The following is a 72,089-nucleotide window of genomic DNA, read 5'->3' on the forward strand; positions in this document are numbered from 1 at the left end:
AGCCTGATTCTCTGCTATGACATGCAGACTAATTCTCTGCTGACATGAAGACAGATTCTCTGTTACGGGACCTCTCTCCTCTGCCTGTGTGTGTGCTGGGCCTAAATATATGCCAATGGACTGTTGCAGTGGTGGCTGACGTGAAGCCTCATTCTCTGCTATGACATGCAGACTAATTCTCTGCTGACATGAAGACAGATTCTCTGTTACGGGACCTCCCTCCTCTGCCTGGGTGCTGGGCCTAAATATATGCCAATGGACTGTTGCAGTGGTGGCTGACGTGAAGCCTCATTCTCTGCTATGACATGCAGACTGATTCTCTGCTGACATGAAGCCAGATCGTCTGTTACGGGACCTCTCTGCTCTGCCTGTGTGCTAGGCCTAAATATATGCCAATGGACTGTTGCAGTGGTGGGTGACGTGAAGCCTCATTCTCTGCTATGACATGCAGACTGATTCTCTGCTGTCATGAAGCCAGATTGTCTGTTACGGGACCTCTCTGCTCTGCCTGTGTGCTAGGCCTAAATATATGCCAATGGACTGTTGCAGTGGTGGGTGACGTGAAGCCTCATTCTCTGCTATGACATGCAGACTAATTCTCTGCTGACATGAAGACAGATTCTCTGTTACGGGACCTCCCTCCTCTGCCTGGGTGCTGGGCCTAAATATATGCCAATGGACTGTTGCAGTGGTGGGTGACGTGAAGCCTCATTCTCTGCTATGACATGCAGACTAATTCTCTGCTGACATGAAGCCAGATTGTCTGTTACGGGACCTCTCTCCTCTGCCTGTGTGTGTGCTGGGCCTAAATATATGCCAATGGACTGTTGCAGTGGTGGCTGACGTGAAGCCTCATTCTCTGCTATGACATGCAGACTAATTCTCTGCTGACATGAAGACAGATTCTCTGTTACGGGACCTCTCTCCTCTGCCTGTGTGTGTGCTGGGCCTAAATATATGCCAATGGACTGTTGCAGTGGTGGCTGACGTGAAGCCTCATTCTCTGCTATGACATGCAGACTAATTCTCTGCTGACATGAAGACAGATTCTCTGTTACGGGACCTCCCTCCTCTGCCTGGGTGCTGGGCCTAAATATATGCCAATGGACTGTTGCAGTGGTGGGTGACGTGAAGCCTGATTCTCTGCTATGACATGCAGACTAATTCTCTGCTGACATGAAGACAGATTCTCTGTTACGGGACCTCTCTCCTCTGCCTGTGTGTGTGCTGGGCCTAAATATATGCCAATGGACTGTTGCAGTGGTGGCTGACGTGAAGCCTCATTCTCTGCTATGACATGCAGACTAATTCTCTGCTGACATGAAGACAGATTCTCTGTTACGGGACCTCCCTCCTCTGCCTGTGTGTGTGCTGGGCCTAAATATATGCCAATGGACTGTTGCAGTGGTGGCTGACGTGAAGCCTCATTCTCTGCTATGACATGCAGACTGATTCTCTGCTGACATGAAGCCAGATCGTCTGTTACGGGACCTCTCTGCTCTGCCTGTGTGCTAGGCCTAAATATATGCCAATGGACTGTTGCAGTGGTGGGTGACGTGAAGCCTCATTCTCTGCTATGACATGCAGACTGATTCTCTGCTGTCATGAAGCCAGATTGTCTGTTACGGGACCTCTCTGCTCTGCCTGTGTGCTAGGCCTAAATATATGCCAATGGACTGTTGCAGTGGTGGGTGACGTGAAGCCTCATTCTCTGCTATGACATGCAGACTGATTCTCTGCTGTCATGAAGCCAGATTGTCTGTTACGGGACCTCTCTGCTCTGCCTGTGTGCTAGGCCTAAATATATGCCAATGGACTGTTGCAGTGGTGGGTGACGTGAAGCCTCATTCTCTGCTATGACATGCAGACTGATTCTCTGCTGACATGAAGCCAGATTGTCTGTTACGGGACCTCTCTCCTCTGCCTGTGTGCTAGGCCTAAATATATGCCAATGGACTGTTGCAGTGGTGGCTGACGTGAAGCCTCATTCTCTGCTATGACATGCAGACTAATTCTCTGCTGACATGAAGCCAGATTGTCTGTTACGGGACCTCTCTCCTCTGCCTGGGTGCTGGGCCTAAATTTATGACAATGGACTGTTGCAGTGGTGGCTGACGTGAAGCCTGATTCTCTGCTATGACATGCAGACTGATTCTCTGCTGACATGAAGCCAGATCCTCTGTTACGGGACCTCTCTCCTCTGCCTGTGTGTGTGCTGGGCCTAAATATATGCCAATGGACTGTTGCAGTGGTGGCTGACGTGAAGCCTCATTCTCTGCTATGACATGCAGACTGATTCTCTGCTGACATGAAGCCAGATTCTCTGTTACGGGACCTCTCTCCTCTGCCTGTGTGTGTGCTGGGCCTAAATATATGCCAATGGACTGTTGCAGTGGTGGCTGACGTGAAGCCTCATTCTCTGCTATGACATGCAGACTAATTCTCTGCTGACATGAAGACAGATTCTCTGTTACGGGACCTCCCTCCTCTGCCTGGGTGCTGGGCCTAAATATATGCCAATGGACTGTTGCAGTGGTGGCTGACGTGAAGCCTCATTCTCTGCTATGACATGCAGACTGATTCTCTGCTGACATGAAGCCAGATCGTCTGTTACGGGACCTCTCTGCTCTGCCTGTGTGCTAGGCCTAAATATATGCCAATGGACTGTTGCAGTGGTGGGTGACGTGAAGCCTCATTCTCTGCTATGACATGCAGACTGATTCTCTGCTGTCATGAAGCCAGATTGTCTGTTACGGGACCTCTCTGCTCTGCCTGTGTGCTAGGCCTAAATATATGCCAATGGACTGTTGCAGTGGTGGGTGACGTGAAGCCTCATTCTCTGCTATGACATGCAGACTGATTCTCTGCTGTCATGAAGCCAGATTGTCTGTTACGGGACCTCTCTGCTCTGCCTGTGTGCTAGGCCTAAATATATGCCAATGGACTGTTGCAGTGGTGGGTGACGTGAAGCCTCATTCTCTGCTATGACATGCAGACTGATTCTCTGCTGACATGAAGCCAGATTGTCTGTTACGGGACCTCTCTCCTCTGCCTGTGTGCTAGGCCTAAATATATGCCAATGGACTGTTGCAGTGGTGGCTGACGTGAAGCCTCATTCTCTGCTATGACATGCAGACTAATTCTCTGCTGACATGAAGCCAGATTGTCTGTTACGGGACCTCTCTCCTCTGCCTGGGTGCTGGGCCTAAATTTATGACAATGGACTGTTGCAGTGGTGGCTGACGTGAAGCCTGATTCTCTGCTATGACATGCAGACTGATTCTCTGCTGACATGAAGCCAGATCCTCTGTTACGGGACCTCTCTCCTCTGCCTGTGTGTGTGCTGGGCCTAAATATATGCCAATGGACTGTTGCAGTGGTGGCTGACGTGAAGCCTCATTCTCTGCTATGACATGCAGACTGATTCTCTGCTGACATGAAGCCAGATTCTCTGTTACGGGACCTCTCTCCTCTGCCTGTGTGTGTGCTGGGCCTAAATATATGCCAATGGACTGTTGCAGTGGTGGCTGACGTGAAGCCTCATTCTCTGCTATGACATGCAGACTAATTCTCTGCTGACATGAAGACAGATTCTCTGTTACGGGACCTCCCTCCTCTGCCTGGGTGCTGGGCCTAAATATATGCCAATGGACTGTTGCAGTGGTGGCTGACGTGAAGCCTCATTCTCTGCTATGACATGCAGACTAATTCTCTGCTGACATGAAGACAGATTCTCTGTTACGGGACCTCTCTCCTCTGCCTGGGTGCCGGGGCCTAAATATCTGAGAATGGACTGTTCCAGTGGTGGGTGACGGGAAGCCAGATTCTCTGCTATGGAACCTCTCTCCAATTGATTTTGGTTAATTTTTATTTATTTAATTTTTAATTTAATTCATTTCCCTATCCACATTTGTTTGCAGGGGATTTACCTACATGTTGCTGCCTTTTGCAGCCCTCTAGCTCTTTCCTGGGCTGTTTTACAGCCTTTTTAGTGCCGAAAAGTTCGGGTCCCCATTGACTTCAATGGGGTTCGGGTTCGGGACGAAGTTCGGATCGGGTTCGGATCCCGAACCCGAACATTTCCGGGATGTTCGGCCGAACTTCTCGAACCCGAACATCCAGGTGTTCGCTCAACTCTAATCATTAGGCAAAGTCACTTTTGTGGAGTGGAAAAGTCGCAAAAAAAGTCCCAAAGGCTAAAACTGCGCACAAATTTGAGACTTTTTTCTGCTCTGCACTATGCTCGCCAGTTTTCTGAAAGTGGGCGTGTTTTCGTATGTAAATTAATCTCTAGACAGATTTACTATTGGGACTTTTTTAAAAAGTAGCAAAAAAGTCGCAACTTCACTCCAGTGAGGACCATGCTTATCTTATGAGACTTTTTAATAGAACATGCGACTTTTTCATAAAAAGGTGCGACTTTTGAAAAGCTGCTTACTGACGGATAAACTGCTACCGTCAAACCACATTTATTACAGTCTTAAAGGGGCGATCATAAATCTGACTTGGCTAAAACTGACTTTAGCCATATGTGAAAGTGGAGTGAGCTGTCAGAGTCGTGATAAATCTGGCCCATTCTGTTTTGCTCCTTCACAATAGAAATCTATGGGCAGCATAATGGATCCTTCCTGGTTTCCATTATGCAGGAGTCCAGTCTGGATCCGTTATGCTGCCCATAGACTTGTATTATGACGGAATGCAAAACGGAAGCGTTTAAAAGGCATTCTGTTTTGTTTTCCATCATAATACAAGTCTATGTGCAATCATAACGGATCTTGCCATATATTGTCGACAGGACAATATAATGGTCATATGTGCCCGCATTGCTGAGAAAAATTTCATTTTAATATATACAAATGAGACTCTAGGAACAACGGGGGTGTTACCATTACTGCTAGAGGCGCAGCTCTCTCTGCAACTGGTGCACCCCCTGCACTTAGATTGACAGGGTCAGGCAGTGAAAAAAAAATCATCATTTGTGCCTGGTCCTGTCAAAGTGGAGAGGACACGGCAGCTGCAGAAAGAGCAGAACCTCTATGTGTAATGGCAATGCCCCCATTGCTCCTAAGTGCTCATTTGCATGTATTAAAACATAATTTGTCTCAGCAATGTGGGCACATATGAACATGGGACCAACACAGATGCCTTCAGATGCCAAGCACACATATAATAGCTCAGCCAGTTTCATAGGCACAAATCTGCTGACAGACAGCCATTAAGATGGAATTATAAATACACACTTTCAAAATTAATAATTTGTTTCCTTTAACGTGATCTTATTACATTTTGTCAAGACATAAATGTTTCACTAGGCAGATTGTCATTGGCACATTCAGTCACTAGAGGGCAATGTTCCTACTTGCTGCACAGTAGAACATATGCCATGCATCCTGTCTTCTTTCCCATTCAAGCATTTCACATAGAACATACTTTTTAATGCTTTCATTTACGCACATGATTTTGTTTAGGATCATCTGTGTAGTTATTACTAAGAATAATGCATATTACGTTTCCCTTATAATTAACATTTTCATTTAAGAAGATTATGGAATAATGTGTTGTGCAAATTAATAATAATTAAAACAATAAATAATTAATAAAAACAGAAGAAAGGAGAAAAAGAGAGATACCCTATGGATATGCTTGACATGTGTGGCAAAAACTTTCTGCTGCATATGCTGAATGTACACCAAAGCACTGGCGAGGCTGGGGTGAATTCTAATCAATAAACTCCCACTTGAGGGTGTATTGCTGCAAATACTTACATGGCTCATTGAGGGGTTTTACCAGGAGATGCTACTCGTAATGTTGCCAATAATAAAGGTATTTCCCGCTTTGGAGAACCCATTCCTGCAACCATATTGCTCAGCTGTTTGATGGTCATACTTTGGCATCCTCAACAGGCAGATGTTATTTCATTGGAACAAGGCTGCATTCTGTACTTCAGTGGAGATGAAGAATTAAAGGGCTTCCCTTTTAACCCCTTAAGGACCAGGCTCATTTTCACCTTAAGGACCAGGCCATTTTTTGCAAATCTGACCAGTGTCACTTTAAGTGCTGATAACTTTAAAACGCTTTTACTTATACAGGCCATTCTGAGATTGTTTTTTCGTCACATATTGTACTTCATGACACTGTTAAAATAAAGTCAAAAAAATTAATTTTTTTGCATAATAAAATACCTAATTTACCAAAAATTTGGAAAAATTAGCAAATTTCAAAGTTTCAGTTTCTCTACTTCTGTAATACATAGTAATACCCCCAAAAATTGTGATGACTTAACATTCCCCATATGTCTACTTCATGTTTGAATTATTTTGGGAATGATATTTTATTTTTTGGGGATGTTACAAGGCTTAGAAGTTTAGAAGCAAATCTTGAAATTTTTCAGAAATTTACAAAAACCCAATTTTTAGGGACCACTACAGCTCTGAAGTCACTTTGCAAGGCTTACATAATAGAAACCGCCCAAAAATGACCTCATTCTATAAACTACACCCCTCAAGGTATTCAAAACTGATTTTACAAACTCTGTTAACCCTTTAGGTGTTGCACAAGAGTTATTGGCAAATGGGGATGAAATTTGAGAATTTCATTTTTTTGCCTAATTTTCAATTTTAACCCATTTTTTCCACTAACAAAGCAAGGGTTAACAGCCAAAAAAGACTGTATCTTTATTGCCCTGACTCTGCCGTTTACAGAAACACCACATATGTGGCCGTAAACCACTGTACGGCCACACAGCGGGGCGTAGAGTGAAAGGTGCTCCGGATGGTTTTTGGAAGCCAGATTTTGCTGGACAGTTTTTTTGACACCATGTCCCATTTGAAGCCCCCTGATGCACCCCTAGAGTAGAAACTCCATAAAAGTGACCCCATCTAAGAAACTACACCCCTCAAGGTATTCAAAACTGATTTTACAAACTTCGTTAACCCTTTAGGTGTTGCACAAGAGTTATTGGCAAATGGGGATGAAATTTGAGAATTTCATTTTTTTGCCTAATTTTCAATCCCTCATTATTTATGGCCCTGATTCTGTAGTTTACAGAAACACCTCATATGTGGTTGTAGACCGCTGTACGGGCACACGGCAGGGAGCAGAAGGAAAGGAATGCCATACGGTTTTTGGAAGGCAGATTTTGCTGGACTGGTTTTTTTGACACCATATCCTATTTGAAGCCCCCTGATGCACCCCTAGAGTAGAAACTCCAAAAAAGTGACCCCATTTTAGAAAGTACGGAATAGGGTGGCAGTATTGTTGGTACTAGTTCAGGGTAGATATGATTTTTGGTTGCTCTATATTACACTTTTTGTGCGGCAAGGTAACAAGAAATAGCTTTTTTGGCACGTTTTTTTTTTTGTTATTTACAACATTCATCTGACAGGTTAGATCACGTGGTAATTTTATAGAGCAGGTTGTCACGGACGCAGCGATACCTAATATGTATACAATTTTTTTTATTTATGTAAGTTTTATACAATAACTTCATTTTTAAAACCAAAAAATTGTTTAGTGTCTCCATAGTCTGAGAGCCATAGTTTTTTCAGTTTTTGGGCGATTATCTTGAGTAGGGTCTAATTTTTTGCGGGATGAGATGACAGTTTGATTGGCACTATTTTGGGGTGCATATGACTTTTTGATCGCTTGCTATTACACTTTTTGTGACGTAAGATGGCAAAAAATTGCTTTTTTTGCACAATTTATTATTTTAATTTTTTATGGTGGTCACCTGAGGGGTTAGGTCATATGATATTTATATAGAGCCGGTCGATACGGACGCGGCAATACCTAATATATATACTTTATTTTTATTTATGTAGGTTTTACACAATGATTTTATTTTTGAAACAAAAAAAATGATGTTTTAGTGTTTCCATAGTCTAAGAGCCATAGTTTTTTCAGTTTTTGGGCGATTATCTTGAGTAGGGTCAAATTTTTTGCGGGATGAGATGACGGTTTGATTGGTACTATTTTGGCGTACATGCGACTTTTTTGATCACTTTTATTACCTTTTTTGGGAAGTAAGGTGGGCAAAATTTCAATTTTCTCATAGTTTTTTTTTTTTTTTTTTTATGGCGTTCACTGTGCGGGGAAAGTAACATGACCGTTTTATAGATCAGGTCGTTACGGACGCGGCGATACCTAATATGTGTAGTTTATTTTTTTTTTATTTTTTTTTATTCAGTGATAAATGTTTTTTTTTTTATCTTAACTTTTTTCACTTATTATTTTTTTTTTTTTGACCCAGACCCACTTGGTTCTTGAAGATCCAGTGGGTCTGATGTCTGTATAATACAGTACAGAACCTATATAGGTATCTGTAACTGTATTTTACTTACACTGAACAGATCTATGCTTTCAGCACAGATCTGTTCAGCACCATGGACAGCAGGACGCCTGAGCAGGCGTCCTGTTGTCATGGGAACCTTCCCCGTCTGCTCAGTTATGGTCAGAACTGCGCAGACGGGGAAGGGTAAGGACGGGGCTCTGGGGGGGCTGTCTGGGGGCTCTCTCCCTCTCCCATCGGGGGGCTGCAAAGGCACAGCAGCCCCCCGATCGGAGAGGGAGGGAGCTCCCTTTTACTGTTAACCTTTTCCATACAGCGGTCCGTACGGACCGCTGTATGGAAAGGGTTAAACGGCTGACATCGCATCAACGATGTCAGCTGTTTATACCAGGGTGCCAGCAATGTGCTGGCACCCTGGTATACCCACTGTACACCAACGATTATTCAATGGGAGGCGGGCGGGGGATCGCGATCCCGCCTGCCGCACCGCCCGCCTCCCGCAACGCCCCCACCGCCTGCGACACCCCCCCTGCACCACCCGCTGCCATCAAATCATGCAGGGGTGCAGGGGGGGGTGTACTATATTGATTTTAGACACTCTAAAGTTTCTGATCCCCGCGGTCAGGGACCGCGGGGATCAGAAACTGCAAAAAGCGCAGCAAACCGCAGGTCTGAATTGACCTGCGGTTTGCTGCGATCGCCGACACGGGGGGGTCACATGACCCCCCCTGGCGTTTTAACAGGATGCCGGCTGAATGATTTCAGCCGGCATCCTGTTCAAATTAACCACTGCGGCGCCGGAATGCCGATTTTAAAGTCAGGACGTACCGGTACGTCCTTGGTCCTTAAGGACTCGGGAAATAGGGCGTACCGGTACGTCCTATGTCCTTAAGGGGTTAAAGGGGTTATTCACAGAAAGTGATGAGCTGCTACTGATACTATTGATGCTGCAAGAGAGCTTCTATGCCTATTGAAGCCATTGGGCATGTAATTTATGGTTGCACAGATTCCTCCAGAGTATTTGCTGCACTTTACAGCAGTCACCCATGTACCCCTCCTTTAATATGGTATGTGTGAAATGGGCGCCTCCCCCCAGGGCCCTTCTATAATGCGAACCAGGTGTAGGAATGCCGATTGGTATAGTGCAAACTGTTTCTGTTTCTCTATGTGTCACTGTGCTCCTACCTGGATACAGCTTAACCCCAGGCTTTGGCTCCGAAGCAATAAATAGGGGGAATAATTGTGGGATTGGAAAGAATAACTTCAGTCCAGGACTTGAGCTGAAGTTCAATGGCAGCCTTACTTTGAATAAATGTTTCTTCAAACAGTTTACAGGCTTTGTCTTGGTTCCAGCAGGCTTTAGCATTAAACTGGCAGACAAACTCAACTCTGCTCTATACTTCTCTCACTCTGCTGTACTGACAAGCTTACTTGGTTACTTAGGTTCTTCTTTATGCTGCACTTTTTAGTCAAACTTTTCTTCAGCTAAGGAATAGCTTCGTTAGAATCCTGGCAGCTCCAACATGGAGTCTTAACCAGCACAAAGCAGAACTGCCCTGCCTCCTTCTGGTAGCAAGGAGGACTGGCCCATTTATGACCGGGGGGGAAAGGGGGAAGAAGGGAATGGTGAGTTCCATTCTCTATAACTATAGCTCTGCAGTAGTGTTTTCTGCCACCTTCTGGTGAACCAGGGACATTACATAAACAGTTACATAACATTATTATAAATGCACAGTGTTGAGGGACCTAGAAATAAATATATTGGTGAGATACAGGTTAGACCATAAAAGATAGTAGCAAGGTGCATAAGTGGTAACACCACTCTGGGGTGTTACATACACCCTTACTTAAAACCAAGCCTCCCTCAGCTTGTGCTTAGGGTGTGCTCTAAGGGTAAACTACAAATTGGTGTGGTGATGAATTGTTTGGAGGTGTAAAAACTCCTAGTCTGAATGTGCCTTTATTTCCATCTACAGATAACATTCTGGTGCACATGTGAGGCTTGGGCAATATCAGCCATTTTTGGGTGGGGCTCAGAGCTCTCTCCCTCCACCCATTGTAAACATGGCTGCATGCTGGGGTAACTGGGAGTTTGCTGTGAGTCAGACCTTGCGCTCCTGTAATTTGCCCACTGCCTCCTGGTTTGTCCATTCAGCACAGGTAGGTTTAGCATTAGGTCCTGAGCTACTTGAGAAACCTTGGCGCCGTGCTCAGACTCAGACATGTCCTCCACAGTAGGATATGTTGGCTAATCTCTCAATTTTACATTAGTATGAGGGTTTAGTAAGACCGCAGAGTGCACCTATCTTTGTATAAGTCATTGTGCTCTAAGGGTACCCAAGGAAAGTTAGAGTTCTGCATGAAACTATATGCTATTACTGACTTATATAGCAACGGCTACCACTAGGTCTCTCGATTATGAGTATGGTGTCTATTCACTGTTTTTCCTCTCAGTAATAACCAGAGAACCAAAAGGTCTGCAAAAAGTGATCATTCCTGGCTTTCTTTTGAGTATTGTGGCCACTAATACCAAAGAAAGCATGGCGGTGTCTTCACTCTGTAATCCCACCACTATGCAATAAAAGCCCGCAAATAGAAGGGTGGCTTTATCCTATAATCTCCTCCAGCACCAAAGTCTAATCATGCTTTACTCTTCGTCACCTTGATTACTAAACTAGTAGCTTCACATTTTTTTTTTTAAGATGGTGCATAGTGCCTTAGGGTACTTAGGAACATATTTTTTAGCAGTGGGGTTACCCTTTAGAGATGTTAAAACTGCTTGTGACTTTACCACTTCGTCCTCCCTGTATAGCAACAGCACATGATCCCAAAGACACAGTACAAGTCTGTGGAGAAAACAAGGTTAAGGGCATATGCAGATCATACAATATAATACCTAGGCTTTCTAAACAAATACAAGGCAAAATAGGACCATTAGTATTCAGCGTCCTCAGAAGCAGTCCGTATGAGCAATGAAGCAAAGATTCTAACTATCTAACAGTTAGTTGGCTAACAGTATAAAGTCCAAAGTCCATTCAAAAAGTGCATAATAGGTCACATTGTTGTACCCATCACAGAGTCCATACAATGGGCTAAAGCGCTTGAACATTGCAGAACCTTAGAACTTAAGTGCAAAAATATAGTGGAAAAAATATCACAATAGAAATCACAAAGAGCTCAGGTACACATTTGAATCAGTTTTTTTTGCGTGCAGGCTTATAACGTTGCAAAACTGGAACATATAATGCAAAAAGGAAAACAATATAATTTATAATCCACATGAGGTATGGAGCCAATGTGCACAAGCTGGAGTTGTCCATCCATCAGCCAGAAAACTATCTGTGCTCTTCTGGGCAGGAGGTAAAACAGGGCAACAAAACGGAAAAGACCAACAATTCTCACACCCTTTAATTTTATTCCAAGATGTGGCTCCGATTGTCCAATGGATGGTTCTCTTCACAGCATGAGGTCACCTACAAAAAGGGCTGGAAGTCTTCCTCCTGGGTCCCATAGTTGAGGGTGCAAAAGTCCTTCTTTAAGCTGAGCGACATCCTCATTGCTGTCACTGCTAGCTCTGGTGCTCTCCGCAGCTGTAATTCCAGCAGAAACTTCATATGCGACTTCCTGGTGGCTTTCTGTGGCAGGATGTTTAATTGCCAGATCACCCTCTTCTGGAGGATCCTCAGCAAGCCTTGGCTTTTTCCTGGTAGGTGACAGATTCTCCGGACAGCAAGAAAGGATAGACCCTTGGACGGTGGTAGTAGTAGTAGTAGTAGGTCTGGAGATTTCTTTAGTAGCAGTGATAATGGCCACACACTGGCTCTTTTCTGCTGTGCTACTCCAGTAATCAGGGGCAATGGTGGTAACCTTCGCCTGGCAGATGGCCCGCTGCTCCCTACCGGAGGGACTGGAAGTCTTCTTTTCTGTTTTTGCAGCAGTTGAAAGTCCCTAGTGGCCATGACAATGGCCACAGGGCAAACCTTCTGACCTCATTACGGCAGTAGTTAGAGGCATTATGCAGCTGCTGATGGTGCTGGTGGCTCACTGCGCTCCCAGTGAGTATTATCCTCCCGTCAAATATGGCTTTTGATACCCTGTACCAGACTAGAGGCGTCAGCGTAAGCTAAAACGCAATTTAAGTGCGTGTTGGTATGGGCAACGGCAGCAGAATTTGTGCGTGGCTCCATTAAGAGTCGCTGCAACTGCTCAATTTTGGGGAGTATGATGCTCTGGCAGGCAGATTATAGCCCCTAACAGTCTCTAGCAAGGAAATTCTCCCCAGCAAAACTTACTCAGACCTCTGGACATTGCTTCTTAGGATCCAGGGAAGCTGGGACTGTATTTTCCCTTTTCCAAGATGTCCGGCACTTCTACTTCCTGTAGGGGGTACAGTTGGTTTCTCGGTCCTTTTGGGAACTTGCACTGAGCACTTTAGTTCCTTCTGCTGTAAGAATAGTTCATCTGTGGAGGCGGGCTGTTTGGTTCCCTCCCCTTTGCTGGGTGGATGACTATTTGAATGGGAGCCTCCCCCCAGGGCCCTCCTATAATGCGACCCAGGTGTAGGAATGCTGAGTGGTATAGTGCAGCCTATCTGTTTCTTTATGTGTCACGGTGCTCCTACCTGGATACGGCTGGACCCCAGGCTTTGACTCCAAAGCAATAAATAGGGGGAATAATAGAGGGATTCGAAAGAATAACTTAAGTCCAGACCTTGACATGAAGTTCAATGGCAGCTTTACTTTGAATGAACGTTTCTTCAAACAGTTTACAGGCTTGCTCTTGGTTCGAGCAGGCTTTAGCATTAAACTGGCAGGCAAACTGAACTCTGCTCTATCCTTCTCTCACTTTGCTGTACTTACAACCTGACTTGGTAACTTGGCTTCATATTTATGTTGCACTTCAATTTTTAGTCTGACTTATCTTCAGTCAAGGAATAGGTTAGAATCCTGGCAGCTCCAACATGGAGTCTTAACCAGCACAAACCAGAACTGCCCCACCTTCTTCTGGTAGCAATCAGGACTGGCCCACTTCTAACCAAAAGGGGGAGAATGGAATGGTTAGTTCCATTCTCTCTAGCTATAGCTCTGCCGTGTTTGTTGCCACCTGCTGGTGAACCAGGCACATTACATGAACAGTTACATAACATTATTATAATATATAATAGTTGTCAACACCTGTAGAGATATCTAATCTAATGATTGTCTAAAAGCAGTGGAAGGTACTATAAAAGGGATGAAAGCCAATGCAAGCTGGAATAATACCTAGGGAAATACATCCTCACTGTTAAATCTTCCCCTGCATTGATCAAAGTATTTTCAAACCTAGTGACCGCTATATATAAAAAATATTAGAGTATTTAGTAAGGCATATCATACCAGATAAGTGGCTAGAAAGGTGGTCGCTTGCTCCTCGACGCGCGTTTCGCCACCTAGCTTCCTCAGGAGAAGTGGCATACAGGTTAGACCATAAAAGATAGTAGCAAGGTGCAGAAGGAGTAACATCACTCTAGGGTGTTACATGTGGACAGGGGTTGGACAGGCTCTTTTAATCAATGGGTGCCTATGTAAAACACAAATACATATTGGGTTTAGTAAAGAGTGAGGCATTCCTCATAGTAGCCCTCTCCTCTGGCAACTGGATCCTGATCAACATGGACATATGATTGGAAAAGTAAAATAGTTGCTTTGTCATAAATGTAACATTGATGGTGTCTAAAACACTATAAAGAGATACAGTTTATGTGTAATGATGTGTTTTAAAACTTAGCTTTTATTAACTAAACACTAAGATAAGCTCTATTTTCTAGAAATCAACCATGCGTGCATATGTATGTCTATATATGCCTTGTGTCATGAGAAGGATTATCTAATAGATTTCTTTTGTTGTCAGAGGTCGTTGCAGGTGCAGGTGCATTTTTGGCCAAATGTCAGTGTCACCCACACAATTTACCTCTTTAATTTGAGAGGGAGGAGTACTTTTCAAAAGAGCTCCTATTCCTGGATAGGTTGTATGATAAAACTATATGAGCAGAGCACAATCTAAGGTTCCTATCAGTATGTTTTTGGAGTGTGGGAGGAAACCGGAGTACCCAGAGGAAATGCAAACACGTGGAGAACATACAAAGCAACTATGCTCCCCACCACTGAGCCACCGTGCTTTGATCTAAACCATTCCATTGTAACTCTGAGCTGTCTTACATTTAGACCTTTTTCTACGCCTGAAGCAGGAGGAGAAAGTGGTGAATGAGACGGGCCTGCTGGCCCATTCCTTTCCCCGCCCACGCCACATCTACAATTTAGACTTGGAGTGAGCAAGGCGAAGTCACAGATATTGATGCCCTATCTGCGCCTGAAATACGCCCAATATAGGCGTATTTCAGCATGATAAATGACTCCTAAGGTTTGCAGTTTTGTCCAAAAGTATTATTCAACATTGTGTAAAATTATTTTTACTGTCTGTACTAGGGAAAGCAATACTTGGAGCGGAAAAACAAGATATTATATCTGGCAGATCTAATATTTTGTCATCTTGACAAATCTTATACAGGAAATAGCTCTGAATTCAAAGAGGCATTTCTAGGTGACACATAACCCCAACAAGAGATCACTTCAATCCCTGCACATTTATTGCTTTATTTTTTTCTCTCTTACAGTCCTCTTTTTTATTGTTTTATTTGAAGTCAGTATAAAGATGTAGCAAAGATGGATTTGTCATATTACTAGAATTGCATTGTTAGGCCTGATTGTGGTTTTGATTTGCTATATCGACACAAAAACACTACCAGTATCCCATGTGGGTTTTGTTTTGTTTTAGTTTTTTGTTTCTTCTACCAGATGCTTTTACAAAGACTGGTTTCTACTAGACATTTATTGCATGGAGAGGTTAGCTACCATTACACTTGGCTGCCAGGTGAACTACAAACAGCAAGTTCTAATAGCACAGTTGTACCAATATATAAATAATAAGACCCCCCCCCCCAGAGCATACACCATTCCTTTGTATGACCTCTATATAATATATACTTAGCAATGGGTGAATCAATTTGTATTGATTAATGTATCTGAACAAACTTTATGTATGTGATGTGGTGTCCCGTTACACATATTAACGTGGCCGCACATCTAGCATGGCTATTATAATCTTGCACACTCACCGTTACTGCGAGTAATCGGCGTATGTGCCAATGAGCTGTCTGGTCAACCAAATCAATGATTTTGTACCAATGATTTGATAAAATGTGTTTATCGGTGAACAGTGATGAGCGGCAGGTGCACTATTCGAATTTGTGATATTTTGCGAATATTTGGGTGAATATTTGTCATATATTCGAGAATTTGTGATCTCCAGTCAATATTTTCTTGATTTGCGAAAATCGGCAATCGGAAAACTTGCAATAAAAATTTGCAATCCGAAAATTTGCGATCAACACTACTCCTAAAGTCTAAGATATTGCAGTCTTCTCATTGGTCCACAAGCAAGAAGCAGTGAGGGATCAAGGGTACTGATGAAAAAAATCTAGAATATTCGCGATTATGAAGATATAGCATTATATTCTAAATATTTGTGAATTCTCGAAGTGCCAATATTTACGATTATAATTCGCAATATGAATATTCGCCCTCAACATTACCAGTGACACCTGTGTTTTACATATTGCCAAAGGTTCAATTCTATGTACAGCAACGTGGGACAGCGATGGGCGCGAATGTGGCCCCATACTACGCAAATATATATATATATATATATACAGTATAGACCAAAAGTTTGGACACACCTTCTCATTCAAAGAGTTTTCTTTATTTTCATGACTATGAAAATTGTAGATTCACACTGAAGGCATTAAAACTATGAATTAACACATGTGGAATTATATACATAACAAAAATGTGTGAAACAACTGAAAATATGTCATATTCTAGGTTCTTCAAAGTAGCCACCTTTTGCTTTGATTACTGCTTTGCACACTCTTGGCATTCTCTTGATGAGCTTCAAGAGGTAGTCACCTGAAATGGTCTTCCAACAGTCTTGAAGGAGTTCCCAGAGATGCTTAGCATTTGTTGGCCCTTTTGCCTTCACTCTGCCATCCAGCTCACCCCAAACCGTCTCGATTGGGTTCAGGTCCGGTGACTGTGGAGGCCAGGTCATCTGGCGCAGCACCCCATCACTCTCCTTCATGGTCAAATAGCCCTTACACAGCCTGGAGGGGTCCTGTTGAAAAATAAATGATGGTCCAACTAAACGCAAACCAGATGGAATAGCATGCCGCTGCAAGATGCCGTAGTAGCCATGCTGGTTCAGTATGCCTTCAATTTTAAATAAATCCCCAACAGTGTCACCAGCAAAGCACCCCCACACCATCACACCTCCTCCTCCATGCTTCACGGTGGGAACCAGGCATGTAGAGTCCATCCGTTCACCTTTTCTGCGTCACACAAAGACACGGTGGTTGGAACCAAAGATCTCAAATTTGGACTCATCAGACCAAAGCACAGATTTCCACTGGTCTAATGTCCATTTCTTGTATTCTTTAGCCCAAACAAGTCTCTTCTGCTTGTTGCCTGTCCTTAGCAGTGGTTTCCTAGCAGATTTTCTACCATGAAGGCCTGATTCACACAGTCTCCTCTTAACAGTTGTTCTAGAGATGTGTCTGCTGCTATAACTCTGTATGGCATTGACCTGGTCTCTAATCTGAGCTGCTGTTAAGCGATTTCTGAGGCTGGTGACTCGGATGAACTTATCCTCCGCAGCAGAGGTGACTCTTGGTCTTCCTTTCCTGGGGCGGTCCGCATGTGAGCCAGTTTCTTTGTAGTGCTTGATGGTTTTTGTGACTGCACTTGGGGGCACTTTCAAAGTTTTCCCAATTTTTCGGATTGACTGACCTTAATTTCTTAAAGTAATGATGGCCACTCGTTTTTCTTTACTTAGCTGCTTTTTTCTTGCCATAATACAAATTCTAACAGTCTTTTCAGTAGGACTATCAGCTGTGTATCCACCTGACTTCTCCACAACGCAACTGATGGTCACAACCCCATTTATAAGGCAAGAAATACCACTTATTAAACCTGACATGGCACACCTGTGAAGTGAAAACCATTTCAGGTGACTACCTCTTGAAGCTCATCAAGAGAATGCCAAGAGTGTGCAAAGCAGTAATCAAAGCAAAAGGTGGCTACATTGAAGAACCTAGAATATATAGACATATTTTCAGTTGTTTCACACTTTTTTGTTATGTATATAATTCCACATGTGTCAATTCAAAGTTTTGATGCCTTCAGTGTGAATCTAAAATTTTTATAGTCATGAAAATAAAGAAAACTCTTTGAATGAGAAGGGGTGTCCAAACTTTTGGTCTGTACTGTAAATCACTCAAAATAGAATCAGCCTTTTTACTGATCAGAAGCCAGAACAGCAGGGCACAAAAGTTGAAAATGGAGGATCACATGGCCCTATAATGTCTTGCAGTTAGCCACAGCAATTTAAGAAACACTAGACTAACATTTGTCCTAGACACTTTATAAGAGTCCAACCAGGAGATGCATTTGTTTCCTAGAGTTATACATTCCTGTGATAGGACATTTGACAGAACAAGAGCGAGAGCACAATTCAATTAATTAAAGTCTAGAACTTACCTCTTCATAGAAACTGATTAAATTAGTTTGACATGACCGATTCCTTATGAAGCCTTGCTGATACAATGTTATATGCTTATTTTCATTGAGATGCTCCAAGATAGCATCTCTTAGAAAACCTTCAGTTTACTCCAAATAAATGTTAGACTTACCGGCCTGTAGTTTCTGGGCCTGCCAACCTGCCCTTTTCCCCGCCCATGCCACACCCCATAGTGAGAGGCGGAAAAGAGTAAAAGGTTGCAGATTGTGGTGCAAATAACCTTTGAGCCACAATCTGTGATAGATATGCGCCATAAAGTGGCATATATCTATCCATAAATGACCCCCTAAATTCTTTAAGCCTATCCTGGTATGTTTTATGCTTAAAACCCTCCACCAATTTTGTAGGCGTTCTCTGTACCCGTTCCATTTTATCCATGTCTTTTTGTAGGTGGAGTCTCCAGAACTAGATACAGTATTTCAGATGTGGTCTCACTAGCGATCTTTACTGTAAAATCACAATATCTCTGTACCTACTGGTTATACCTCTGGCTATACAGCCAAGAATCCAGGGGCATAACTATAGGGGAAGCAGGGGAAGCAGCTGCTTTGGGGCCCTGACCAAGAAGAGGACCTATCCAGGAAGAGGAGGACTAAAAGATTTTGTCAGGGCCCCCTCAACAGTATTACACAATGAAATTATATACAGTGACCAGGCCTGGTCTGAGAGAGCGATCTTTACTAGCTACAGGAATGGGGGCGGCATGAAAGGAAGGTGTTGCGAAAAAATTACTGGGGGAGTGGGGCCCCATTCAAAAAGTTTCTGTGGGGCCCAGTCATTTCTAGCTATGCCACCGCAACCATCCTACTTGCTTTCCCTGCTGCCTATCCACACTGTGCACTCATTTTGAAGCTGTCCTTGCTAATACAGAGCTGCCAATACGATACTCAGACTGAGGGTTCCTTCTCCCCAAATGCATTATTTTACATTTGGAAACATTGAACTGCAGTTTCCATTGTTAATTATCTAGTGAGCCTAAATCTTGTTCCATTTTACATCCCCCTTCAGGAATATCAACTCTATAACCCACATTGGTGTCATCTGCAAACCTTACCTACCAAACCTTCTCCTATGTCATCTATAAAAATAGTATACTCAGCAATGCAGATAATTTAACAGGCCTTACAGCTACTCACTTATCTTAACCACTTCCAAACTGGGCCATTTACCCACTTCCTGCCCAGGCTTAATTCTGCAAATCTGACATGTGTCACTTTATGTGGTAATAACTTTGGAATGCTTTTACTTATCCAAGCCATTCAGAGTCTGTTTTCTCGTGACACATTGTACATCATGTTAATGGGAAATATGAGTCTATATCTTTTACCTTTATTCATTAAACAAATCTAAAAGTTAACGAAAATATGAATAGATTCACTGTTTTCTAGATTTGAATCTCTCTGATTTTAAGACAGAAAGCGATGCCTCATAAAATATTCATTAATTAACATTCCCCATATGTTTAGAATTGTAGAAGCAATTTTTAAGAACATTTCCAAAGTAAACTTTTTTAAGGACCAGTTCAGTTCTGAAGTTACTTTGCAGGGCTTACATAATAGAACCAACCATAAATGACCCCATTTTAAAATTGACACCCCTAAAACTCTTCAAAACTGGTTTTAGAAATGGTGTTAACCCTTTAGGTATTCCACAGGAATTAAAGCAAAATAGAGGTGACATTTAAAAATTTCACTTTTTTTTGCAGATTTTACATTGTAATCAATTTTTTCCTGGAGCACATCAAGGGTTAACAACAAAACAAACCTCAAAATGTATTACTGTGATTCTGCAGTTTGCAGAACACCCCATATGTGTTCGTATACCGCTGTTTGGGCACACACCAGGGCACAGAAGGCAAGGAGCGCCATATGGTTTTTAGAGGGCAGATTTTGCTGGAATAGTCTTTGGGCACCATGTTGTATTTGAAGAGACCCTGAGGTTCCCCCACAGTGAAAACCTCCAAAAAGTGACCACATTTTGTAAACTACACCACCCAATTAATTTTTAAGGGGTGTAGCAAGCACTTCAGTTAACAGGCGTTTTATAGAATTTTTTATACTTGGTGTGAAAAGGAAAAACTATTTTTTTTTATATAAGAAAATGGTGCTTTAGGCCCAAACTTTTTCACAAAAGATAACAGGACAATTTCCCAGCACACTTTGCTACCCACTTTCTCCTGAATACAATAACAGAAAATAAACTGGAGTGGTATATTAAATATACGCCTATATATACAATCAAGCAAATAATGTGAGGATAGGCGCTAAAACAAAATAATAATGTCTTTATTAAATGTGTGATTAAAAAAGAGGATATCACCCGTCAGTGTGGTGATCAACACTGACTATAACTAAGTGTGTGAGAAAATAATGATATCTGCCAAACAGCGCCACCATCTGGGATACCAGAACAGTCTCACAACTCACTAACACATGGGGCTCAATGCACCACAGGGTTCAAGATGTATGACCCAGGGTGAGGACTATATCTGGGGGATGTATGGTATGGGGGATACACCAAACACCACTCCAAACAGCGAGAGCCGGCGCGCAGACTCTCACTGCACTGATAATTGCAGGTGCAGGACTATGGCAGAGCAAATACCATCACTCCAAAGTGAATTTGCGGAGCAAGGATTGCCCTGGCATACCCCTTAGTGGTAACAGCTCAACGCGTTTCCATGCATTGAGGATGCATTTCGTCAGGAGCTATGTGCACCAAACTTAGAATGGAGCCCAAAGCCTCAGTTATGTTTTCTTGACCGAGGTAGTGGACGGACAGACAGCAATAGAAATACCTGCCTAGCGCCGTATTCCTCTAGTGTGAGGTACGGAGCTGTAACAAACAGTTGCTATCCTGCCTGAGCTAGCAACCTCTAGGTTGAGGTGCTACGTGCTAGTGTGCACACTAGCACGCAGCACCTCAACCTAGAGGTTGCTAGCTCAGGCAGGATAGTATGTCAGGGCAATCCTTGCTCCGCAAATTCACTTTGGAGTGATGGTATTTGCTCTGCCATAGTCCTGCACCTGCAATTATCAGTGCAGTGAGAGTCTGCGCGCCGGCTCTCGCTGTTTGGAGTGGTGTTTGGTGTATCCCCCATACCATATATCCCCCAGATATAGTCCTCACCCTGGGTCATACATCTTGAACCCTGTGGTGCATTGAGCCCTATGTGTTAGTGAGTTGTGAGACTGTTCTGGTATCCCAGATGGTGGCGCTGTTTGGCAGATATCATTATTTTCTCACACATTTAGTTATAGTCAGTGTTGATCACCACACTGACGGGTGATATCCTCTTTTTTAATCATACATTTAATAAAGACATTATTATTTTGTCTTAGTGCCTATCCTCACATTATTTGCTGAATACAATAACACCCTAATTGTGGTCATAAACTGTTATTTGGGGATACGCCATGGCTCAGAATGGAAGGAGCTGCATCAGAATTTTCTAACATGGTATTTTTATGTCATGGTTTTTAAGAGCGATAACTTTTTTTTATTTTTTTGATAAATGAGTTGTGTGAGGGCTTAGTTTGAGCTGGACAAGCTGTAGTTTTTATTGGCACTATTTTGGAATACATTTGGCTTTCTGGTTGCTTTTTATCTTATTTTTTGGGTTCACTTGATGGGGTAGATCATGTGATATTTTTATAGATCCTGTCATTATGGACACAACTACATCTAGCTTTTTAATTTTTACGTTTTGCCCCAAAAACATTTGTAGAAAAAAAATCATGTTTTTGTGTTGTCATTTTCTTAGAGCCATAATTTTTTCATTTTTCTGGCTGTAGTCTTTTGTGAGGGCTTGTTTTTTGCAGGACGAGGTGAAGTTTTTATTGCTACCATTTTGGGGTACATACAACTTTTTGATTGATATTATGTTTTTTGTGAGGTGAGGTGACAAAAAAAAGCAGTTTTGGCATAATTTTTATTTGTTTTGTTTTTTGCACTGTTCACTTGATGGGGTAGATCATATGATATTTTTGTAGAGACAATTGTACAGATGTGGCGATACCAAATATGTCTATTTTTTTTTTTTAAGTTTTATGTTTTACACAAGAACATTTTTAGAAAAAAAAATCATGTTCTTGTGTTGCAATTTTCTTAGAGCCATATGTTTTTTTCTTTTTATGGCTATGATCTTGTGTGGGGCTCATTGTTTGCGGGATGAGGTGATGTTTTTATTGCTACCATTTTGGGGTACATACAACTTTTAGATTTATTAACATTTGGAAGGTGAGCTAGCTAAAAAAATCTGTTTTGGCACAATGTTTTTTTATTTTTACGGTGTTAACCTAATAGGGGTAGATCATATGATATTGTTATAGAGCCGACCGTCTATTTTTATTTTTGTATTCTTTATTTTACACTTTGTGTCCGCTATAAGGTCATACATAGCCTTTGGGGGACATTTAACTTAATATTTTTTTTCACTATTGCTTTGTCCTGTAACTGGGGTTGACACAGTAGCCCCAGTTACAGGGAAAATACACCCCCAGAGAGGCTGTACAGCATTATACAGTGCTGTATAACCTCAGTGCAGGGCTGATTGAGGTCTGTGGAAGACCCAACAGCCCCTGCACTCCCCCGGCTCCGGCGGTCACATGACCACCAGGCCGGGACAGGAAGCAGCACATGGCTTCCTCAGCTGTATACACAGTGCTCATTCAGTGCTGTGTATATAGTGATCTAGAAGGCAGGGACACCCAGGTCCCTGCCTTTTCTCTGGGGTGCCCTGCTGTCACTGACAATGGGCCCCCCACTCGGCAGCTGCACAATTAGCATGTAGCTACCATCTCTGAAAGGACGTTCAGAAATGTCAGATCAGAGATAAACCCGACCGCACAGGACGTTTATAGTCAATGTGCGGTTGTCAAGTGTTTAAAGAGGACCTGTCACCAAAAAATGCAATTCAACCTGACAGCACCATGTTATAGAGCAGGAGGAGCTGAGCAGATTGATATATGAGGCGAGAGACCCATGGAACATCACCAGACACTTAATTGGACATTGCCGGCATATCCCTGTATCAGAAGAACTTTGAGGGTCTCCCCTGATACATACTGAAAAGGGGTTTGCAAGGATTCAAAAAGGACATATGAACGACCATCTGAAACCCTCCAGAGAAACTAAGCATTCTTTCATCTTTTTCCCTTTCATTTGAACTGTCGTGATTATTTATATTGTTATTATTATTCTGTAGATTTGTAGTCATTTTCATTAGACTTGTATGCACTGCTTTTTACCTCTTATTAAAGATTATAAAATCTAAATGGCCAAGTCTTCCATATTCTAAGCTGCTGAGCAACGTACCTTGCCTTTGAAGAGACATTACCAGGTAGTTAGTTAAATTGCATTTAGGAATTGTAGCTGGGGGTGATTGACTGCAGTTGGTCAGTAAGTGATATCCGGTTCATCCACTGATCTGTGTGATAGTGAATGACCCAGATAGTCGGCTCGTGGACCGGGAACCCACGTGGTGGCAGTTACCGAAGTGTAGTGGGGGGGTGTTAGCCGGATGGTAATACCCCGGTCACGTGAGGTCTCTGTGTGTGCGCAGACTCCGTCACAGACCACTACGTCACAGCTGTGGGATCCGGAGCGATCGGATCCATAGTTCGTGACATTCTAGCACCCTCGCACCCCTCCAATCTATCCTCAACTCTGCTGCCCGACTAATCCACCTCTCAACTTATTACTCCTCTGCCTCTCCCCTCTGCCAATCCCTTCACTGGCTCCCCATTGCCCAATGAATCCACTTCAAAGTACTGACAAACACATACAAGGCCGTCCATAACCTGTCCCCTCCCTACATCTCTGAGCTACTTTCCCGGTACATCCCCACACGCACTCTCCGATCCTCACAAGACCTCCTTCTCTCCTCTCCTCTTATTGCCTCTTCCCACAATCGACTCCAAGATTTCTCCCGTGCATCCCCCATACTCTGGAACTCGCTACCCCAACATATTAGACTCTCACCTACAGTGGAATCCTTCAAAAGAAACCTGAAAACCCACCTCTTCAGACAAGCCTACAACCAATGACCCTGCTGCCTCTATACCGCCATGACCAACTTAACCCGCACCTACTGTGTCCTTCTCCCATACCATGTAGATTGTAAGCCCTCACGGGCAGGACCCTCTCTCCTTCTGTACCAGTTTGTAACTCATCTTGTTTATGATTAGTACAATTGTCTGTGTTATGTATGTGCACTGCTTATCATATGTACAGCGCTATGGAATGAATGGCGCTTAAATAATAAATAATAATAATAATAATATATATATAATATATATATATATATATATATATATTATTTTTTTTTTTTTTGTGGGAAAATATTTAGTAAAACTTTTTACATTTACATCTGCAGTCCTGTGAAGTGCTATCGGTACAAGAGGGAGGGATTATCAGTGACTGACAGATACATCTCATGCACACTTATACACACAACGTTATCAATCACTGATAACCTCTCCCTCCTGTACCAATGCTGTTCACAGAAGGTAGAAAAAGCAGAGATATAAAAATATAAATTACAGGTTTTACTGAATCTTTGCCAACAAAAACATATATACCAATATGCTCAGCTTCTCCTGCTCTACAACATGGTGCTGTCAGATTGCACTGTGTTTTTGGTGGCAGGTCCTCTTTAAGTCACACGCTTAAGAGAAACACACACTTGCGATGAAACACCAGCATGCTCACAAACTTGTGTTAACAGTTTGCTTATATAGCTGTTACTCCCAGACAATTCCAAACCAGATTGCTGATGTTCTGTCTCTGGATTCAAAGTTTTCACAGAGTTTTGGTCTCAATTCAAATTAAAATGGTTGGTCAGGAATGATGCTCATATGAGACATTATTTGGCAGCATATCGCTAAAATACAGTATTCCGCCAATGTCAGAAAGGGGTTCTACCTCTGGGACTCTCACCTATAACCAGAAATGGGCTCGTGAAAGATCACACTGCGCATTCTCGGCATGCTCTACATTAATTTCTATGAGAGTTCCAAAAATAGCTGAGTGAGAACGCTCAGCTATTTTCAGAAAGGCCATAGAAATGAAACAAGATTGCACCATGCAATCATGGCTACCACTCAATTCACTTCTATAAGACTACTGGAGATAGCCAAGCCAGAGATCAGCTATTTCCAGCAGTACCATGGAAATGAATAGAGGGATTCACACCTACCGTATCTGACATTGGTTGCAAAATATTATAGCTAAAATAACATGCTATAAATAGGTGTCATAATATTACGATCATGAAGTTGTCAGTTGAATTTGTCTTGATTTTCTTCTCACCACTTTTTAAGGTCATCACTGTTTCTAAAGCCACTTCTTCTGCCAATAATGCTCTTTCTACAATAAATAAATAAATCACGTTTTTACATTTCATTTAAATCTAATCAGGTGTGACATACCTAAGATCTTTATGCATATTGAAGGTGTATCATATATATAATACTCATAATTAACACACTTCATTTTAATTTGCATTGTATAATTTCTATTGCTTAGGCGTGTTATATTTTTCAAATTGAAAAGACACAGCTGGTGTTTGAAAACTAATTTTCAAGCAGTGTTCTATAGGAAAAAATATGAAAAGCAATATACAATTGCACATTTGAAACTACACAGCTAGGTACTTGAACTAACTGACTTACAATAGTTAAGAAATTTTTGAAAAAGGTTTTTGAATAGACAATTAAGAATTGTATATGAAAATCCATGCTCTATTATCAGTAAGTATAAAATATCTGTTAGTTTTTCAGTGCAAAAAGAAAATGCATTAAAAAAAAATTGAGAGAGGCATTAAACCTTTGAATATTTAAATAAATATAATACCCCCCAAATGCTAAAATAATTATTCCTTCACATGATATTAAATTAGATTTAGATCTTAGCAGCAATATATACAACAACTCATGTATCGAAAGCACAGTGAACAGAACAAAGCTTTTTCTCAATGGAATTCTTGGAACTACCAATATGTTTCACTTATATTGGCCTTGAATTGGAAATGAGACATCACTTTAAGAGAAATGTCAGGAAATATATAAAAAGCAATTGCAAACCTGTTTAGCTCAGCTTTAATAGGACTCTTCGATGCACTTGCACAGAGGTTGATGTCATTGGAACACAGTCACCACTATATTCCTTTGCATTTCATTAAATCTGGTAATGTGCCAAGCAGTGTTGTCTAAGTAATGCATAGGAACCATTGTACCAAGTACATTAATGTCTTGTAGAAATAAATTCAAACTTTTCATTACACTTATTTCAGAGTACACCAAGTTAAAGGAACGCTAAAACTACAATTCATGCGGCTTTCTACAAATACACCATGCTAGGTAGTACAAATTCAAGCTTGTGAATCTATTGGATTTTTTGTTGCAATGGTTATGAAATGAGTACAGAAAAACACCTCCAGGCCTGGTTTATATTGTCAAGAACCACAATTTTTAAGTCTCTGATGAGGGTGAAGAAACCTTAGGGGTGGAAATATTGGTTTATTCACATCTTAACCAAACTAAAACAAGAGGGAAATTGCCCTTCTTGGCATTTATTTGTACTACACAGCCACCACATTGCCATATGGCTCTAATTATCTTCTCAGCATGCACCCAACATTGATATTGAAAGATAATAGTAATCCTTATAATAATAATAATTATTATTTATTTAGTGCCACCATATTCCAAAGTGCTTTACAAATTGAGAGGGTTAATGTACACAACAAAAGACATCACTTAACTGGCTAATGTAAAACTAAAACACTAGGAGCGAGGGCCCTGCTCACAAGAGCTTACAATCTATGAGGAAGTGGGGGTGACAGATACCTTTTAGGTTCACATAAACTCATTTACTTATGGGCACCATCTATCCCATACATTCAGCAAGTATATAGTGGAATAAAAAAACTTCTATAAAAGTGGAATAAAAAAACTTCTATAAATAAAGGTTGCTTGTCTCACAGAGAGAAAATAATGTTTATTGAGTAGAGAGTAAGAGATTTTACAAAAAATAATAGCAATTGATTCTTAGAATGCTATATAGTAAAATAAGAAGAGGTGCCTTATTAACCTCTATAGCTATCCAGGAAAATATATTTGCTGCTATGTTCCTCTTACCCTTGAGGCCAATATTATTGATTCAGTTTTTTCTGAACAAATGGTTAATAGAGATTCCAGTACCATGGAACTTTTTAAAGGGAGTACCCTGTCAGTCAACCTTTAAAGGAAACCATTTAGTAGACATTAAAGAAATTCTGCCCTGCACAACAACACCAAATATATCCTCTATACACAGATTGGCTTTTAAGCAGATGCCTACATCTTTGAACAGTACAGCTTACATGAAGAAAAGCCAACTTGTTTGAGAGCTTTCAACTTTTTCCCAGGCTCCCTCCAAAAATGTTTTTAAGAATATATAGATAACTCCTGGATTTAGGGGGCTCAGACAGGCCAACATTCACTAGAGTTTTGGAATTAGAACTAGCCAATCAATTTTCTGATAAAGTCAAATTTATACTCTATCACTTTCATGACATTTTAAGTTGTGTGAGTCTTCAAGAAAATTCTTATAAAACTCTGACTAGGTGGTATAAGACACCTGTCTTTTAGATAGCAGCCTGGCTTGTCCCAACGGACGTGTGCTTGTACTGCTCGTCTGTTCCCAGGTCAGTGTATGACATGCCCTGGTTTATATAACTTCTGGAACCATATGCAGCTCATAAAGATATTTAATCAACCAATATTCATCTTTTAGCAGTTATCATCTTATTATGGGAACACACACCACATTATGGACCAAACATAATCTAACCAACTTGGCTTATCTCTCTAGTCCTAAACTTTTATTTGCAACCTTTTGGTAATCCCAGGACCCTCATACTAACAAGCAATAGATATTAAAGATTGATGAACTCTATAGATTGGATGAATTGCTGGCCTTAAAAAATCATTCCATTGCTAAGTTTATGGATATCTGGAATCTATAGTCTTTTTATAGAGAAGCCCACAGTTTTGCCACATAATATCAATAATATAGTAGTCTCTACTTTACCTTTACTAGAATTGAATCACTAATCCTATATTTCAGTCTATACTGCCGCTTTGAACCACCAACTGGCAGAGTTATTCCCTCTTATTCTTTCCATTGATGGTATTTTATGTCTGAGTTACTGTTCATTTGAATAGCATGTATGTAGCACATTCTTTGTCAACACCACTGAAAGGGCCTGACATTCATATTTATGTTAAAATTGTTTATATGTGTCATCCAAATATATTTACTGCATATATCTGCTATATTATTAAAAAGAAGCAAATATTTAAAAGAATCTTTCAATAAAATGAGAATTTAAAAACAAACACTGAATACTGAAATGTCAGTGTAAGATCCTCACCTGCTTCGCACTCCAGGGGAGCCAAGAGGGGTCCTCGTGGAGTTGCGGGACAGGTTATGCGTGTCTCTGATGCACCAGCGCTGACCCCTTTGAGAGCCAGTGCGGAGATGCGTTCGCGTGGACATCGGAGGGGAGGACCGTCTGAGGACCGTCTGACCGGGGAGGACCGTCTGAGTCCCGGGGACAGAGTGGCCAGGCGAGTGACAAGACGCCGCGGCCAGGGTTGTCTCCGGTGTCTCCTGCGACTTCCGTTTCCGCATCTGGGTCCACGCGCTCGCATACTCGCGCTGAGTCAATCATGCGTCCGTGCGTACGCACGAGGGCAGGTTCGCAAAGGGATACACGGTCACGAGTACGCGCTTCTTATGCACTTCGTCGACCAGTGGCGCATATTATACTGACTCACAAGAGCAAAGTGGATTAGGGAGCCAGCCATGGGTTAATCAACTTGTGATTGCCTTAGGCCTTGTACTCAGGTGCAGGGCAATTTGTTCACCTATGGTAGTGGACACTTGGCACCCTGGGATTGGTCAGCAGGCATTTAAAAGGAGGTCTCTCAGGGTGATCAGTGCCCACTGTTATTTTCCCTCAACCAGGTATAGGTCACAACTCCTAGTGACTGAAGACTGCCAGGAACTTTGTCCTTACAGCGGACCCAAGATCTGGAGTGACTCGACTGCCAAGTGCACAGCATCATTCAGCACTGGTTGGGACTATTCCTGGAATCTCCTTGCCTGGTTTTTTGTTATTATTCCTTGTTACCAGCAAGTGTCCTGGACGTTTATGTTTCTGGTGAATAAACACCTTTTTGCTTTCATCACTGGTCTGTTTGTTGGTGCCTTGCATTACAGTCAGGGTGGAAAATGACTGTTCAGCCCTGAGATGTTATGTAAAGTGATTGTACAAATGGGCAATCATTTTAATACAACCACCCAAAAGTGATCTTGTAGTTGGGTGGTCCTCTAAATGAAAAGGTCTAATATGCAATGGATATAAGGTAATTGAAAACAAAACAACATTTTTTGCCTAGATCACAATATATGTTTTTGGAGACGTTTCAGTCTATTTGCTTTCCTAGCCCTATTACAGTACATCTTTACATATAATTTTTTTCTCCCTCGACAGTTATTACAACTATCTTTTTCTACTTACCTATTATAAAACTCCTGTCATTAAGACCAAAATAATACATCATGCCGAATCCCACATTTCCCTCTGGCTATTAATAGTGTCACGTTTCCTTTTGTCTTTTAAATTACTTGCATTTGTATGCACACACGTGAAGTCTGATAATTTCAAATTGAACTTTCACAATCTTACTTTTACGCTCAAGTTTCTGCATTTAAATCTTTTAATACTTTCAATTATCCAGCTATTGCTAAACTCAAGTACCAATTTTACAGGATTAGACATTACAGGTTTTATTAGTATTCACATATTACTATCTAGGCCTTTTAGGACAAATTTAACATTAGACACAGTAGATATTAGCTTTTAACCATCCAAGTCCATTTTATCATTTTCTAATGAAATTGTGTATGAAATTATTTCCTTTTTCTGTAGCATTGTATGTATACAGACTGGGGGAGTTTGATTGAAAGTTCTGATCTGAGGTCTAATACAGATTAAGAGGTCTGATCTGGCCTGATGAAGTGTATATATATATATATATATATATATATACAGTATATATGTATGTGTATATATATATATATATATATATATATATACAGTGTATATATATATATATATATATATATATATACACAGTGGCGTGCTGCAAATATAGGCAGACCACACAGCTACTATGGGGCCCATGGGGAGGTGGCGCTTATAGAAGGCCCCATCCCCTACATCTACAGACTCAGTTTATTAACTAGTAACTTATGGGGGATTGAGGCGGCCAACAGCTCACCCACTTATCGTCTGTTAGGTCCCGGGCTTCCCTATCAGTCAGGGCAGGACCCCCCTTCTCCCATTGTGTGCTCAAGTAGCATGATCCACCGATATACTGCGGGCCACGACCCTCCTCTGACCTGTCCATGATCCAGGCTCCAGTCGCAGACATGGCGCGGCAGTTGTATACCACGCTCATGCAGTGTCCACCGCCTACCTCATCTGCCACCCTCATCTGTTGCGGTCACTCTGAAGTTCTGAGCACAGCCAGGCTGCAGGCCCAGCCAGAATAGACACTATTTTTCTGACTGCCTGACCCCTGTAATGTGCCAGTGCCTCAGCCGAGCAGCCACCCACAGTAAGAGCACAGCAGTCTTAAAAAAAATTGTTAACATTGTACATAAGGCCGAAAAAAGACATCTGTCCATCCAGTTCGGCCTGTTATCCTGCAAGTTGATCCAGAGGAAGGCAAAAAAATAAACCCTGTGAGGTAGAAGCCAATTTTCCCCACTTTAGGGGAATAAAAGATTCCTTCCCGACTCCAGTCAGGCAATCAGAATAACTCCCTGGTCAACGACCCCTCTCTAGTAGCTATAGCCTGTAATATTATTACGCTCCAGAAATACATCCAGGCCCCTCTTGAATTCCTTTATTGTACTCACCATCACTACCTCCTCAGGCAGAGAGTTCCATAGTCTCACTGCTCTTACCGTAAAGAATCCTCTTCTATGTTTGTGTACAAAAGTTCTTTCCTCCAGACGCAGAGGATGTCCCCTCTTCACAGTCACAGTCCTGGGGATAAATAGATGATGGGATAGATCTCTGTACTGACACCTGATATATTTATACATATTAATTAGATCTCCCCTCAGTCGTCTTTTTTCTAAAGTGAATAACCCTAATTTTGATAATCTTTCTAGGTACTGTAGTTGCGCCATTCCAGTTATTACTTTAGTTGCCCTCCTCTGGACCTTCTCCAGCTCTGCTATGTCTGCCTTGTTTACAGGAGCCCCGAACTGTACACAGTACTCCATGTGTGGTCTGACTAGCGATTTGTAAAGTGGTAGGACTATGTTCTTATAACGGGCATCTATGCCCCTTCTGATGCAACCCATTATCTTATTGGCCTTGGCAGCAGCTGCCTGACACTGGTTTTTGCAGCTTAGTTGGCTGTTTATTAAAATTCCTAGATTGTTTTCCATGTCAGTGTTACCGAGTGTTTTATCATTTAGTATGTATGGGTGACTTGCATTTTTCCTTCCCATGTGCATAACTTTACATTTGTCAGTGTTAAACCTCATCTGCTACTTATTTGCCCAAGCCTCCAATCTATCCAGATCCCTCTGTAGTAGTATACTGTTCTCTTCAGTGTTAATCACTTTACATAGTTTAGTGTCATCTGCGAAAATTGATACTTTACTATGCAAGCCTTCTACAAGATCATTAATAAATATATTGAAGAGAATCGGGCCCAATACTGACCCCTGAGGTGCCCCACTAATGACAGTGACCCAATGTGAGTGTGTACCAGTTAATAACCACCCTCTGTTTTCTATCATTGAGCCAGTTACCTACCCACATACAGACGTTTTCTCCCAGTCCGAGCATTCTCATTTTATATACTAACCTTTTATGTGGTACAGTGTCAAATGCTTTGGAGAAGTCCAGATATGCGACATCCATTTATTCACCGCTGTCAAGTCTAGAACTTACCTCCTCTTAGAAACTGATTAAATTAGTCTGACATGACCGATCCCTCACAAAGCCATGCTGATATGGCGTTATTTGCTTATTTCCGTTGAGATGCTCTAATATAACATCTCTCAGAAAACCTTCAAACAGTTTACCCACAACAAATGTTAAACTTACCAGCCTATAGTTTCCAGGCTCTGTTTTTGGACCCTTTTTGAATATTGGCACCACATTTGCAATGCGCCAATCCTGTGGGACATTCCCTGTCAGTATAGAGTCCGCAAATATCAGAAATAAGGGTCTGGCTAAGACATTACTTAATTCCCTTAGGATACGAAGGTGTATGCCATCCGGTCCTGGCGATTTGTCAATTTTAATCTTTTTAAGTCGCTGATGTCAGACAGGACACTTTTAATGGGCAATTTATTTTTGCATTCTGCATGTCATCTGACAGTTTATTTTCCTCAGGAAATACTTTGGAGAAAAAAATATTTAACAGCTTTGCTTTCTCCTCGTTGCTCTCTGCGACTCCCCCCTCATTACTCTTTAAAGGGCCGATACCTTCAGATTTATACTTTTTAACATTTATATCATTGAAGAACATTTTAGGGTTAGTTTTACTCTCTTTGGCAATTAAGCTCTTGGTCTTTAGTTTGGCCGCTTTTATTTGTTTTTTACATGTTCTATTTTTTTCTTATAGTTTTTCAGTACCTCCGTGCTACCCTCCTGTTTTAGTGATTTATATGCTTTCTTTTTGTCATTTATTGCTTTCTTTACAGTTCTATTTATCCACATTGGTTTCTTTTTGTTCCTTAACCTTTTATTCCCATATGGTATGTACCTCTCACAATGAGATTTTAGGAAGCTTTTAAAGATATCCCATTTTGTGGCTGTATTTTTATTTTTGAGGACTTTGTCCCAGTTAGTTAGGCCTATGGCCTCTCTTAGTTGGCTACATTTAGCTTTTTTGAAGTTTGGTATTTTTGTTCCTCCCTGTAGAAACGCTCTTTTGAATGATAATTGGAAGGTTATTACTTTATGGTCACTATTTCCCAGGTGTCCTCCAACCTGCATGTCTGTTGTTCTGTCAGGCCTATTGGTTAATACTAAGTCCAGTATGGCCGTCCCTCTAGTCGGGTCCTGAACCAGTTGGGAGAGGTAATTGTCTTTGGCTATTGCCAAGAACCTGTTTCCCTTATGAGATATACAAGTTTCAGTTTCCCAGTCTATATCTGGGTAGTTGAAGTCCCCCATAATAACCACCTCATTATGATTTGCCGCCTTGTCTATCTCGTTTAGTAGTAGATTTTCTGTGGACTCTGGTATATTAGGTGGTTTATAGTAAACTCCTATTAGTAATTTATTGTTGTTTTTAGCTCCATGTATCTCTACCCACAGTGACTCCACATGTTCATAAAGGCAAACCCCTCCCCCTCTCCGGGTTTGACGATCATTTCTAAACAGACTGTAACCTTGTACATTAACTGCCCAGTAATAGCTATCATCCAGCCATGTCTCAGTTATTCCCACCATGTCATAGTTCTCCTCACACATCACTAATTCCAGCTCCCCAGTTTTATTAGTCAGGCTTCTGGCATTACTATACATACATTTGAGAGGTTTATGTATATTTTTTACCCTACACCTTTCCTTCTGAACTTTTCTAGTCCCTCCTTCCATTCCTCCTCCAGTCCCACTACCTTGCCCCCAGTTTCTATCTGCACTATCTTCCCCTCCTATAGTGTAATTTCCCTCCCCCCAGTCCCTAGTTTAAACACTCCTCCAACCTTCTAGCCATCTTTCTCCCCAGCACAGCTGCCCCTTCCCCATTGAGGTGCAGCCCGTCCCTACGATAGAGCCTGTAGCCGATAGAGAAGTTGGCTCAGTTCTCCAGGAACCCAAACCCCTCCTTCCTACACCAGTTCTTGAGCCACTTGTTAATCTCCCTAATCTCGCACTGCCTTTCTTGTGTGGCTCGTGGTACAGGCAGTATTTCGGAAAATACTACCTTTGAGGTCCTTGCCCTAAGCTTTAGACCTAAATAAGGACTCTCCACCTACCTCTAACTTTGTCATTGGTTCCGATATGGACCATGACCGCTGGATCTTCTCCAGCCCCTCCCAGTAATCTGTCTATTTTTATTGGGGGGGAGGGCAGCAGCAAACAGAGTTCCTGTGGGGTTGGGGGGGGGGGGGCACTGTAGGCTCATAGAGAACTCAGGACAGTGTGCCCCCCCAATGAACTCTGCTTGCTGGTAGAGGACAGTGTGCCCAGCAGCACATCCCCTCTCAGTCACCTTACAGTGGGGGAGGGGGGATGATTGGGGACTATTAGGGTTGAACGAACCCAAACTGCAAAGTTCGGGTTCGTACCGAACTTTGCGAGTTCGGTACCAGGAACTGATTTTAGTATTTTCCATTTAACATGATTATATAAAATAATAGCATTCTTAAGACAGAATGCTAAATAAAATGACCATTGAGGGGTTAAAAATAATTAAAAACTCATCAACTTGATTGCGCAGCCGGTATCCTCTTCTTTCTTCTTTCTGCAGGACCTGCAAAATGACCTGCGATGACGTCACCTAAACTCACGCTTTGTTTTGCCTACATACTGCTTGTTACACAAACGTGTAGCACATTTAGATCCTTTATCAATTCTAAAACTGTTGGGGTGGTTTATGTTTCTATATGTGTGTGTAACAAGCAGTATGTAGGCAAAACCAAGAGTGAGTTTAGGAGACGAAAAGTGGAACATCTGCTGGATATTGCCAAACAGGCTGATACTCCAATTGGGCAACACATAGAGAGGCATCATCCTGATGTGGATAACTATGTGAAGTTTCAGGGGATGGAACACATCAGGATGACTCTAAGAGGAGGTGATATAAACAATTTATTGTTGCACAAAGAACCACAATGGATGTTCATTCTGCAAACAGTCAAACCATCAGGGTTGAATGAATACATCTCCTACACCTGCTTCATCTAACACACAGTAAAGTCTTTACATGACGTTATGAAGAAATTCATGCGCTTGCATAAACTGAGGAAAATACTTGATGTGCATGTCAATTATTGAACTGTTTATTTTTTGTGGAAGTAACATAGCGGTTACTTTCCAATGAATGTATAAATAATAAACAAATAAACAAGTGAAATATATGCAAAAACTGTGAGATGTACAGGGAAAGATCACCTCATTGTGGATCCATTCAATCACGTAATGATGATATTGATTGCAGAGGTCATAAGATAATGGCCACAGGTATTTATTCATTTCATTGTATGGAAAATAGATAAAGTATGTGGGCTCTGAATGACCACTTAGATTACCTAGTCACAGTCAGAATTGACTCCTTTGTAAATATACCGCCAGAATGTCCCTTCTAATTTCATTTTGCAGTCTCCCTGGGACTTTGCGATGCATTGGGGCGGTAGGGGATTTGTCCTGGTCCACACCCCCTTGCAAATGTTTGGAACCCCCGTCTGGTTAGCTCCGCCCAGGGGGCATGAATAGTTCTATTTAGCAGGCGGCAGATCGGGGGTGCGCTACGGCCGCAGTAGAGTACATTATTGCGGCATCTGAGTGTAAAATTAGCAATATTTTTTTTTTAACAAACTTACCGCCTTCATTTGCTCGCGATGGGTCGGCCACCGCCATCTTGCTTGAAGATCTCTGCCGAAATCCTGTGCTGCACAAGTTTACGTCATCACGCCGGCTAGCATGGTCACGTATGATGTCATCACATCGGCTGGTGTGATGATGTAATCTCGCGCTCCACGAGATCTTAAAGCAAGATGGAGGCTGGTGGCTCGTTGCGAGCAAATGGAGGAGGTATGTTTCATTTTTTATATTTTTTTTGTACTATTTTAGGTTAAATTGATTCGCTGACACAAGGGACAAGGAAATTCGGCTTCTAGGCCAATCGAATTAATCCTGAAATTCAGATCGAATTCCACTTCGTGGGATTTGATTCGCTCATCTCTACTCCTGATGAAAGGCTGTGTTAAATATCAGCCAGGAAACGTGTAGAGCTTTAGATATAACTTTAGTAGCAAAAACTACGCACCATATGTAGCCATTAAGGCATTAGATGTTTCATGGGAGGGATCCCAGTATATACTGTGGGCTGCTATGAGACAATTACATTGAGACAACAATAGAGTGTATATAGACCGCATATTTGGATCCTATTTATTTCTCTGTAGGTGAAGTGATAAAGAAAGTGAATCTCCAGTACAGGGATAATTTTATAGGAAGTGAGTTTGACTGATGAAACAGTCAATAATAACAGTCACTAATATAGTATATGGTACATTAACATATTAGTGGGAGGCAGATAACAGTGGAGGTGCAAGCGATACTACGTGTTAATATGCACCCCTGCATATCAATGGCTTCGCCAAGGGGGTGCAAGATGGGGCCCCCCCTACATCACGTTGCCCCCCCCCCCCCCCGAGCTGCTCAGAAGTGGGAGGTGGAGGCCGCAGGGCACAGGGAGATGAGTGCTTCCATTGCTCTCATCTCCATAGTCATCTGTATCGCCGTCCTCAGGACAGCGATACAGATGCCTATGCTAGTGTGGCGGGGCAGGGGAGGGAGAGGTGCGTCCCTTCCCCTTCCTCTGATAGGCTGCTGGCACTAGGCCGGCAGCCTATCAGGTGCCGGCTCAAGCGGCTCGTGCCTCTTGAGCTGTACAGCGCGGGACACAGGCTGGAAGAGGCCTGCATCGTGTCGCTGACATTTTTTTTATATGTACAATAGTTTTACAGGCACATTAGGGGGGCTCTTGTTACTGGCACTTTTGGGGGGCTCTTGTTACTGGCACATTGTGGGCTCTTGTTACTGGGCTGGCACTTGATGGGGGGCTTATTACTGGCACGTAATGGGGCTCTTACTGGCACATTGGGGGGCTCTTGTTACTGGGCTGGCACATGATGGGGATTATTACTGGCATGTGATGGGGGGACTCTTACTGGCACATGGGGGCTCTTGTTACTGGCACATTGGGGGGCTCTTGTTACTGGCACATGATGGGGGGCTTTTATTACTGGCACATGATGGGGGCTCTTATTACTGGCACATGATGGGGGCTCTTGTTACTGGCACATTGGGGGGGCTCGTGTTACTGGCACATGATGGGGGGCTTATTACTGGCACATGATAGGGGGGGCTTATTACTGGCACATGATGAGGGGCTTATTACTGGCACATGATGGGGGGCTCTTATTACTGGCACATGATGGGGCTCTTATTACTGGCATGTGATAGGGCTCTTATTACTGGCACATGATGGGGGCTCTTATTACTGGCACATGATGGGGGCTCTTATTACTGGCACATGATGGGGGCTCATATTACTGGCTCATGATGGGGGGCTCTTATTACTGGCACATGATGGGGGGCTCTTATTACTGGCACATGATGGGAGGGCTCTTATTACTGGCACGTGATGGGTGGGGCTCCTAATACTGGCACATGATGGGGGGCTCTTATCACTGGCACGTTATGGGGGCTTTTATTGCTGGCACGTGATGGGGGCTCTTATTACTGGCACGTGATGGTTGGGCTCTTATTACTGGCACATGATGGGGGTTCTTATTACTGGCACATGATGGTGGGACTCTTATTACTGACACATGATGGAGGGGCTCTTGTTACTGGCACATGATGGGGCTCTTGTTACTGGCACATTGGGGGGCTCTTATTACTGGCACATGATGGGGGCTCTTATTACTGGCACATGATGGTGGGGCTCTTATTACTGGCACATGATGGGGGCTCTTGTTACTGGCACATTGGGGGGCTCGTGTTACTGGCACATGATGGGGGGCTTATTACTGGCACATGATAGGAGGGGCTTATTACTGGCACATGATGAGGGGCTTATTACTGGCACATGATGGGGGGCTCTTATTACTGGCACATGATGGGGCTCTTATTACTGGCATGTGATAGGGCTCTTATTACTGGCACATGATGGGGGCTCTTATTACTGGCACATGATGGGGGCTCATATTACTGGCTCATGATGGGGGGCTCTTATTACTGGCACATGATGGGGGGCTCTTATTACTGGCACATGATGGGAGGGCTCTTATTACTGGCACGTGATGGGTGGGGCTCCTATTACTGGCACATGATGGGGGGCTCTTATCACTGGCACGTGATGGGGGCTTTTATTGCTGGCACGTGATGGGGGCTCTTATTACTGGCACGTGATGGTTGGGCTCTTATTACTGGCACATGATGGGGGTTCTTATTACTGGCACATGATGGTGGGACTCTTATTACTGACACATGATGGAGGGGCTCTTGTTACTGGCACATGATGGGGGCTCTTGTTACTGGCACATTGGGGGGCTCTTATTACTGGCACATGATGGGAGGGCTCTTGTTACTGGCACATGATGGGGGTCTCTTATTACTGGCACATGATGGGGGCTTTTATTACTGGCACGTGATGGGGGGCTTTTATTACTGGCACGTGATGGGGGCTTTTATTACTGGCACGTGATGGGGGCTTTTATTACTGGCACGTGATGGGGGCTTTTATTACTGGCACGTGATGGGGGCTCTTATTACTATCACGTGATGGTGGGGCTCTTATTACTAGCACATGATGGGGTGCTCTTTTTATTGGCACATGATGGGGGGCTCTTGTTACTGGCACATTATGGGGGGCTCTTGTTACTAGGACATGTTGAAATTTAAGTGTTTTTTGTTTTTAAACAGACAGCAGGACTTTTCTTCCCTGTTGCGGTTTTAGGTATTGGGTAAAGTATCTCAGCATTTCTAAGCATACTTGTGTAAATGTATCGTTGTTATAGCTGTCCCCCCCCCCTACTTTTGTCCTAGCTCCCAGTGTGCCCCCCAAAATTTGAAAGCTAGAGATGCCACTGCTGCATATTTGATACCCTGACCTGAAAAGTACATGTTTGTAAACTATCACCTTGCTTTAATAGTTATTTAATAAAAGTATTTTTTAGCGATATTAAATCAGGCAGTTACCATATAACACTCAATATCACCAATCTTGGTTGAGTTATTTAGTTATCCCTACAAAAATGTTAATGTCAACTTTACCTATTACAGAAGTATTATATCTAAAATGAAAAATCAACAGAAAGATGCAACACTCCAGTCCAACAAGTATGTTTATTCAATGTCAGACAACCAACATTTGAATGACTGCACTGAGTTGAAACATTGCTTGTCTGACATTAGGTGAATAAACATCCTTGTTGGAGTGGAGTGCTGCTTCCTTCAACTTCCTACCTATATTGTCACAGTGCTACTTTATCTTCCTTGTTTAACTTTAACTCATTTTTTTCTTTTTCTTTTTTTTTTTTTGGGGGGGGGGCTAATCTGTAGTTTTCATTGATACCATGTGGGATGTGTATGACTATTTGCTTTTTACTCCATTTTTTGTGGGAAGCAAAATGACCAAAAAACAGCGAAGTGGTAATTTATTATGATTTTTTTTCATTTCGCCGTTTGGTATGGTGTGAATATTTTTTATATTTTATTAGTACAGGCATTTTCACACACGGTGATGCCCATGATGTTTATTTTTTTGATTGCTTACATATTTTTATTTTGGGGAAAGGAGGTAATTAGAATTTTTATTTTTAAAAACTTTTTTCACTTTTTAATAGTTCTCCTAGGGAACTATAGCAAGCAATCATTAGATTGTGACTCTTTTAGACTCCAATGAATTACCATTGGAGTCTATGACATTTACACTAGGTCCCTATGGAGCCCTGCCATAAGCAGGCTATCTATAAGAACTAATGGGTGGCAGCCTCCTGTCACTCAGGAGGACAGAGACTTCCACACACTGCATCCAGATACTCTGATCCTCAATAGGGGGAGCCTCTGCAAGGCCGGGAGCGTTCGCCATATTTAACCCCTTATTGACCACCCATACGCCTTTTTATGGCGGTCACTAAAGGGCCTTAGGCTGGGCCGCCGATTTTTTACGGCAGCTAAGTCTAAGCACTGCATGGGTCCCCCGTGAATTGGCGAGTGGGGACCCAGCTCTCACATGAGAACCGCGGCCCTAATATAACAGCCCAGACCGGCAGGAGTGCTGATCCAGACTGTTTAACAATTTACATGTCGTGGGCAATGGTGCCCGCTGCATGTAAAGTGCTGACAGAGGAAGTGGACTCCCTCTGTCTCCCATTGGCACCCTGCAAATGCTATTGCGGGGTGCTGATGTGTGTGAAGGCTGGAAGGGGTCTGATGTAGGCCCCAGACCAGCCGTCAGTAATTTCCTTTGCCTCTCTGGTGCAGCCTGCTGGTCAATGTTTGAATGGCATTGCCATTAAAATGCAATGCACTATAGGGATAGTGCATTCCATTTTAAAAGCAATCAAAATACTGTCTGCTATAGTCCTTTTGTGGGACTATTAAGTGGTAAAAAAAATATAACATTTATTAAATAAAAAAAGTCCATAAAAAATAAACGTCCATTGAAAATAAGCTTTTCAATGAAAAAAAAAACTGGAAAAAAAAATCCATATGTTTAGTATTGCCGCATCCATAATGACCCGGACTACATAAATATCACATAAATTATCCCCTATGATGAACGCTATAAAAAAATAAAAGACAGAATTGCTAATTTATTCTTAGTTGCCACAGAAAAATTGCAATAGCAAGCGATCAAAAAGCACCATTTACTTCAAAATGATACCAGTAAAAAATACAAGTCGTTCCACAAAAATCAAGCCCTCACACAACTCCAAAGAAAGAAAAATAAAAAAGTTATGGGTCTTGGTTAGAGGCAATGCAAAAACATTTTTTTCTTTAAAAAAAAGGGGTTTTTTTGCAAAAAAGTTGTAAAACATTAAAAAATATGTATTTTGTATCACTGTAGTCATACTGACCCAGAGAATAAAGATATTATGATATTTACACTGAAAAATAAACGCTATAAAATTTATAACGTAAAAACGCTGTGGCAGTATTGCTGTTTTTCCCATCTCCCTCCTAGAAAGAGTTAATAAAAGTCATTTAGAAAGTTATGTGTGTACTCCAAAATAGTGCCATTAAAAACTAGAACAGGCTGGTCATTAAGGAGTTAAAGTCCCGACCGCCAAAATATATAGTCGTACAGTGGTCAGAAACAGAATAAAGAGGATAATACATTTTGGGAAGACTTTTACTTTCAGAATTTAAGTTTGCTTTGATATAATTAGTATCCCAAAGCATTATTGATCATTAGTGTCAGTATGACAAGTGACGTTTTAGGTCATAGGAAGCTGCCTATGGCAAATATGGTGCCTTTGTTAGGCCTCTGGCTGCCATCTTAACCCATTGGCACTTTACCAGAAGAAGGAACCAAATCTGCTGAAATAAGTATCCCTCTCCCTTTGTCAAGCTTCTTAGGGCCCCTTCACATGTATCGAGCGATCTGGTTCAGTTCCCCTCCAGCGAGAAGCAGAAAACACCAGAGGGGAATTGAAGCCAGAGCTTATCCCATCATTTTCTATGGGATCATTTGCATACATCCAGTGTATCAGTTGTGATGCTGTTTGTCAAATAGTGCTGACAGAAAAACACTGCATGTCCAGTGTATAGACGCTGGATCTATGCACTTAAGTGCAGTGAGCATAGATCATTTGTGCCTGGCTTCCAGCCTAAAATAGCTGTCAGGACACAAATGATATACAGGTCCTTCTAAAAAAATTAGCATATTGTGATAAAGTTCATTATTTTCTGTAATGTACTGATAAACATTAGACTTTCATATATTTTAGATTCATTACATACCAACTGAAGTAGTTCAAGCCTTTTATTGTTTTAATATTGATGATTTTGGCATACAGCTCATGAAAACCCAAAATTCCTATCTCAAAAAATTAGCATATCATGAAAAGGTTCTCTAAACGAGCTATTAACCTAATCATCTGAATCAACTAATTAACTCTACACACCTGCAAAAGATTCCTGAGGCTTTTAAAAACTCCCAGCCTGGTTCATTACTCAAAACCGCAATCATGGGTAAGACTGCCGGCCTGACTGCTGTCCAGAAGGCCATCATTGACACCCTCAAGCAAGAGGGTAAGACACAGAAAGACATTTCTGAACGAATAGGCTGTTCCCAGAGTGCTGTATCAAGGCACCTCGGTGGGAAGTCTGTGGGAAGGAAAAAGTGTGGCAGAAAACGCTGCACAACGAGAAGAGGGGACCGGACCCTGAGGAAGATTGTGGAGAAGGACCGATTCCAGACCTTAGGGGACCTGCGGAAGCAGTGGACTGAGTCTGGAGTAGAAACATCCAGAGCCACCGTGTACAGGCGTGTGCAGGAAATGGGCTACAGGTGCCGCATTCCCCAGGTCAAGCCACTTTTGAACCAGAAACAGCGGCAGAAGCGCCTGACCTGGGCTACAGAGAAGCAGCACTGGACTGTTGCTCAGTGGTCCAAAGTACTTTTTTCGGATGAAAGCAAATTTTGCATGTCATTCGGAAATCAAGGTGCCAGAGTCTGGAGGAAGACTGGGGAGAGGAAAATGCCAAAATGTCTGAAGTCTAGTGTCAAGTACCCACAGTCAGTGATGGTCTGGGGTGCTATGTCAGCTGCTGGTGTTGGTCCACTGTGTTTTATCAAGGGCAGGGTCAATGCAGGGTCAATTTCATTTTTCAGCACGACCTGGCACCTGCTCACAGTGCCAAAACCACTGGTAAATGGTTTACTGACTATGGTATCACTGTGCTCAATTGGCCTGCCAACTCTCCTGACCTGAACCCCATAGAGAATCTGTGGGATATTGGGAAGAGAAAGTTGAGAGACGCAAGACCCAACACTCTGGATGAGCTTAAGGCCGCTATCAAAGCATCCTGGGCCTCCATAACACCTCAGCAGTGCCACAGGCTGAAAACACTTCTCTTTTATTGGTCGGATGAAATATGCTAATTTTTTTAGATAGGAAATTTGGGTTTTCATGAGCTGTATGCCAAAATCATCAATATTAAAACAATAAAAGGCTTAAACTACTTCAGTTGGTGTGTAATGAATCTAAAATATATGAAAGTCTAATGTTTATCAGTACATTACAGAAAATAATGAACTTTATCACAATATGCTAATTTTTTTAGAAGGACCTGTATGTGAAGTGAGTCTTAGATACTGCAGTCACAATTGACCTCAGCCTGGATCAGAGGTTTCTCTGATCATAACAATTACAGTAGGAGCTTGTCTCTCAGTCACGGCCTGCTGTTGAAGTTGTGCATGTGCAATTCCATCAAACATGTACATCATGAAACCTTTAGTCAAAGCAATCATAAGCCTTTTATATCTTTAGGCCTCATGCACACGGCTGTTGTTTTGGTCAGCATCCAACCCGCCGTTTTTGCTGCTCGGATGCGGACCCATTCACTTCAATGGGGCCGCAAAAGATGCGGATAGCACTCCGTGTGCTGTCCGCATCTGTTGCTCCGTTCCATTGCCCCGCAAAAAAAATATAACATGTCCTATTATTGTCTTTTTTATGGACAAGAATAGGCATTTCTACAACGGTTTCTGGACCGCAAAAAACAGACCGGTCGTGTTCATGAGGCCTTACTCTATGTATATTTGTACTAAACTTGAAATTGCACCCCAAATGTAACATCCAATTTTCTTATATTATCTTATTTCCTCCTCAATCTCCAGACATTTCCCATGTCTCCTATCACTTGAAATTACTAACTACAAGCCACTTACAGTATATTCATAGTAGAGCAGCCTTAACACAACCCAGAAAACCTCTCTCTATAGGGTATATAAGTATGTAACCTGTCATAGCCTTTATTTTAGTACACACAACTGTACCTAATGATAAAAGAGAAATCCAGCATCCAATAAAATGAAGATCTTTATTAAAAATTTTGCATTTCTCCTACCTCCTGTCTCTATCATGTTTTCCTTTAGACTGTACATTGTGGTCTTTTTCTTACTGGATCTGTTACTTTTAAATTAAAAGAGCATTACAGGGGTTGTCCGGGTTCAGAGCTTAATCCTGACATAGCCCCATTTTCACCCAGGCAGACCCTCTGAGATGAGCATCGAAGCCTTTTTTATGCTGCGATGCTCTCCATTGCCCTGGGCTGAATCGTGCAAGAAAAAGGATTTTTTTTCAAGATCCAGTGACGTGCTGGAGGAACTGCTAGATGGAGGCTTCCGCCTAGAAGTGAGCCCGGTGATGTCACCGGTAGTGTTGGGCGCGAATATTCAAATCGCAAATTTTAATCACGAATATCGGCACTTCAAAAATTTGCGAAGATTTAGAATATAGTGCTATATATTCGTATTCGTGAATATTCTATTATTATTTTTTTTATCAGTAACCTCCTTTCTTGTTTGTGGGCCAATGAGAAGGCTGCAATGTCTTTGTCAGAGCTTAGCAACATCCCTAGCAACCAATAGGAAAGTTGCCTACCCCTTTACTATATAAGAAACTCCCCAGCAGCCATTTTCTGCAGGTTTATGTAGTTCTGAGAGAGACAGCAGTGTCATTGTTATGCTCTGTGCTTTACTGTTTAATTACATTAAATAGCTTATATACATAATACAGATAGTTAGGGGGAGATAGTCAGTGTAGGTTATATCCTGATATAGTCTAGCTGATAGGTTCTGCTGTCCATACATACAGTACAGACCAAAAGTTTGGACACACCTTCTCATTCAAAGAGTTTTCTTTATTTTCATGACTATGAAAATTGTAGATTCACACTGAAGGCATCAAAACTATGAATTAACACATGTGGAATTATATACATAACAAAAATGTGTGAAACAACTGAAAATATGTCATATTCTAGGTTCTTCAAAGTAGCCACCTTTTGCTTTGATTACTGCTTTGCACACTCTTGGCATTCTCTTGATGAGCTTCAAGAGGTAGTCCAATGAACCAATGAACCAATGAACGTGACATCACTAGCTCACTGGAACACCATGAACTCTTTTAACAGCTGATCAGTAGGGATGCCAGGAGTACGATCTCTACCAGTCAGATATTGATGAGCTATGATGAGGATAGTAATACCTTTAACTTTGAGAAATGACTCAGAGGTAGGGATTAAAGACTGTCAACACCTTTGGGGACATTTTTTTTATCATTTCATTTTACTCAAAATAATTTTTGGTCTTTATTAAAATTTTCAACAGTTTGTTTCCTATAGCCTTTGTTTTTAGTGTAATTGCAGACTATTAGTTTGATAAGACTTTAGCCATAATGTATGTTTGAGCTGTCAAGAGTCAAGAGATAAGGGCTGCACATGCAGCAGCCAGAGCAGATGCCTGATGGATTCTCTGTAAAACAGAAATCAAGATAGTCTGCATTTACACTAAAGGTAAACAAAAAATGTTGACATTTTTAATAAAGACCAGCTGAAAAAATATTTTTAGACCACAAAAATATTTTTAGACCACAATGAGTAAAATGCAATGTTTAAAAATATTTTGCCCCTGTGGGTGTTCATTAGTGATGGACGGACATCGTCCGGGATGGTTCGTGAACGCATGTTTGAGATCAAATGTTCGTGAACCGTTCGTTCAAAGCAGGCCCCAATGACTTTAATGGCAGGTGAACCCGAAAAACTTTCAGGTCATATTTGCAGCCACTAAATACTTACTAGAAGTGCATAAATAGTCCCACAGCATTGACAGTGATATACCAGAGGGGGATCATTAGAAAAAATTCCCACAAAACAAAATATATTTTAATCTGGGGCCATTTTTTAGGCCCCAAAAATTAGGCATTCACCTGACAGAAAAGAACTTGTGATTATGTGGCTGAAGGTACATTTGGTGGTCAATGTTTAAAAATTTTACTGTAGGCCAGTACAGGCCCCAAAAATTAGGCATTCATCTGACAGAAAAGAACTTGTGATAATGTTGCTGGAGGTACATTTGGCGGTCACTTAATAAAATTTTTACTGTAGGCAGTACAGGCCCCAAAAATTAGGCATTCATCTGACAGAAAAGAACTTGTGACTAAGTGGCTGGAGGTACATTAGGCAGTCACTGGATAAAAATTTAGCTGTGGGTCTTTTATGCCGCTATATATACATAAGACATAAACCATTCTTTGTTGTGGGTGGTGGCGGATATGTGTCGGCTGGCATGAGGAAATTCAATTACACGTGGTCGTCATATGTGTTGAATTCCTCCGAGATCCATCTCTCATTCATTTTTATAAATGTGAGTTAGTCCACACTATCGTGAGCTAGACGAGTGCACTTATTGGTCACGATCCCCCCTGCTGCGCTGAACGTCCTTTCGGACAAGACACTCGACGAGGGGCATGCCAAGAGTTCCATGGCAAATTGTGCCAGCTCTACAGATGTAGTCAGACACCTGTTGGTCTAGGCGTTCCCTGAGACTGGATCCAGAGGACAGCTGTTGATGGGTTGGCCGCAAGAATGATCTCATATTCGTAGTGACCAACACATCTTCAAACCCCCTTCTTCTTGCAGGCGTGGTAGAATTGGTACCCGCACCTGTTTTGCTGTGGGTTGAAATTCCTCTGCCAGCGCCCTCAACAGCAGAATGCAGCAACTCTCAGAGCAAGGAAATTCTGCATTCTGCCAGCCCTTTGTGATGCTGGTAACATGTCCGCCATTTTGTGTTTGTACCGGGGGTCTAAGTAAGTGGCCACCCAGTTCTGGTCCATGCCCTTTATGCTTTTTTATACAGGGGTCCCTCTTCAAACACTGGAGCAAGAAGGCCCCCATTTGCACTAAATTGGAAGAGATGGAGCGCCCTGGCTCCTGCTCATCACCCAGGAGAATGTCATCCTCGGTCACCTACCCCCAGCCACGGAGAACACCAGGGATCCCCCGAAAAGTTTAAAGCCTGCTCTTCTTGCTCCTCCTCCTCCCTCCAGCCACCATCCTCCTCTGACTCCTCTTCAGACTCCTGCTGACTTGTCTCAGATGGAGTAGCCCCCCCTGGGAATTCATTCAGCATTGCGACTTCCTCATCTTTCTGCTCCTCGACGGCTTGATCAATGACACAACGCAATGCACGCTCCTGTCACGGAAGGTGTACAGAAAACTAGAAGACACAAAATAAAGATCCGAGTGACTGGATCCAAAACTAAGGAACCAAAGGGAGAGCCCTGCAACAGACCTGGCTCTCTCCCTAACTGCTCAGCCTATGCAAAAATCTCAATGGTAGATGATTGCATATCCTCGTTCCTAGATTGTATAACACCTGAACACCCTATAATAGTGAGGGGACACGACCACCAGCTCCCTACACTTGATACCGAGGGAGTCAGGGTCACCTGGGATCCAGCAAACAGGAAAACACAAATGAATGAACAAAACTTATCTTCAGAAGACTCAGTAGTAGCATCCAGCATGCACACACTCCAGGAAGTTGTATAAACCTCAAAGTGATGCAGTATGGGAAGGGATTTAAAGGGATGCAATCAGTGCAACTACATGACAGCTGAGAGAGGCTAAAGAGATGAGAAAACTAAAGCAAAACAAAAGGAACCTCAAGGAGGAGGTTCTGAAGAACGTCTGTCAGAGCTTCTCTGATGTCTAGTGGTGACAGCTCCAGAAAGAAGGCATAATATACAATGTCACTGATGGCACCCTGGCTGTGACTGACCAGTTTGGTGATCTCATCAAATAGCCGCAGAAGTCTGCATGCGTGGCACATGAGCAGCAACTGGCGCAGTGAAAAAAAAAACAAGCTCCCCAGAACCTGTCCTGCTGCAGAGTTTGTGCAGGTAATAGTTAATGGCACTTTTCTGCTGAAGATAAGCCTATCAAGCATATACAAGGTGAAGTTCCAGTGCATCGGGCAGTCACAAATCAGATGTCTAACGGGCAAGTGGTGTCGCTGCTGAACGTCAGCAAGGCGAGCCATGGCCGTGTAAGTTCTTCTAAAATGTCCAGAGATTTTTCTGGCCTGCCGCAAGAGTTCTGGACCCCTTGGTATTTGCCAATGAATCACTGCACGACTAAGTTCAGGACATGTGCCATGCACAGCACATGTGTCATTTTGCCATGTTTCAGTGTGCTCAGCAGATTGGCACCGTTGTCACACACCACATTACCAACTGTCAAATTGAGCGGGGTTAGCCACTGATCGGCCTGTGACTGCAGAGCTGAAAGGAGTGCAGGACCGGTGTGGCTCTTGGCTTCCAGGCACAACAGACGCAGCACAGCATGGCAACGTCTCACCTGACACGTCAAATAGGTTCTGGAGAGCCTGGGGTGTGCAGCGGAAGAGGTGGTAGCAGTGGAAAAGGAGAAGTCAGCTGTGGAGGAGACGGAGGATGGAGTAGGAGGAGGAGAAGAAGAGGCAGGCCTGCATGCAATCCTTGGTGGTAATACCAAATCCACACGGGAGACACAGGTTACATGCTTGATGACCGTCAGAAGGTAACCCAGTGGCAGCAAAAGTTATGTACTTTCCCTGGCCGTGTTTGCTAGACGAAGTCTCTGTGGTCAGATGTATCTTGGCGCCGACACTGTGTGCCAGAGATACATTCACTTGCTGTTGAACGTGGCCATATAGCTCTGGGATTCACTTCTCGGATAAATATTTTCTTCCGTGGACCTTCCATTGCAGTGTGCCAATGGCCACAAATTTTAAAGGCCTCCGAATCCACCAGTTTATATGGCAGTAGTTGACGGGCTAGCAGTTCTGACATGCCAGCGGTCAGCCATTGGGCAAGAGGGTTATCCAGCATCATCAACTTTTTACGCTTGAACATTTGGGCCACGGAAGCCTGCCTTCTGCCAGATAAACGCGAAGAGAAGGAGAAGAGGCAGAATGTGGAGCACCGGCAGTCTGGATTTTTGGGTTCTGACAGCGTTGCTCCCACTAGGCTCGGTCATGAGAGGCCAAGTGCCTTATTAATGCGGTCGTCCTTAGGTGAGTGTTGGGCTTACCGCGATGGCAACACTATCGTCAGCAGCTGGCACGTTAAAAAAGCTCACAAAAAGCCATGTAACGGCATCCTGGGAGTGCCAGAAGAGACCATTCATGGTGGATGAATCACTCTAGATACATTTGCCGTATGCTTTTTGCCTCCTATGCTCTGCCTGCTTCTCCTCCTTCTCTTCACTCTCTGCTGCTCCGTCTCTCCCTCTGAGCTCCCCTCCTCTTCCTCTCTTGTGGGCACCCACGTGACGCCCATCGACACGTTATCATAGTCACCTTCACCACCACTGACATTTGAGATCTCGGAGTAGGCAGCAACAGCGGGGACCTCCCTCCTTGGGGTGATCTGAGTACTGTCATCAGACCGCTGGGTGGCGGCCTTTGCTACCTCCTCTTCCTAATCCAATGTCAAGAATGGCTGCGCATCGATCGGTAAGGTCTGGGAATGTATAGGAAAATAATTCCTCTGACTCGAGTGGAGTGGCTATGGTGGTGGTGGTGTATTTTGGAGTGCACACAGCAGAGAGTGAGGAGGGTGCAGATACAGAGGATGAGGAGGGTGCAGAAGCGGAAGGGTGAGTGAGCCACTCAACCAACTCTGGTGCGCCCTTTAAAGTAATTGCACGTGCCTTCTCCAACTTTTCACTTAGGCTCCGGCCTGTTGCACCTGCCCGACCCCTACCACCCCTGCAGAATGGCCTGCCTCTTCCTCTGCCTGTCATTTTCAAAATGACCCTGTGTATAAATCCCTAGAGTAGATCAGTATTTGTAGAAGCAGGTATATCGCAGGCCGCAATCAATATTTGGTGGAAACAGATATATCGAACACATTAATCAGTATTTTGCAGAATCAGGTATCTTGTAGGCCTCAATCAGTATTTTGTGGAAGCAGGTATATCAAACCCATTAATCAATATTTTGTGGAAGCAGGTATATCGCAGGCCTCAATCAATATTTGGTGGAAACAGGTATATTGAACCCCTTAAATCTGTATTTTGCAGAATCAGGTACATCGCAGGCCTCAATCAATATTTGGTGGAAACCGGTATATCGAACCCTTTAATCAGTATTTTGTGGAAGCAGGTATCTTGCAGGCCTCAATCAATATTTGGTGGAAACAGGTATGTCAAACCCCTTAATCAGTATTTTGTGGAAGCAGGTATATTGCAGGCCTCAATAAATATTTGGTGGAAACAGGTATATTGAACCCCTTAATCAGTATTTTGTGGAAGCAGGTAAATTGCAGCACTCATTCAGTATTTTGTGGAAGCAGGTATAGCAAACCCCTTAATCAGTATTTTGTGGAAGTAGGTATATCGCAGGCCTTAATCAATATTTGATAGAAACAGGTATATCGAACCCCTTAATCAGTATTTTGTGGAAGCAGGAATATTGCAACCCTCAATTAGTATTATGTGGAAGCAGGTATATCAAACCCCTTAATCAATATTTTGTGGAAGCAGGTATATGGCAGGCCTCAATCAATATTTGGTGGAAACAGGTATATTGAACCCCTGATCAGTATTTTGTGGAAGCAGGTATATCATAGGCCTTAATCAATATTTGGTGGAAATAGGTACATCAAACCCCTTAATCAGTGTTTTGTGGATGTAGGTATATCAAGCCACTTAATCAGTATTTTGTGTAAGCAGGTATCTCGCAGGCCTCAATCAATATTTGGTAGAAATAGGTATATCGAACCCCTTAATCAGTATTTTGTTGAAGCAGGTATATTGCAGCCCTCAATTAGTATTATGTGGAAGCAGGTATATCAAACCTCTTAATCAGTATTTTGTGGAAGCAGGCATCTTGCAGGCCTCAATCAATATTTGGTGGAAACAGGTACATTGAACCCCTTAATTAGTATTTTGTGGAAGCAGGTATATTGCAGGCCTCAATCAATATATGTTAGAAATAGGTATATCGAACCCCTTTATCAGTATTTGGTGGAAGCAGGTATCTCGCAGGAATCAATCAATATTTGGTAGAAACAGGTATATCGAACCCCTTAATCCGTATTTTGTGGAAGCAGGTATATTGCAGCCCTCAATTAGTATTATGTGGAAGCAGGTATATCAAACCCCTAAATCAGTATTTTGTGGAAGCAGGTATATCGCAGGCCTCAATCAATATTTGGTGGAAACAGGTATATCGAACCCCTTAATCAGTATTTTGTGGAAGCAGGTATATCGCAGCCCTCAATTTGTATTTTGTGGAAGCAGGTATATCAAATCCCTTAATCAGTATTTTGTGGAAGCAGGTATATTGCAGGCCTCAATCAATATTTGGTGGAAACAGTTATATTGAACCCCTAATCAGTATTTTGTGGAAGCAGGTATATTGCAGCCCTCAATCAATATTTGGAGGAAGCAGGTATATTGAACCCCTTAATCAGTATTTTGTGGAAACAGGTATATTGCAGCCCTCAATCAATATTTGGTGGAAGCAGGTATATCGAACCCCTTAATCAGTATTTTGTGGAAGCAGGTATATTGCAGCCCTCAATCAATATTTAGTGGAAACAGGTATATCAAACCCTTAATCAGTATTTTGTGGAAGCAGGCATATCATATCTCTCAATTTATTTATTTTTGCCACAATAGTTATATCACACCACCTGGTTAATTTGGGGCAACAGGTATATCGCAGCCCTCAATCATTATTTTGTGGAAGAAGGTATATCATACCCCTCAATCAGTTTTTTTGGGGGGCAACAGGTATTTCACACCCATTGCAAATAGTTGTTCCAATAGCGTTTGTTTCTCTATATTGCTGTGGTATCGCGCAGAACCACACACAACTGCTGCACAATACAAATGCACTATAATATACTTTCTATGTTAGAAAGTATATTATAAGTATATCACACCCCTTAGTATATCACACCTATCGATAGCTCATCTTTACCACTCCTTAAAAGGACTTTTGTGGGCCTTTTAGCTAGCGTTTGCTGTACCTAACAGCCTGTCCCTGCTCCACAAAGCAACCTCTCCCTACACTGGATAGGGTTGGGGTATGTCCATGTGCTGAAATGTCTCAATTGGCTGCCCTTTCCCACCTGATGGATGTGTCATGAGTCCAAGTTCTGCGCAATGCAAAAGAATATGGCGCCGGCGAACATCGCCATATGTTCGCATGTTTGGGGAACCACGAACGCACAATGACCATGAGGCGAACTGCAAGGCCATCTCTAGTGTTCATAACTTTTAAACAAAGTTATAGAGTAGAGTAGAGCAGTAGTCCTAGTACAACCAGTTGTCTTACAGCCAGACCAATCTTTTAATACAAAAAATACTTTGCATATTTAAGTACATTTATGGCACATATACATTTACATACTTAGCCTACATATCCTTTGCCAAGATTGATTATGACCCTGATTGATAGACAATAATATGAATGTTATATATTCAGTTACAACTCTATAATTGCATGCCAATAATATTGGATACACTGAGTTATATAAAATGCTGTTCAGCTCTTATTTGAATACTTTACATTCACTAATTGCTCTGTTTATTTTGTCATCTGGTGCTTTACACGGTGACGGTAGCTAATTATGCTTTCTGCATCATTCAGTAATTCATTACGTGTTTGGAAGAGTTACCGTTAATTTAATTTGTGCTCATCACAGGCCACGCTTAATACATCATCATTTAGCATGCTACCATCTATTTACTATTCATATTTGTTACATCAATTAGTCATTTTCATAATTCATTGTTTTATTGAGCTATAGCTTACAGATTGTCACGAATCGGCCTACTTTGTGCCTTTGAGAGGATTTACAAAGTTCTACAAACTCAGCAAGTTCATATATTTACAAAGCTTCATAGTAATATAGTGGATCTATGTAAAATTATTCTTTGTATACTACACAAAGCAATGGGGGGGGGGGGGGAATTTATAGCAACAGAATCCACATTTTTACTTTTCAGAGCTCCTTTGAAAAATGAAAGGTGGAATCTGACTGGTTTCTATGGGCAGCTCAATTAAACCTATTTTCTTTTACACCAGTTGTGATAATTCTGCCTATTTAATCTGTTTCAAATCTAACATATAAATGTATTGTAGTATATAAAGGCAGTGCAAGTATATTCTTACTGGACTTTCAAATATTAATGGAAATTTGTATTTGATTACATTCAGCACTGAAAAGTGATTTGTCTGCAGCAATTTGCACTGATTACTGGTAAAAGGGATCAATGATCAATGTTAATATTTACTGGTTAATTTTACAGAAAACCATGGTTTGGAAGGCTGAAAAAAGACATCCATCCATTCAGAGGAAGCAAAAAAACTCCATGAAGTAGAAGCCAACCTCATTTTAGGGAGAAAAAAAACTCCCTGAATCAACGACCCATCTCTAGTAACTATAACATGCAATATTATTACACTCCAGAAATACATCTAGGCCCCTCTTGAACTATTTTAGTGAATTCACCATCACCACCTCCTCAGGCAGAGAGCTCCATAGTCTCGCTGCTCTTACTGTAAAGAATCCTCTTCTATGTTTGTGTACAAACCTTCTTTTCTCCAGACGCAGAGGATGTCCCCTCGTCACAGTCACAGTCCTGGGGATAAATAGATGATGGCAGAGATCTCTGTACTGACCCCTGATATATTTATACATAATGATTAGATCTCCCCTCAGTCGTCTTTTTTCTAACCTGAATAACCCTAATTTTGATAATCTTTCTGGGTACTGTAGTCCACCCATTCCAGTTATTACTTTAGTGAAAGTAGGATGCACACACACCTAGAGAAACAATAAACCTTTGTGACAGTATGGTCTTTATTAAAAATATTGAGCCAATTGAAAAATATATTTTTAGCCTAAAATGAGTAAAATGCAATCATAAAAAAAGTCCACAAAGGTGTACATAGCCTTTAAACTTCATCTACCACATTTCTGCCCACGCCTCTAATCTATCCAGATCCATCTGTAGCAGTATACTTTCCTCCTTCGTGATAATTTTTTTCAGTTTTGTTTCCATTCTTTTATTTATTATTGAACTTGTACTTAATATATAGGTGAAACTCGAAAAAATTTGAATATAATGCAAAAGTTCATTTATTTCAGTAATGCAACTTAAAAGGTGAAACTAGCATATGAGATAGACTCATTACATGCAAGGCGAGATATTTCAAGCCTTTATAATTTGGATGATTAAGGCTTACAGCTTATAAAAACCCCAAATTCACAATTTTAGAAAATTAGAATATTACATGAAATCAATATGGATGTTAAATAGAAAAATGGAGGACCTCTGAAAAGTATAATCATGCATATGTACTCAGTATTTGCTTTAGGCCCCTTTTGCATCTATTACTGCCTCAATGCGGCATGGTATGGATGCTATCAGCCTATGGCACTGCTGAGGTGTTATGGAAGACCAGGATGCTTCAATAACAGCTTTTAGCTTGTCTGCATTGTTCAGTCTCATGTCTCTCATCTTTCTCTTGGCAATGCCCCATATATTTTCTGTGGGGTTTGCTTTGCAAAGGCACATGATCCCATAGGCGTTTGTGATGTGAGATCAACACATGATGAGTACAAGCAGCACACAAACTCAAAGCCACAATCCTCCTCCTGGTCCAGCATCTTCAGCCACGTCAACCACTGCTGTCCTCCTTGCCCCCTCTCAACCACCCGCCAATCCGCCTTTCACCTTCAGCAGTTACTGCTCATCTGCCCACAGTCAGGTGTCTGTCAAGGAAATGTTTGAGCGTAAGAAGCCAATGTCACAAAAAGCAATCCCCAACCTGTACTCTATTGTGGAAAAGGAAGTCATGGCATGTCTGGCACACAGTGTTGGAGCAATGGTCTATCTGACCACTGATACCTGGTCTGCAAAGCACGGTCAGGGCAGGTATATCACGTACACTGCGCATTGGGTAAACTTGCTGACGGCTGCCAAGCATGGAATGCGTGGCTCTGCAGAGGAGTTGGTGACACAGCCACGACTTGCAGGCAGGCCTGCTGCCACCTCCTCTACTCCTCCTACCCCATCCTCTTCGCTAACCTCCTCGGATGAGTCCTCTTCTGCTGCTGCGTCTTGCTCCACATCAACTGCACCCCCCCCCCAGCTCCCCAGGGGCTATTCCACATCCCGGATATGACAGTGTCACGCTGTCTTGGGGTTGACTTGCCTGAAAGCAGAAAGTCACACCGAACCAGCACTCCTGTCCGCCCTGAATGCACAGTTGGATCAGTGGCTGACTCCGCACCAACTGGAGATCGGCAAAGTGGTGTAAGACAACGGAAGCAATTTGTTGGCGGCATTAAATTTGGGCAAGTTGACACATGTGCCATGCATGGCACATGTGTGTAATCTGATGGTACAACGCTTTGCGCATAAGTACTCAGGTATACAGGATGTCCTCAAGCAGGCGTTCCTACACGGCCATGGCGCACTTTTCAGATATTCAGCGGCGAAACAACATGCCAGTGAATTGCTTGATTTGCGACAGCCCGACACATTGGAATTCAACACTCGTAATGTTCGACCGCCTGCTCCAACAATAAAAATCTATCAACGAGTATTTGTATGACCGGGGTGCTAGGACAGCCTCTGCGGAGCTGGGTATATTTTTGCCACGTTACTGGACGCTCATGCGCAATGCCTGTAGGCTCATGCGTCCTTTTGAGGAGGTGACAAACCTAGTCAGTCGCACCGAAGGCACCATCAGCGACATCATCCCATTTGTTTTCTTCCTGGAGCGTGCCCTGCGAAGATTGCTGGATCAGGCGGTAGATGAGCGTGAAGAGGAAGAGTTGTGGTCACCATCACCACCAGAAACAGAAACTGTGGCAACGCTGGAAGAGGAGTTTGAGGAAGAGGAGTCAGAGGAGTAATGTGGTTTTGAGGAATAGGAAGACCAACCACAGCAAGCATCCAAGGGTGCTCATTGTCACCTATCTGGTACCCGTGGTGTTGTACATGGCTGGGGGGAAGAACAGACCTTCAGTGAGATCAGTGAGGACGAGGAACGGGACATGAGTAGCTCGGCATCCAACCTTGTGCAAATGGGGTCTTTCATGCTGTCGTGCCTGTTGAGGGACCCTCGTATAAAAAGGCTGAAATGCTACTAGACCCCCGGTATAAGCAGAAAGTGGCTGAAATGTTACCGAATTGCCGGAAGTCGGAAAGGATGCAGCAGTTCCAAAACAAGTTAAAAAGTATGCTTTACACAGCGTATAAGGGTGATGTCACAGCACAACGGGAATCTAACAGGGGAAGAGGTGAAAGTAATCCTCCTCCTACCACACCACGCCGGCAAGGACAGGACGCTTTACAGACGTGTTGTTGATGGAGGACATGCAGAGCTTTTTAAGTCCTACGCATCACCACAGCCCTTCGGGGTCCACCCTCAGAGAACGACTCGACCGACAGGTAGCAGACTACCTCGCCTTAACTGCAGATATCGACACTCTGAGGAGCGATGAACCCCTTGACTATTGGGTGTGCAGGCTTGACCTGTGGCCTGAGCTATTCCAATTTGCGATAGAACTTCTGGCCTGCCCCGCTTCAAGTGTCCTGTCAGAAAGGACCTTCAGTGCAGCAGGAGGTATTGTTACTGAGAAGAGAAGTCGCCTAGGTCAAAAAAGTCTAGATTACCTCACCTTTATTAAGATGAATGAGACATGGATCCCGAAGGGACTGACAGTGGGGGATGCATTTGACTAAAAAAGGCCTGATGAGATGCCTTGGGCTAAAAATGGTCCACACGCTGCTGTATTTAATCTCTGCATGCCGGATGACTTGCGTGACTTCTCCGCCACCAACTAGGGTTCAAGCCGCAATGTTTTAGTGCACTTTCTGCCTGGAAAACATCAATTGTGTACATGCCTAATTTTTCTGGCCTCTGGTGCTGCACTGTGGCTGCAAAAACAAAACAAACAAAAAAGGCACATACATGTGTCAATTCCCCTTCGTGATCGTTACCTTGTTGTGGTGAGGGGGCTGGTGTATCACAATGAAGCGATCACCTCTATGAGTGTGTTGGCAATGTTGGCACACCCCAGATGATAAGGTCGTTGCTTCATTGTGAACAGACCAAAACCGATCAGCTGGATAAATTTTCATAGAAGAAACATTAATTTTCTTTGTGATCATCTAAGGCAGTGATGGTGAACCTTTTAGAGACTGAGTGCCAAACTCCAACCAAAAACCCACTTATTTATCTCAAAGTGCCAACACGGCAATTTACCCAAAATACTACAGTCCAATATAGTACATCTTCTATGTACTTTATCATTTGGCTATAATAACCTGCCTACATTTAGTGTGCTGCTTGTGCTGTACATAGTGCGCCCTGCGCTGATGAATGGCGGGTTTCCAGGGTGCGGGTGCCCACAGACAGGGCTCTAAGTGCCGCCTCTGGCACCAGTGCCATAGGTTCGCCACCACTGATCTAAGGCTACTTTCACACTTGCGTTCAGAGCGGATCCGCCTGGTGTCTGCACAGACGGATCCGCTCCTATAATGCAGACGATGGGATCCGTCTGCATTATATTTCAGAAAAAATTCTAAGTCTGAAAGTTAGTCAGACGGATCCGTCCAGACTTTACATTGAAAGTCAATGGGGGACGGATCCGTTTGAAATTGAGCCATATTGTGTCAACTTCAAATGGATCCGTCCCCATTGACTTACAGTGTAAGTCTGGACGGATCCGTTTGGCTCCGCACGGCCAGACGGACACCCGAATGCTGCAAGCAGCGTTCGGGTGTCCGCCTGCTGAGCGGAGCGGAGGCCAAACGGTGCCAGACTGAGGCATTCTGAGCGGATCTGCATCAACTCAGAATGCATTTGGGCCGTACGGATGCGTTCGGGGCCGCTTGTGAGAGCCTTCAAACGGAACTCACAAGCGGAACTCCGAACGCAAGTGTGAAAGTAGCCTAAGGTGATCATTAAAGCCTACTAGGCCAACAATGGGCCCACACTGCAGACTAATTGTTTTCTGGGTCACTTAACTGTCACTGAACTACCTCAGCACGACCATAGGCTTTGAAAAACCGCCATCGCCTGCAATCTTCCGAACGTGCGCACGAGCACAGTCATCACTACACCAAGATTGACGCATAGAGGAATAAAATGTATGTCATCAGTGTGTCAACTATTGACGACAACTCTTTGCGGTTGTTTGCGGTGCGTTAAACTGGGAGTTTGGTCTGTCAGAGTTTGGTCTGTCACTGTGAAGCTGGCGTAACCCTTACACTACCTGATCGATACAACATCATACCTGATCGTATACACACATTCCAAACAATTTAGGAATGTTAGGTGATTTATGCCCTTAATGGATTAAAACCTGACTCTGCGTCAACTACGTAATTTTCCATGGGAGTTTTGCCATGGATCCCCCTCCGGCATGCCACAGTCCAGGTGTTAGTCCCCTTGAAACAACTTTTCCATCACTATTGTGGCCAGAAAGAGTCCCTGTGGGTTTTAAAATTCGCCTGCATATGGAAGTCTATGGCGGTTCTTCCGGTTCGCCCGTTCGCGAACATTTGTGTAAATTCGCGTTTCCGTTGCGAACGGAAAATTTTATGTTCGCGACATCTCTACTTTTAAGGTGCATTACTGAAATAAACGAACTTTTGCACGATATTCTAATTTTTCGAGTTTTACCTGTATCATCAATGATTAATCTATATGATAATACAGATTCATAGATAAACTGATCTGGGGAAGAAATAGATAATAAGATAATATGAAGATAGGCAATAAGCAAACAGAAATGGAGAATAATATAGCGATAGATAGATTGCTGCATATGAGACCTATGTGTAATATAATATGTTAGATAAACAGCACTGTGAATATGATGCTGTAATGCAAATGGGTCTCTGATCCAAAGGTCCATGAATGTACACAACCAGAAGAAACCACAGAACTCCAGGTGTAGGTAAATTAAGAAATTGGAACATTTATTGAATGACCAGTGTTTCAGCGCTCGCAGGGGTAGAAGGCTGAAATATGAGAACTGAAATGTTGGTTATTCATGGATAAAAATTTTCCCGTTTACTATTTTACCTTCACCTGGAGTTCTGTGGTTTCTTCTGTTTGTGTAGATTAATGGACCTTTGGATAAAGGACCCATTTGTACTAAGGCTTTACATAGTTGACAGTCTCAAATTTTCTGTGACAGTTGTGGCTAATCTGGGCTGTCCTGGGCCAAAATGAGTGGGATTTATATAAGTTCCCAGTTCACAGTGCTGCTGCTGCACATCTATTTTTATATAGGTTAAAAATAATATATATATATATATGATCACATAATATGCGTATATATTACGTGATCAATACAAGCGTGGGTCAAAAATGAATATATGGCACTATAGAATATAGTGCTATATATTCGTTTTTCGAATATTCGTAATTTTTCTCCATCTGAACACGATTCCTCCCTGCTTCTTGTTTGTAGGCCAATGAGTCATGTGGGAAAAAATTATGAATATTCAAAAAAACTATATATATTGTTATATATTCTTTCTTTTTTTTTGAAAATTCATCATTTTTTTCCATCTGAAGTCATGATTCCTCCCTGCTTAAGTTGCTTGTGGGCCAATGATTCATTGGCCCACAAGCAAGAAGCAGGGAGGAATCATGTGTTCAGATGGAAAAAATTCTGAATATTCGAAAAACGAATATATAGCACTATATTCGAAATGTTCGTGAATTTGCGATTAAAATTTGTAGTTTGAAAATTCGCGCTCAACACTAGTCACTGGTGATTGCTTAACCAAAAATTCACTCAACATCAATAATTCCCTGAGTTCTGTAACTAGTCACCAACCCCAAAATTTGTTCTTTAATTCGAAAAATAGGATTATGATCCATTTTTTTATATGTGTTGGTGACAGTTAGTTGGTGGTGAGCTTCCTGTAAGTATTTCTCCTTGTCCATAATCACAATTGATCCTTTGTCAGTGGGCTTTACAATTAGGGATTTATCCCCCATAAGATTGCGTACTGCTTTCTTGTCTTTGGCAGTAATGTTCACCCCTCTTTATTATATCCAATCTCTGTTGAACTTCCTTAGTAACAAGATGGACAAATGTCTCGACAGGATGGTAGGTTTTGGGGGGGTTAAGCGGCTATTTACTCGCAAACCTAGGCCTGTCAACCTTAAACATCCACTATCCATATCATCCCTGTTCGCATCTTTTACAGTAGAAAGATGATCTTCTTGGGCAAAGTGTGTTTTTAGTCTTATTTTCTCAAAGAACTTTTGAAGCTCCACATCCAACTGATAGGTGTCCATATAGTTGGTTGGGGAAAAGGAGAGACTTTTCTCCAACAACCCAATAATCTTATGTTCTATTAGTTTAAAAGACAGATTAATTACTATGGATCGTGTCCTAACTGGGACCGCGTTGTCACATTCGGCTGTATCGATCAATCGGGATCTCCGATGCTTGTGGCCCGTCTGGCGTTTCCTCGTGGTGGACGGCGTCCATAGCCCCACCTGGAAAAAGGTTGGGAATCGTTTGATTCGCTACCAGAACTGGACATGTATTGATTGCCTTGTCTGTATTCACCTTTGTAGCCAGAGCGAGACTTTAGCGATGTATCCTGCCATCGATATACTCTGTTCAGCAGTTAATCCTCGCCGTCTCTGAGGAACTTTAACCTTTTCTTCCCATGGGACTCCTTCCGGTAGGTATTGATGTATTTTTCTACCGTGTCTTTTAGCTTCACAAACTCTTTAGAGCTCAAATAGTCCTGTAATTGCTGTAGGGTTGATGCGATACCCTTCTTTAAATCACCAATCACTTTCTGTAGTCGGTCGACTGTAAGTTAAATAAGATCAAGCGCTGGTTAATAATTTTTTTTATATATCAGCACAATACTGTGGGTCATCTAGGAAGAAGATGGGGCGTAGATGGACCTGCATCACCCTCGGGATCAAGTTGAGTTTAAATACTCAGCAAGAATTGCTGCATGTAACTCATATGATGCCAGCCTTCTGGATTCCCTTTCCCAATGTCTCTTTTTAAATTCACTCGTAGGGATTGTTAAGAAATCAATTGAAGAAGTTACTTGTGACGGAATCCTTGTCGCATCATCTTCATTGAAACTGAGGGTGTTTGTAATATATTCATCATCAGCAAAGTAGGAGCACACCTCCAATAGAAAGTTCAATCAGAAATTTGACAGCTCACCACTCTTTGGTAAAACGCATTTTTTTTTTAAAATACATTTTTATATACAGGTATGTTTTCTTGCAGACTACGACAACGCGATCGTGAGTGGAAGATCAATTACTGTTGTAGTATTCACAATGGTATTATACTATTTATCTTTTGTTACTACAATTATGTCATTTCCTGTTTGAATTGTTGGTGATGTCATGTGACTGATTAGTGTAGGGATTGGATGCTGCTGCTGTGAGGGAGAAAACAGTACAGAATCTTTAATCTGAAGTGCTTGTTAACTCAGTGATCTACCTAGATTTTATTTTGTTGGTGAAGTGCACAATCCTGTTACCCTGCCCTGAGCCCAGTGACACAGAAAAAAAACTTTTATCCGTCTGTTAGTTAGGTGGGCATCGGCAGCCATTTTATGCAAGTTCTGTGCACCAGCACAGCATCTGTGCATTTGTGACAGTCTAATAGAAGCTTGAAATTCTGCAATTAAATTCTGGGTTTAATAAAGCACCCATTTTTGGCAATACCCTCCATCAGGGGCCTATGCAGGTTTTGTCAGTGTGCAATTTAAACTTGAAATACTGCAATAATTTTCTGGGTTTTTAAAAACACCCTTTTTTGGCAAAATACTAAATTTTACAGCCCTTGCTGCATCTGTCAGTGTGAAATACACGTGATAGATTCTGCTGTTATCTTCTGTTATATAAAAAAAAAACACCCATTTTGGGAAAAATGCTAAATTTGCAGCCTTTGCTGCATGTGTCAGTGTAATATACACGCATTAGATACTGCTGTTATCTTCTGTTACAATAAAAAAAACACCCATTTTGTGAAAAATGCTAAATTTGCAGCCTTTGCTGCATCTGTCAGTGTGAAATACACGCGTTAGATACTGCTGTTATCTTCTGTTATAAAAAAGAAAAACACCCATTTTGGGCAAGATCCTAAATTTGCGGAAAATGAGGAGACCGTCGAATAAGGGACGTGGCCCCGGTCGTGGTGCTGCTGGTGGAGCTCCTGTTGTAGGGAGAAGACGTGGTCGATCTGTGCCAGCTACACGCACAAGTGAAACACCTTCCTTAAGTGCGAGTAGGCGACAAAACCTTCAGCGGTATTTGGTCGGGCCTAATGTGGCTCTACGAATGGTGAGCCCAGAACAAGTACAGGCGATAGTAAATTGAGTTGCTGACAGTGCCTCCAGTTCCTTCACATTGTCTCCCACCCAGTCTCCTGCTGAAAGTTTAGAGTTAGCACCTGTAGCCGATGTCCATCAGTCTTTACACCTCACCCCCTTGCAAATAAGCCAAGCAGTCTGAGCCCCAAGTCATGCAGCAGTCTCTTCTGCTTTTTGATGACTCTGCTAGCAGGGTTTCCGTGGGCCATCCACATAGCCCTGCCCCAAAAGTGGAAGAGATCGAGTGCACCGATGCCCAACTACTTATGTTTCAAGATGAGTAAATGGGAGGACCACTGCAGCACGTCTTGGATGATGACGAAACACAGGTGCCAACTGCTGTGGCTTTTTGCAGTGTGCAGACCGACAAGGAGAGCAGGGGTGAAGACTGGGTGGAAGATCATGTGGAGGATCAAAGAATCAAGGTCATGCGAGTGACCTGTGTAGTTCGGAGGAAGAGGCGGTGGTCGCACAGAGCCACCAACACAGCAAAAGAGGGAGCAGGGTGCAAAATCAGAGCGGCTGTCCCTTAGACAGTACGCCTGCTACTGCCCAATGCAGCAAGGGACCGAGCACACCAAAGCCAGCTCCAAGGAGTTCCCTAACGTGGCAGTTCTTCAGACACTGTGGTGACGACAAGACACGAGTGGTTTGCACGCTGTACAATCAGAGCCTGAAGCGAGGCATAAACTTTCTCAACCTGAGTACAACCTGCATGACCAGGCATCTAAGTGCAAAGCACGAGCTGCAGTGGAGTATGTCATGAACGTACCTGTACGCAGATGGATACCGCACGTATAGTGGTATAGTGCCACCACTTGTTTTAACGGCACATGACCCGACTACCGGTCACTCACCCTCATGGAGAGCAGTGACTGAACCAGCTACCGCTTGCTGACCGATCGCAATCGTTCAGCCAAGCAACATTAAAAATGACCTTTCTCACACAAAATGGTAACTTTACTCTCTTCAGATGCATTATTCGTTAATTCCTTTGCTTAGAACACAGAAGAATTAGCAAATAAGATTTTTCAATCTTTTAATAAAAGGTAAAAGGAAAAACAGTGCATATATACATTTACAGAAAAATTACTATTCTAGATATAATAGTGTCACGACCATGGTCATGACGTGACTCCTGAAACCGCATGCAGTTGCCTGCGGTCTTGTCTTGTGGTCAATCACAGGTGAGGCCTGAAGTATGTTGCCTCATGTGTGGCTGCCGCCGGCAACATGTTGTATTGACAGTATAGCAGCCTATGCTACCCCATAGAAATGAAAGGGTCAGCATTTTGCAGAACGAAATTGCGGACGTGTGAATGGACCCTAATGGTGGGTTTACATGGGGCAATTGTCAGGCCAAATATCTGCCGCTCGTTCATCAGGTGAAATGATTGTTCATGCAGCACATTAAATCATTGTTTCTGGGCAGCAGAATGTGCTGTGTGAACAGTGATCTGCTGCCCAGAAACAATTAATCTGCATGAAGACAGGCGATGACAGTAGCCATTGCTGGTTTCCATATGCTGGAGGTGATTGCTGCATGTAAATGAAATTCTTACCTCCACTGACAAGGAGGCAATTATCAGCAAGTAACGATCCCTTTCCGATAATGCCTGCTCACCCCACATGTGTAAATGCTCCTTACCTGATCGAGCACAGATTGTTTATTGTAAGATAGACCCTGAAGACTCCCAACCTTTAATTTTCAACCCCTGCATTATGCAAAAGCACTGACAAATAAAGTATAAGCTGCTTTATTTGAAGCACATAAGCCAAAACCAGCAATGTATTTAGGCCATTCTCAAGCTATAGAATGCCCGAGGGCTGAAATGTTTGCTGTAGTTTCCCATTTGAATATAGCATTTCCTACTGCTGCATTATGTCACACTGATGCGGGGTTGATGGAATTTTTACTGTCAAAAGGTCCCTGATATAAAGTGTAGATGGAGACATTTTATAAAATATTATCTTATAATTATAATATATAGAATTTTATAATTACAACTGACGAGCAAAAGGTTATCCACTACAGCTTCGAACATGAGACTACTATCATTTTATAGACAATCATCTCATGCTATCTCATGCATAAATTGCAACTATTTAGCATATGATTAGTTATGCAGATCCTTGTCATGTAACTGAATTGTTACTGTTTTGCTCCTGGTGGTGGAACAATCCTTTTCCTCTTGTATACTACAAATTGCAACCTGTTATCACATTCCCTAATAGCTTAGTGTGTTATTAGGTTGAATCTACAGTGAACGATCACTGGTTTAAATCCAGGAGCAGCCACGAAATAGATTATCCAACAAAAGAGAAACAGCATCATCCAGCTCATCGATAGCAGTATCTTGGCCAAAGAAATTGCCAAACTGCAACATGTGAGTGCCCTGACTGTTGGAAGAATACGAAATTAAGTCCATCCATTTATTCCAAAGCCAAGAGGTGGACATCTAGGCAAAATATCGGAGTCAACAAGTCAGCTCATCACAAGGTCTATCAGTTCTGGGGTGACAAACATGGCAGTAGAGATGGCTCGTATCCTTCCTAATAGTGAGATCACAGATGTCCATGCATGTACCATGCGACGCGCATTGCACAAGTTTGGAACAGTGGCCCGAAAAAAGGTGAAGAGGCCTCGAGGCCTTCAATATCATCATAAGAAACGTCGGCTCGAGTTTGCAAAAAATTACAAACAGTGGACAGTAGAAGATTGGAAACAGGTGATTTGGAGCAATAAGACAAAAGTCAAGCTCGGTGGAGGAATCCTGATGATATGGTGTTGTTTCACAGCCAAAACCATTGGATACTTGACCAGGATTGATGGTGGTCTCAATGCTGAGCTTTATGTGAGTATCCTACAAGACGAGTTACCTCCTCCACGAGTACTATGGGTATGAAAAGGACGACATAGTGTTCCAACCGGACAATGCCCTGAAGCATATGTCGAGATTGGCGAAGAAATATTTCAATGACAATGAAGTAGAGGTGCTGTATTGGCCCCCACAGTCCCCAGACCTCAACCCAATAGAACACTTAAGGGTAGCGTTAAAGAAAAAGCTGTATTTGTACCCAAGTGACCAATATGCACCAACATTGGGAACGTGTAGAAGAGACTTGGGTACCGATTTCTGTCGAGACATACTTGAACCTGATCAAGAGCATGCCCAGAAGGATTCAGGCTCTGTTGAAAGCCAAAGGTAGATTTACAAAATACTAACAAAATTATAGAAACCATACACTTACATGACAAGAATCTGCATAACTAATCATATGCTAAATAGTTTCAAGTCCAATTTATGTATGAGATAGCCAAAATTATTGTCTATAATTTGATGGTAGTCTCACGTTAAAAGCAATAGTGGATAGTGAGATATGGAGCCTGAAAGTCAAGAGTTCAAAACATTGTTAGCCTTTTGCTCGTCAGTGTATAATATTATTATTATTAATTATTATTATTATTATGTTCTTTACTTGTGTATTTTTTATTTTTTTATGTATGTCCCCCCCTCCCCCCGAGAAATAACACCAGACTTGTACCATCTGATACATACAGTCCTTATAACAAGCAAGGCTACAATGATTTTGCAGCTTTATTCCTTGCTTTGCCACCAGGGGTCATAATTGGATCAGTGCACAATCAATGAATCATTGAAGCAGTTTAGCTGAATGTGAGAATAAATATATTTGAGTTGCTATGATTCCTTTAACAAAGATCACCAGACCAACATAATATTACATCTCTCTATGTATGAAACAATATTGTATGATGCTTAATGTCCGTCTATGATTTCTACAAAATCACAGTGACTTTTTGCAATACAAATGATCCCTGTTGCTTTTTTGAAATTGGATATTTAAATAAGGCATCTGAGGTCATGTAGATACTGCACAAGATTAGGTGTCAGGAGAAGGAAATTGTAACCTGGCTTTGTACTCCTGGGGTTACGCTTTAACTACCTGGTAGTAAGTGGGTGAGAAAAACAAGGAAGGGCCCCAAGGTAGATCTTTATTTAAATCAAACAATTTAGTAAAAGTCATAACTATAGAATTATAATGTGCTGGAAGCAAAATGTAATCCAAGAGTGCTGACGATAGACCTAAGGCAAATGTCCTGATGCCCAACCCTAAAAATAGCTTTGAGAATGTGAAACAGTAAAATTATGAAACAGGTTGCTACATGGCATAAATTACTCAATATCAAACAATTGTAAAAACCAAAGGTATTTGTGTATTTGATTTACTTATCAGACAAAATGTGTACATTAATCACAATAAGACCTTATGTATCCTGCTATATTATGTCTCCAAACAAGTTCCGAGTTGAATTGAGCTTCAATAAAGAAGTCATGTTTAGAAATGAGCAAAGGGTTTAAAAATCTGGTTTGGCTGCTTGGCTTAATTTTACAAACAAAATTTGCTTTGTGACGAATTAATTAGTCACAAAGCGCATTTCTTTGTAAGCAGTGGGTGCAATAACAGGGAGCGGTGATTGCGACGCTCCTTGTCATTGTACCCCTAAAATGCCGCGTTCATACATGATCACAGCATCTGATAGTAATAATACAGTGTAAAATAAAAATAAAAATAAAACCATACTTACCTCATCAATTTGCTCGCAATTCGTTGGCTGCTGCTATTTTGATCTGGCGTGAAATCTTGCACTGCCAGTAATGACGTTATCACGTCAGCCGGTGTAGTGACGTTGCACGTCACCGCGCACAGGATTTAATGCAAGATTTTCAATCAAGATGGCGGTGGACGGCTCGTCGCAAGGAGACAAAAGTATGATTTTTTTGTCTGTTTTTTACACTATTTCAGGTAAAAATCCATTTGCTACCTCGAAGCACAAGGAAATTCGGCTTTGCAGCAAATCAAATTTATCCTGAAATTCGGATCAAATTCCACTTTCGTCGGGTACGATTTTCTCAACACTAGTACTGTTATCTGATTTCCCATGTACGGCCATATACAGTTTTTGTATGAAGGGTTGTTTTTTGAATGCACGCCATATGCCAATAAACAATTGTGACATGTTCCATTGGATGAGGTATGGACAACCATTTTCCTCATACAGCTGATAAATATTTAAAAATCATACCCATGTAAAAACTTTTTTAAGCAAAGAATACATCAGAACTTGAGCATGAGAGCTTCTACACAGTACCATAACTCATAAAGGAAGTACACACAAACATGGTCCATGAATACAAATGCATACAGTCAAAAATAAGCATGAAGGCGAATTTCCTTCTGCTAAGCACCTGACAATGGTCTGGGCAGAGATATGTAATGAAATTGCCACCTGTGTCTGGATGGTGGACAACAAAACTGTTGGAGTGGCTCGTACTTGTTGACAGATCAAAAGTTCTCCTCTACTTGTGGTCTGTGTGTGCTGACCACAGCCTGATTGCTGTGTGCGCGTGCCCTCGCGTAACCACCACTCCTAACAGCTAGGTTGGAAGATCCTAGATGGTGGTCAATTCAATGTAACAACCGCCCTGCTTCTCTTAGTCCAATGATGCACCCCACCTCAAAGTCTGTCTATATCTTTGCATCATATAGGAATATCTAGCAATCAAGAGGTACATTACCCAAAAGTAGCTTCTGAAAGCCTTTTTATAGGGCAGCGGGGGAAGCACTTTTACGTCTTCTTGTGGCAATACCCAGTTTCTAAATGGATCATGATCAGTTTGACTAAATGACCATGCCAATTCCCTCAGTTCAATGATGCACCCCCTCCCAAAGTCTGTCAACGGGGAAAAAATGACTTTGATTGCAACGTAGAGTCATGTCTAGCAGTCAATGATTTCTTACTATGAGGTACACTACCCAATAGTAGCCAATGAGAGCCTTTTTATAGGGCAACAGGAGTAGCATGTTTATGCCCTCTTGTGTCAAGACCCAGTGTCTGATCAGACCACATAACTGCATCAGAGACATTACTGCATGCTGAGTTTTGCAGCAATCTGCCATTTCTATCAGATTGCTTTTTATTTTTTGTATCAATAAGTGTATTTTTGATGGCCACGAAGGCCATCAATGTGGCTGCAGCACTAAACTTGCGAATCCATTGGAAACCTGACAGATGGAATAGAAAATCAATGGTGTCTGCCAAAGTTCATTAAAATCTGGCATTGCGGCCAGAGCTCTATTATAGGTGGAAGGCATGAAGCTAATGTGAACAGAGCCTAAGTATTATATATTGATAGATAAATATTTGTGTCACAAGTCTTCAATATGTGCTGGTAAGGTTGAATTGCCTGCCACAAGAGTTTTTAAGGAGACTGACCACAGGGTTAATCATCTTGCTGTAGTTATCATGTTCCCCTTCTGATATTGACAGACTATTTGGAAGAGAAAGGAAGCAGAATGGGTTATGATGAAGTTGGACACCCTTCAACCAAAAGGTTTGAATATTTATTTTTCATTTTGTGCTTTTTAGGAGATTTGCCTGAATTTTACGGTCTTTGGCTTAGTAGGGGACACAATTTTTTATATAATGTTCTTTTTTCTACTGCTCCATTAAAACATGGGGTTCACTAACTTTTATTTGCGGACTGCGCACATTGACCTTTATTATTGTGCACTTATATTCCGGCAACATTGATAATCAGATTGTCTTTTTGTTTTGTTTTTTCAAACAAATCTATATCCCAATTGGTTTGTGCAAACTTGATGGCTGCTTACATTACTTAATGTCTATTCCACTATTTTATCTTTAGTTGACATTAGATAGGATTTATGTCCCCTGAATGATTGAGCTGAGATTGTGGTGCTTGGTCAATGATCAGATAACTAAGGTGGTGCACCCTTTATTTAGGGTCATGAAGCAGGGTATATATTGAGGCAGAGTCACAATTAGAGTTGAGCGGACACCTGGATGTTCGGGTTCGAGAAGCTCGGCCGTACTTCCCGGAAATGTTCGGGTACGGAATCCGAACCCGATCCGAATTTCGTCCCGAACCCGAACCCCATTGAAGTCAATAGGGACCCGAACTTTTCGGCACTAAAAAGGCTGTAAAAAAAACAGGAAAGGGCTAGAGGGCTGCAAAAGGCAGCAACATGTAGGTAAATCCCATGCAAACAAATGTGGATAGGGAAAATAATAAAAATAAAATAAATAAAAATTAACCAATATAAATTGGAGAGAGGTCCCATAGCAGAGAATCTGGCTTCACGTCACCCACCACTGGAAAAGTCCATTCTCAGATATTTAGGCCCCGGCACCCAGGCAGAAGAGAGAGGTCCCGTAACAGAGAATCTGGCTTCATGTCAGCAGAGAATCAGTCTGCATGTCATAGCAGAGAATCAGGCTTCACGTCAGCCACCACTGCAACAGTCCATTTCATATATTTAGGCCCAGCACCCAGGCAGAGGAGAGAGGTCCCGTAACAGAGGATCTGGCTTCATGTCAGCAGAGAATCAGTCTGCATGTCATAGCAGAGAATCAGGCTTCACGTCAGCCACCACTGCAACAGTCCATTGTCATATATTTAGGCCCAGCACCCAGGCAGAGGATAGAGGTCCCGTAACAGAGAATTTGGCTTCATGTCAGCAGAGAATCAGTCTGCATGTCATAGCAGAAAATCAGGCTTCACGTCAGCCACCACTGCAAAAGTCCATTGGCATATATTTAGGCCCAGCACCCAGGCAGAGGAGAGAGGTCCCGTAACAGAGGATCTGGCTTCATGTCAGCAGAGAATCAGTCTGCATGTCATAGCAGAGAATCAGGCTTCACGTCAGCCACCACTGCAACAGTCTATTGTCATATATTCAGGCCCAGCACCCAGGCAGAGGAGAGAGGTCCCGTAACAGAGAATCTGGCTTCATGTCAGCAGAGAATCAGTCTGCATGTCATAGCAGAGAATCAGGCTTCACGTCACCCAACATTGGAACAGTCCATTGGCATATATTTAGGCCCAGGCACTCAGGCAGAGGAGAGAGGTCCCGTAACAGAAAATCTGTCTTCATGTCAGCAGAGAATCAGTTTGCATGTCATAGCAGAGAATCAGGCTTCACGTCAGCCACCACTGCAACAGTCCATTGTCATATATTTAGGCCCAGCACCCAGACAGAGGAGAGGTTCATTCAACTTTGGGTAGCCTCGCAATATAATGGTAAAATGAAAATAAAAATAGGATTGAATGAAGAAGTGCCCTGGAGTACAATAATATATGCTTAAGGGGAGGTAGTTAATGTCTAATCTGCACAAGGGATGGACAGGTCCTGTGGGATCCATGCCTGGTTCATTTTTATGAACGTCAGCTTGTCCACATTGGCTGTAGACAGGCTGCTGCGTTTGTCTGTAATGACGCCCCCTGCCGTGCTGAATACACGCTCAGACAAAACGCTGGCCGCCGGGCAGGCCAGCACCTCCAAGGCATAAAAAGCTAGCTCTGGCCACGTGGACAACTTAGAGACCCAGAAGTTGAATGGGGACGAACCATCAGTCAGTACGTGGAGGGGTGTGCACACGTACTGTTCCACCATGTTAGTGAAATGTTGCCTCCTGCTAACACGTTGCGTATCAGGTGGTGGTGCGGTTAGCTGTGGCGTGTTGACAAAACTTTTCCACATCTCTGCCATGATAACCCTGCCCTCAGAGGAGCTGGCCGTGACACAGCTGCCTTGGCGACCTCATGCTCCTCCTCTGCCTTGGCCTTGGGCTTCCACTTGTTCCCCTGTGACATTTGGGAATGCTCTCAGTAGCGCGTCTACCAACGTGCGCTTGAACTCGCGCATCTTCCTATCACGCTCCAGTGCAGGAAGTAAGGTGGGCACATTGTCTTTGTACCGTGGATCCAGCAGGATGGCAACCCAGTAGTCCGCACACGTTAAAATGTGGGCAACTCTGCTGTCGTTGCGCAGGCACTGCAGCATGTAGTTGCTCATGTGTGCCAGGCTACCCAGGGGTAAGGACAAGCTGTCCTCTGAGGGAGGCGTATCGTCATCGTCCTGCCTTTCCCCCCAGCCACGCACCAGTGATGGGCCCGAGCTGCGTTGGGTGCCACCCCGCTGTGACCATGCTTCATCTTCATCCTCCTCCACCTCCTCCTCATCCTCGTCCTCCTCGTCCTCCAGTAGTGGGCCCTGGCTGGCCACATTTGTACCTGGCCTCTGCTGTTGCAAAAAACCTCCCTCTGAGTCACTTCGAAGAGACTGGCCTGAAAGTGCTAAAAATGACCCCTCTTCCTCCTCCTCCTCCTCCTCCTCCTGGGCCACCTCCTCTTCCATCATCGCCCTAAGTGTTTTCTCAAGGAGACATAGAAGTGGTATTGTAACGCTGATAACGGCGTCATCACCACTGGCCATATTGGTGGAGTACTCGAAACAGCGCAACAGGGCACACAGGTCTCGCATGGAGGCCCAGTCATTGGTGGTGAAGTGGTGCTGTTCTGTAGTGCGACTGACCCGTGCGTGCTGCAGCTGAAACTCCACTATGGCCTGCTGCTGCTCGCACAGTCTGTCCAGCATGTGCAAGGTGGAGTTCCACCTGGTGGGCACGTCGCATATGAGGCGGTGAGCGGGAAGGCCGAAGTTACGCTGTAGCGCAGAGAGGCGAGCAGCGGCAGGATGTGAACACCGGAAGCGTGAACAGACGGCCCGCACTTTATGCAGCAGCTCTGACATGTCGGGGTAGTTGTGAAAGAACTTCTGCACCACCAAATTCAGCACATGCGCCAAGCAAGGGATGTGCGTCAAACCGGCTAGTCCCAGAGCTGCAACGAGATTTCGCCCATTATCGCACACCACCAGGCCGGGCTTGAGGCTCACCGGCAGCAACCACTCGTCGGTCTGTCTATCTATTTAAGTACCGTATTACACTAATACAGGCACAGCAGCAACCACAGATTTAGCTGACTATGAATTTGAGGCCTAGTATTTAGGCGC

This window comes from Bufo gargarizans, chromosome 3, assembly GCF_014858855.1.
Source record: "Bufo gargarizans isolate SCDJY-AF-19 chromosome 3, ASM1485885v1, whole genome shotgun sequence".
Classification (NCBI taxonomy): domain Eukaryota; kingdom Metazoa; phylum Chordata; class Amphibia; order Anura; family Bufonidae; genus Bufo; species Bufo gargarizans.